We start from the raw sequence: 69,345 nt of genomic DNA, 5'->3' as shown, positions 1-69,345 counted from the left end.
CTTCGTGCCCGACCTGGCAGCAGTATTTTTTTATTACGCAAATAGGGGGGAAACAGCGCAGAGCATCAGGGGGGTTTCTGTGTAGATCGATGGACAAAAATTGCCGTAAAAAGTCTAAAATAACAGGAATTTGATTAGATATGAAATCACAACATAACCTCTGGAATATGGAGCTTGAAACGGAATGAAAATTTAATCCTTAAACGAGAATGCCCTGAGTAAGCAAGAGCTCAAGCTGGTCCGGAGGTGCTTGAAAAACTGCAAGCAATTGCTTATCAAGACAAGTAAAAGGTTTGTTTTATGCATACGGTTTTAAGCAATTGCTTGTTTGGTAAGCATTTGCTTACGAGTAGTAAGCAATTGTTTGTGCTTGTAAGCAAAAGCTTTTGCTTATAAGCAATTGCTTGTTTGTGTGCACACCGATTCAAGCAAAAGGCTAGCACAAGCAATTGCTTGTTTTTATGCATACGGCCCAATGTCCCTTTTTAGGTGTGAATATAAACAAATTTCAGCTCGCGCTCGCATTATTTGATCAGCGAGATACATATCCGTTTAATGACATTGACCTTGAAATGTCTCCCATGTTAAGGTCTTCGTATATATGAAACATTTCCTGTCCGTTATAAGGTCAGTGATTCAAATATTTTGCTGGTGCCCCCCCCCCCCCCCATGCCGTGACCCACGGTACGCCACTGTGGAAATATCAGTGACAATTCCTTGAATATCTAAAAACATGATTGCAAAAAAATGCCAAAATATTTCAGTTATCCCCCCACCCATCAACACGGATTAACGCCAGTGTGCAGCAGTCGAAATGCATTGTACAATATCATTTATAAATATTAAAAATAAACCCGGGCCTAATAGTCCCCCTGTGGAATTCCAACTGGTAAATCAATTGGGTTTGACTGTTTACCATGACATCTTACTGATTGCTTGCGGTTTGTAACTTTTGAGCCACAAAAGTTCTGTTCCAGGTACCCCATACTTTTCTAATTTCAATAACAACATTTCATAATTAAGTGTATTAAGTTATATCTATAAAAAAAAAAACAGCGCCTACCATTTCGTGATTATTAAGTGCTTTAATATACTAGTCATCTAAAACACGATGGAGACAAGTTACTGTAGAGTGATGTTTTAAAAAAGCAGACTGATCACAAGTTATCAAATCATTGTCAATTAAATAAGAATGACGACATTTCTGAACCAATTTCTCCATAATTTTGGCAAGATGGCATACAACTGAAATCGGTCTATTATTTGAACATGAATCCTTTGACCCCTTTCCATTATAAATAGGTGTTAGACTTGAATAATTCCAGTCATCAAATACGATTCCATTTTTTAAAGAGAAATTAAAAAAATACAAGTCAACGACGAAAGTATGAGAGATGATGATATATTAGTTTACTATCAAAATGTCTAAGTTGCTTTTCTATTGCAACTAAGATTAGATAAAAGCTTGAAACCCTCACTCTGGGATATAATTTTCATATCAAAAGTATGAATACATCTTTGGTTCTTCCAATTCGGTAGTTTGCATTGATTAAAAGAATTAGTAATATTTCGTCCAACATTAGCAAAGTGTTCGTTTATGTTTTCAGGACTTAGGTCATTATGAACAGAGTTTGAATATTTCAAATTACCAGTAGCCATATTAAGTTCTTTCCAAAGCTTTTTAGAGTCATTTTTAAACTTAGGTGAAATTTCAATACGGTATTTCTTTTTTACTTCACGAATAGACGAGAGAACTTTATTTCTGACTTTACGATATTCATCTTTAAATTCATCATTATCATCAGACTTGTCACGTTGATATATAAGTTCGAGAATATCACTTAGTCAAAAATCGGATGTAAAATTAAAAAATGTTATACAATTTTAATGTTTCGCTTATTAAAAAAAAATTGTTCCAAGCACTACTCAGTGGCATGCAAATGAGACAGTTGATGATGTCCCTCAAACACTATTTCTTTTATTATATAATAGGCCTATATCATTTTTTCACCAATTTGACTGAACCACCATTGGTTATATAACAATGGTTTTTTCCACATATTCAGGGAGGAATAACACCTTGTTTTCTTGACAGCTAGGGGAAAATAAGAAAAAAAAATTATATTCATTAAATAAAATACAAAAGAAATAGTGGGTGGATGATGTCATGAGTTGCCTGACTTGCATACTCATTTGCATGTGCACTGTTTTGTGAAATTAGGCGAAATTTTAAAATGCCATAGGCCTAACTTTCTTATTTTACATCCTATTTTGGTAAAATCTTCACTGTTATTCTTGTGGGATTTTTCTCTTTTTATTCAAAACAACTTTTTGTTGAGGTGAAATTGTCCTTTAATGTGGATATAAAAAACATAACAATCATTGAAACACAGTTTCACAACATTATAGGCCCATGAACGGCAAAACGCTGTTGAATTACCATCATAACTTTAATAATTTATGGATCTGATTCATGAAACTTGGACATAATAGTACTCAAGTATCACTGAACATCCTGTTTGCATTTTAGATCACATGACCAAAATCAAAGGTCAATGAACTTTGGCCATAATGGGGCGTATCTGTTGTATTTCCATCATAACTAAGTTTATGGATCTGACTCATGAAACTGGGACATAAGAGTAATCAAGTATCACTGAACATCCTGTGCAAGTTTCAGGTCATATGATCAAGGTCAAAGGTCATGTAAGGTCAATGAACTTTGACCATGTTGGAGGTATTTGTTGAATTACCATCATATCTCTGTAAGTGTATGGTAGATGGACTTGGGGGACCTGCATGTTATGCTGTAGTTGGAGGTCACATGGTAAGGTCAAAGGTCATTTTCAGGTCAATGTTAAAGTTTACATGCAAGACTCTTATGACACCTAACTCTGCAACCGTAAGTCACTTTTCAACAAAACTTGGATAGTAGATTAGGCGACCCGCATGTTATGCTGCAGTCGGAGGTCACATGGTAAGGTCAAGGGTTATTTTCAGGTCAGCATTAAAGTTTACGTGCAAGGCTCCTATGACAAGTGTTATTCCATCCCAGTCATTTCACAATGAAGTTTCGATACATCTGTTGCGTGCCCTCGCAAATCAAAATATTTCTGGTTATTTTCATAAGTGGGCGAGACACAAAATTGCTTTTGTTTTGTGTTAAATGAAACATGATGAATAAAATAATTTTCCTATAAAAAGAGATGTGACATGAGGTGTCTGATGATCTATTCCTGCTCACTTTAAACACTCATTTTTTGCGGAAAAAGTGCAATGACACAGCATAATGTATGTGCTGCTTGTCTGACGTCACAAAAAATTGAAATACATACATTTCTTTATATTTCTGCCTTTATAAAAACTGTCTTATTATCAGGGTGATGAACTTCCCCTTCAATGCACAAATGCGAACTATAGCAGCCCTGTGTAACACCATCTCAATTCCTCAACTATGACCTGGTGAGCGTGTGATAATCTGGACACAGTGTGTGTCTGTGTACATCTAACTCAGGCAGTTTATTCCCTGCTTAATTACCAGGGGCCTGTTGCATAAAACTAGCTTTTACCTAAAGAAAATTGGAAAAATTTTGGCCAGAGTTTTTTAATGTGTAATTTCCAATGGTATAATTTTGGATGCCAGAGATTTTGTTTGTTTACCAGAGTCTTTTTACGGCAAAATTTTTATGCAACAGGTCCCAGGGTATCCCTGGAGGATCTATATGTTGCTGTGTGATTTTTATTTTAATTAACTTCCGGTGCTTCTTTATGATCAAGCCATTTACTTAGAGTTAATTGTCTGTGAAGGAAGTATGTGATGAAGTGGGAAGTTTGTTTAATCCCAATTCATATTTTATGGATTCTGAATCAACTTCACGGACAGATCTAGTATTCCAGGGGGGGGCAAATTTTCACAGGAAATATTTAAAAAGCGAAATAAAAGGTTTTCAACCACAACAAATGGACAAGCAAAAAAAGTTCCCCACTTTCAAGGGGGGGGAGGGGCAAGTTTTCAGTATCTTTGTCCTCTCTTAACCATTCAAAAGATCTAGAAATGCCTTCATAGGAGTGTCAAGATTTTAAATAACATACCATAGTAGTATTGGCCCTAATAAGCTAATCAGCTTTTTATTACATTAGCACTGTTTATTCTAAATACCCAGAAAACACAAGAAAATGCAAAGTTTTAAAGGATGTTGTGGTGGATCTGTCATATTTCCCATGTGAGATCTGTGAGGTTTTCTAGTCCAGAGTTTTAAATAAGATGAAAAGCATAGCAAACTTAGTACCATTTGTTTCCAACATGGCTTTCATTTCGTATAAATGGCTACCATAAATTTGGTATACAAGACAAAATCAGGATGACAGATATTGTCCTTTTATTTTGTTAAATAAGCTTTTACATGGTTTAGCATAAGCTTTTAATAAGCATTTGTTTAATATGTTGATTCATGGTTTTAACCATTTTATATTCTTAAACCTAACAATAAGGCATGAATTATTTGTAAATATTTCCCACAACAAAGCCTTGATTTTAGACACTAGTTTAAAGTGTTTTAATAATCATGATAGTCTTAATTCATCACAGTGCAATTAACCAAGTGAACACATTTTTTAAGAATGTGTGCAATATTAATTTATTAAATTATCCTCCTTTAGATTAACATTGATAATCATGGAAATTTTAGACATTAAAAACCTTAACATATGGGATGTTCATGACACCCAATATTGAAATAATTATGTTTTAATTTATCATATAAAATCACTTGTTACTTACAACATTTTGTTTGACATGTCCATGTGATTAATTCTACAGCATATGCAGGGGGTGTAATGTATATATTAGAAAATGCAATTGGTTTTGTCTTGGCGAAAAGGTGTAGATTGTGCATAATTCCAATATCAAGGAAAATCTACTTTGAATATATGCATTTAGGATAGTGTGGACCTAAACCTGTACCACAGTATTTTCTAAAAGCCTTCTTTTTCAATAAAGATTTTTTAAAGAGAAAAACGTCTTTACTATGTATGTACCTTTTCTTAAGTTGATCTTGAATATGATATGAGCAGAAATTATCAGCATGAGAGCTGTGATTGAGGGTGGGGTGTGTGTATGTGATCGAGGGAGAGGATATTTGTGTAGGAGATAGGGGGCTTTATTCAGAATTTTTGGTGGGGAAGGTTTGACAAGCTTATCCGGGGTAAAATTGTGCGCTGATTCCAAAAATGTCACTCCTATTGACCGTACTCACGCCATTTTGGCCAAATTTTGACCAAAAATTACCATTTCAACCACTCTTTGAAAAATGATCCCTTAACAGAATGATTTGTAGCTACATGCAATTAAAAGGGTCTATCTTAAGTAAAAATGCACCCAGATTCAAAATAAAGTGGTTTCATTTGCCAAATCACAATAGCAGTGGTCATTCGGTCCTTATTTTGGCCTAAAATGAACATTTTCATGACCTTTTTGTCCGAAATATGCTACAAATACTGATCAGAGGTACGATTGGATGTCTTTAGAAATCCATATTTATTTTCAAAATGTGCGCTGGATCATAACAATCAACCTTATGTAATTCATTCCGTCAGTTATGACTGGCAACCCTCATCCATTATTATGACTGGCGAACCATTTCTATTATTATGACTGGCGACCCTCATCCATTATTATGACTGGCGAATCCCTTCTACTATTATGACTGGCGAACCCTTTCTACTATTATCAATAGCAACCCTCATCTACCATTATGACTGGCGAACCCCTTCTACTGTTATGACTGGCGAATCCTTTCTACTATTTTGACTGGCGAACCCTTTGTACTTTTATGAATAGCGGCCCTCATCCACTATTATGACTGGCGAACCCCTTCTACTATCATGACTGGCGACCTTCATCCATTATTATGACTGGCGAGCCCTTTCTACTATTATGACTGGCTAACCCTTTCTACTTTTATCAATATCAACCCTCATCTACCATTATGACCGGCGACCCTCATTCACTATTATGACTGGCGACCCTCATCCATTATTATGACTGGCGAATCTCTTCTACTATTATGACTGGCGAACCCTTTCTACTTTTATCAATAGCAACCCTCATCTACCATTATGACTGGCGACCCTCATTCACTATTATGACTGGCGACCCTCATCCATTATTCTGACTGGCGAATCCCTTCTACTACATGACTGGCGAACCCTTTCTACTATTATCAATAGCAACCCTCATCTACCATTATGACTGGCGAACCCCTTCTACTGTTATGACTGGCGAATCCTTTCTACTTTAATGACTTGCGAACCCTTTGTACTTTTTATGAAAAGCGGCCCTCATCCACTATTATGACTGGCGAACGTCTTTTAGTATTATGACTGGCGACCCTCATCCAATATTATGACTGGCGAACCCTTTCTACTATTATGAATAGCAACCCTCATCTACCATTATGACTGGCGAACCCCTTCTACTATTATGACTGGCGAACCCTTTCTACTATTATGAATAGTGACTCTCATCTACCATTATAACTGGCGACCCTCATCCACTATTATGACTGGCGAACCCAATCTACTATTATGACTAACGACCCTTATCCATTAATATGACTGGCGAACCCTTTCTACTATTATGACTGGCGACCCTCATCTACCATTATGACTGGCGAACCCTTTCTACTATTATGAATAGCGACTCTCATCCACTTTTATGACTGGCGAACCCAATCTACTATTATGAATAGCGACCCTCATCTACCATTATGACTGGCGAACCCCTTCTACTATTATGACTGGCGACCCTTATCCATTATTATGACTGGCGAACCCTTTCTACTATTATGACTGGCGACCCTCATCCATTATTATGACTGGCGAACCCCTTCTACTATTATGACTGGCGACCCTTATCCATTATTATGACTGGCGACCCTCATCTATTATTATGACTGGCGACCCTCATCAATTATTATGACTGCCGAACCCTTTCTCCTATTATGACTCGAGACCCTCATCCATTATTGTGACTGGCGAACCCTTTCTCCTATTATGACTGGCGACCCTCATCCATTATTATGACTGGCGAACCCCTTCTACTATTATGACTGGCGAACCCCTTTTAGTATTATGACTGGCGACCCTCATCCACTGTTATGAATGGCGACCCTCATCCACTATTATGACTGGCGAACCCCTTCTACTATTATGACTGGCGACCCTCATCCATTATTATGACTGACGAACCCTTTCTACTATTATGACTGGCGACCCTCATCCACTATTATGACTGGCGAACCCCATCTACTATTATGACTAGCGACCCTCTTCTACCATTATGACTGGCGAACCCCTTCTACTATTATGACTGGCGAACCCCTTTTAGTATTATGACTGGCGACCCTCATCCACTGTTATGACTGGCGACCCTCATCCACTATTATGACTGGCGACCCTCATCCACTATTATGACTGGCGAACCCCATCTACTATTATGACTAGCGACCCTCATCTACCATTATGACTGGCGAACCCCTTCTTCTATTATGACTGGCGACCCTTATGTATTATTATGACTGGCGAACCCCTTCTACTATTATGACTGGCGACCCTTATGATTAATGTAGCCTCTTCCTTTTTAATGACTAGCGACCCTTATCTAGTATTATGAATACCGACCCTCATTGTTGATTATGACTAGCGACCCTTATCTTGCATTATGAAAATCGGACCTTATGACTCATGGTCCTTATGACCTTATGACTAGTTACCCCTTTTGCCTATTATGACTAGCGAGCTTTTGGGTATAGGATTTTACACGTTATGACTAGCGGTCCTTATGACCAGTTAGTATTATGACTTATGGTCCTGATGACTGACGGGCTTACCCCGGCTACTCAGCAGCCCCTGAATTAGTAGCGTTGATGTGCCAGCAGCTTTTTACATGTAGCTGATAGACGAAACCTACTATTTCATCTTTAAGTGGTTTACAAAAATGAGTGACTTTACCATATAGCAGAAATGCCTTTTTGCCTGAATGGGGGGTCAAAAACTGATTTTTTTTTTAAATAAGAAGGAGAATAGGCAAACGGGTGGGGAGACTTCGGTAACCCCTGAGGGGTAGTCTTTGCTGTGCCAGCACTTCTTTATAATAGTGATAGAGGAAAATCTACTTTTTTATCGCCATGTGGTTACAAAACAGTCAAAGTGGTGTGTTGTGAAGCAGAAACACTGTTTGCCTCAATGTGGGCTCCAAATTGGCAGATTTCCCTATAACTTGGCAAAATACGGAAAAGGGGTGGGTGAATTCAGCAGCCCCCTGAAGGGGTAGGATTCAATTTGCCAGCACTCCTTTATATGAAGCAGTTAGAGGAAAGACTATACCCCGGGACTATACTTTTGTCTCAAAGTGGTTTTACCCCTAAAAGGCCTGGGATAGTCTGCTATGCAGACTCTGAGTGGCTCGCATGGTGCGAAGCGACATCTGCAGCCATAGTAGCTGTGTACACACTGCAGATGTGGGTCTACATTTGTAGACTAGCCTGGGGGGCAGATTCCGCCCCCCCGCCCCTCTACATTTTTCACGATTAATCCGCCACGCGAATGTTTTCAACCGCGCCGCTCGCTGACTTTTGACTTTGAAATCTCGTGCAACTTTTGAGACCAAATTTGCCATGCCCGTACGGGATTACAAAATTACGCTATATTATGTAAGTGCATGTCAGACCAAAAACTGCTCAAAAACGTGAATTCATGTACAAATCCAATGCAAATTGTGTATTTAGCCAAATGTTTCATTATTTCTACTTTTACTGATTAGATTTAATTAATTTTATCTTGTTTATGATCAAAATTAAGTCTGGAACAATTTCCATCGAAAAAACAATAAAAAACATGTCGAAAAACAAGGAAATACATAAAGGCGACCGCACACCTTACGATTGGTCTGCGACCCGATTTCAGAATAAAACGTATTATGATTTGATGCTAATATTGAGACTTGGAATATCTTACTGTCTAGTGTTCAAAATCATCTTACGAATACTTATGTTCAAATCTGTGACTATGCTCTCATCCTTCTTAGAATAATAGCAAATTTAATATCTAGTCGTAATGACGTCATAGCAGTCGTACGATTGGCTACGATTTGAAACTAATTTGGCCTTTACTCCAAAAAAGAGGCTTGCAATCTTTCTAAATGGTTATATTAGGATTCTTTCAATTAATTTTAACCTCAAATAAAATGATATGTTCCATTCACATTTTCAGAAAATGAGCAAAATGCGATTTGTTCCAAAATCTGATCGCGAACAGTCGTAAGGTGTGCGGTGGCCATAAGAAAAAAAAATAAAATAAAATACATAAGAAAAAATTGCGCTACCAATTTTTTTTAAGTACATTTGATCAGGATTCTACAAAGAGTCTGTGAAAAAAAAATTGCAGTTTTGAGGCAGTATAATAATTGATTAGAGCAAATGTTTTTTGTTTTTTTCATGAATAAATTAGTATAATTATTTCATTAAAGGACAAGTACACCCCTACAAAAAGTTGATTTGAATAAAAAGAGAAAAATCCAACAAGCATAACACTGAAAACTTCATCAAAATCGGATGTAAAATAAGAAAGTTATGAATTTTCAAAATGTCGCTTAATTTCACAAAACAGTTATATGCACATCCTGGCTGGTATGCAAATGAGGAGACTATGACGTCATCCACTCGCTGTTTCTTTTGTATTTTATCATATGAAATATTCAAATTTTCTCATTGTCAAGTGATACAACGATTAATTCCTCCCTGAACATGTGGAATTAGCATTGTTTAATAATATATGGTTCAGTCAAGTTGATACTTATTGTCAAATCTGAAAAAAATGAAATATTGTATAATTCAAACAAAAAAAAACAAAAAAAATTGTGAGTGATAGACATCATCGACTGACTCTCCTAGTTGTGCGTATCACCGTTTTGTGCAAAATAAGCGAAACTTAAAAGTGTCATAACTTTCTTATTTTACATCCGATTTTGATCAAATTTTCAGTGTTATACTATGTTTATTTTTCTCTATTTATTCAAATAAGTATTTTCCTGGGGTGGATTTGACCTTTAAATTAAAAATCGTATTAAAAAAAAATGAACCATACAGCCTTGTAGATTTTAACGCACACTACCACTGTGCAAATTTTTGCGACGCTCGCGCGATCGAAGGCCGAGATCTCGGGGGGGGGGGGCGGAATCTGCGCCTCCCCAGCTGTGAGATGGGTTCAAATAACCCGGCTCTTTTAGGGATAAGGGATAAGACATTGAAAATGGCTAACTATACATTAGAAACACATTTTTGCATCAATGAGGGCTGCGAATTGGTAGATTTTCCCCATAAATCATGTAAATTTGCAAAATATGCAAAAGGGGTGGGTAACTTCGGCAAACCCCAGAGGGGTAGGCTTTGCTGTGGCAGTACTTCTTTATACATGTATGTAGCTGATAGAGGAAAATCTAAATTTTTATCTCCAAGTGGTTACAAAAGAATAAAATGGTCTAATGCAAAGGGAAATGCCTTTTGCTTCAATGAGTCTCCCAAATGGCGAATTTTCCAAGAAAGTGGCAAAATGCGCAAAGGGGTGGGGATGACTTCGGCAGCCTCCTGGGTAGTCCGGCAGCCCGGGAGATTTATTCAACCGAAAGCCGGACAAGCAAATGACCCCATATCTGGATGGCACGGACCCTGAAGTTTACAAAAATGCATTGCTGCCGGGTTTTATCCGTGGTCTTTTCGCCGAAATGACGTAGTATATGACGTCACTACAAAATGGCCCTATTTCACAATTTTTTAGACATTCTACACATAGCATGAAGTCAAGGGAGAATATCTCAGCCAAACCATGATTGTTTTGTATGAAACTTTCAAAATATATTGTTTAAGTAGTTCAAAAGAGACATGCAATTTCTGTCCGTGAAATTATTTGTTAACATATGCAAATTACGTCATGAAATTTGCATGTCATTAGTTTGGGAGATTTCTTGCTTCAAAAATTGTCAAAAATCGATTCAGAAATTTATTTTCTTTTTTAATAGTGTACTTTCTTTGATATATTTCCTGTCGAGCATAATATCGTTCACTTCATCTATATCTCTACTTTTAGAAAATATATGTCAGTAATTGGAAATGACATTATAGAATGTGATTTCAGCCCCCTTTTCAATATGGTGCGTACATAGAAATCGTGCGGTTTTTGGCCCATTTGGTGTGCGAACGATATGCCTACTTTATTGATGTTTCCCGCATTTTGTATGATATTAAGTATTCCAAACAGCATATTTTCATCTTCATTATGTCTCTGCTAATAAATAAATGAATTCAGCAAAGATTGATTGCCCATTGGGCAGTCTATAGGCTACGTTTTGAGCCTAGTTTTCAACAACGAACCTATACCATGTATGACTGCATTATTGTTGTCGAGTCGGAAATAGGGGTTCCTGTGCACCATCAAAATATATTTTTAATCAACGTTTTTGTATTGCCTGAAGTGTCTAGTTAATGAATCTTGATGTTCCCTTTGCAAAATCATGCCCCACGGGGTTCAAAATTAATATCTTTGGCGGCCCTCTTGGATTGTATAAATGAAAATGAATTATTTTCATATTTTTGCACAGAGTCTGACAATGGGACAATCACTGGCGTACCTAGGATTTTCCAAAAGGGGGGCAAATTTTTTGGAGGATATTTCGTCCGCGAAAAAATTTGACAAGCAAAAAAAAAGAAAAAAAAAGAAGGGTCTTTAACCAAAAATCAAGGATTTCTTACCAGAAAAAAATTTGACAAGGAAAAAAAAAGAAGGGTCTTTAACCGAAAATCAAGGATTTCTTACCGGAAAATAATTTGACAAGCACAAAAAAAAGGTCTTCAACCAAAAATGAAGGTCTTCAGGTTCAAAAGAGGGGGGGGCACGTCCCCTGGATCAGTTGTGACTCGTCAGGGGGGCAGTCTGCCCCCCTGTTAGGTACGCTAGTGGGAACAATCGTAAAGGAATACGCATTTCACTATGATTTGGATAGTAGAAATCGTTTTATGTATAGTCCGATTAATATATTTTGAAAAAAAATAAGAATTCATCCAAAAAATTTGGTCTACAATGTTCATGGGCATTGACATCTGTCTGTTTTATCTTGCATCGCCTTTGTTGATGTGCCTAACACGCAGAAATGCATGTAACGTGCGTAGCAATATAAAGGTACATGTATATATATTAGGTATATATATGAGGGTAAAAGGCGTTTTCTACACAAAGCAACTTTTATAATAATGAAACCTCTTGAAAAAATAGAGGATCGAGGCCAGTGGCGTGCCTAGGATTTTCTACAGGGGGGGGGGGGGGGCAAAACCGTCCGCCAAAAATTGACACCAAAAAAAAAGGTCTTCAATTACAAATAAAGGATTTTGTACCAGAAAAAAATTTGACAAAAAAAAAAATGTCTTCAAGCTCGTCACAGGTGGCAATAAAGGTCTTCAAGCTCGTCGGGGGGGGGGGGGGGGGACTGCCCCCCTGCCCCCCCCCCCCCCCCCCGTTGGTACGCTAGTGATCGAGGCATTGCTCTGCATTTTTATTTTGCATGCAATTAGTCCCACAAGAGCCTGTAGAAGGTACCCCACCCTTATCGGTAGCTTGACTATAGACCAGTTCGTAGTTACTTCATGGACAATTTTGGTTAAATGACCTTTCATTTCTTTCATTATGGTAGGCAGATTTCAAAGCAAGATATTACGTAAGCTTGCCTTACATAGCAGGATGAAGAAATTGAATAGACCAGGTGACTTGAATAGCACACCAGTCACTTTATGAAGGTATTTGTTGCATTCCTACTTTGAATGCATATCATAGCATGTTGCACAATGTACTTGGCAAATTGTGAAATACCAGTCGTTCGTGGACGCATTGGTTTTGTGGATGTAAATGAAAACCACAATTCAAAAGAATATATGAATAATCAAGACATCAAAGTTGGTGCTTATCTCATTAGATTTTAAACCACCATGTCACTTTAGTACAAATTACCTTTCTCTGATCATGCGTAGAATCTTTTGATCATGCGCAGAAAGGAACTACGAACTGGCTTATTAAGATATCAACATATTGTATTTCTTAATTGTCATTTAGGGCCTCAAATATAAGCACGGGATGTTTTTTTAGAGGTCCTGGCTCATCCATGTGTATTTGTTTACTTTGTAACTTCTTGATTGTCTTACTTTGCCAAATAAATTGAATTGAAATGATTATCGTGCTTTTCGGAGCCCCCAATGTGGCAAAATGTTGTTTTAGGTATGCATTTTTTCCCCTTTAAATCACTTAGAGAAAAAAGAGTAGGTTTTTCTCTATCAGCTACATATAAAGAAGTTAGGGCATTGCAAATTCTACGCCCTCAGGGGGCTGCCAAAGACACCTACAAATCCCTTTTTCGTATTTTGCCCATTTCTCGGAAAATTCGCCATTTTGGAGAACCATTGAGGCAAAAGGTGAATTCTGCTTTGCAGTAAAGCCACTTTTATTGTAATGTAACCACATGGAGATGACAAAGTAGGATCTTCTTTATCATCACATATGCTGGCACACCGAAGCCTTCCCCCATTCAGGGGCTGCCGAACTCTCTCCACATTTTCTGCCTATGTTCCCTCTTTATTGAAAAAAATTGCAGTGTTTGAGCCCCCATTCAGGCAAAAGGGTATTTCTGTTATATAGTAAAGCTAGTTTCGATTTTGGGAACCACTTGGAAATCAAAGAATAGGCTTTTTTTAATATCAGCTACATGTAAAAAAGTGCTGGCACATTGACTTCTACCCTCTTCAGAGGCTCCAAAATTGGCAGATTTTCCCCTGAGGGGAATGCTAGGCTTTGCTGTGAAGGACTAGCAGATAAAGGAAAGTCTACTCCTTTTTCTCCACGTAGTTTCAAAACAAAACGGGTTTACTACATAGCAGAAACACTTTTTGCCTCAACGAGGGCTCCAAAATTGCATATTTTCCCATAAATATGGAAAAGGGTGGGTGATTTCGGCGACACCCTAAGGGGATATGCTTCACTATGCCATCACTTCTTTATATGTAGCAGACGGAAGAAACTCTACTCTTTCGTCTCCATATCGTTTAAAAACAATAAAAGTGGCCTTACTACATAGCAGAAACACTTTTTGCCTTAATGGGGGCTCCAAAATGGCACATTTTCCCATAAATAGGTAAAATACGTAAAAGGGGTAGGTAGCTTTGGCAGTACCAAGAGGGGGTAGGCTTTGCTGTACCATCACTTCTTTATATGTAGCAGATAGATAAAACTCTACTCTTTCGTCTCCATATCGTTTAAAAACAATAAAAGTGGCCTTACTACATAGCAGAAACACTTTTTGCCTCAATGGGGGTTTGAAAATTGCATATTTTCCCATAAAAAGGTAAAATATGGAAAAGGGGTGGGTGATTTCGGCGACCCCTAAGGGGGTATGCTTCAATATGCCAGCACTTCCCTATATGTAGCAGATAGAGGAAAGTCTACTCTTATCTCCAATTGGTTAAAAACAAAAGTTACTCGACTTCGGCGTTCCCGTAAAGGGGGGGGGGGTAGGCTTTGCTGTGCCCTCACTTCTTTATATTGTAGCTGATAGAGAAAAGCCTACTGTTTTGTCTCCAAGTGATTTCAATAAAATAAGAGTTACTTTTCTACATAGAGGAAACACCATCTTGAATCATAGTGAAATGCGTATAAGCATGGCGCCTGAGTATATGGTCATTTAAAAAAAGACGAAATCTCTAGCGTTTTATAGTGCAAGCGCTTTTGAATTCAATAAATTGACGCTCCTTTTCCACACCTCCTGGCAACGAATATGCAATGCAATTCCATTGTGACGTAACAATTGCTTCATGCGAACAATCATTTATTAAACAGTGATAAACTTGTGGGAGGGGCAAAATATTCATTTCATCCAATATTTTCAATATTGGATGGTTTTCATAGGCATGCACGTTAAAAATCAGTTTTAATATTTTGTCTTTTCGAAACAACGTCACAAGACGTCAAAAGATATCTGCGCCTCTAAAACCCTACATCTAAATAATAATAGACAATATTGGTATCGCCGAACTGGAAAAAGAATGGACAGTGGGTTAAATGGGGTTAAATGACACCAACTGGTTGTAGACAAACTAGTATAAGACCATGTGAGATGAGAAGAAACAGCAAGAAGACCAAATGACAATAAACAGGTCCATGAACCGTATTAGAGAAATTGGCAGTACATAATTGTATTTCATTAGTCAATTCACAAGGAGATTGAAATCACATAATTATTGATAGGGAAATAGATCATATATAATTATGTAGCACAATAGAGCTGTTACTAATATTACAGTGTATGCACCTTTTTGACAACGTTACCAAACAGTAACCCACCTCTGCTGAATACTAGATTTGCAGGTTTGGTTTAATATATACAGAGTAAGATAAGTACCTATTGTTCTAATTATTTTTTGATAATCATGTTTGATAAATGTGAATTTGATTTCCCCCTTTTTCTCCCTGCCAATGATAGGTAATAGCTACATGTACCAGCAGATAACTATTATATGAATATGATATGGGACGTGATGGAAAATATTTTTTTTTAAGTGGAAAATATAGCATGAAAGTAATTGTGAGATGTATTTTAATACATATTTTCCTATGTTATTATTGTGTTGTAAGCTAAAATTGGTAGACATATGCATGTCAGTCAATGGCATTCCTGTTTTCTGTTGCCCTAGAAAAAATGAAAGATTCTCAAGTACTATCTAACAAATATTATTAAAGGAGAATGAAACCCTTGAAACCAGCTGAATCCATATCAAAGAGAAAAATCAAAGAAACATATTGTTGAACGTTTGAGGAAGATTGAATGAACAATAAGAAAGTTATGAGCATTTGAATATTGAGATCACTAATGCCATGTAGATCCTCCCATTGGTAATGCGACCAAGATCTGTGATGTCACACACGTACAACTCCCTCATTACTTTAGTACTTATTTCACTTATATTCTCACTTTTATAGAGTCTACCACAAGGTGAGGTGTTCTCTTTATCAGAGGACAAGTACAGAGGTTTTACAACATTATATCATTGATGAATCGTTTGTCATATGATTAGAATGAGCAAAAAGAGATGTTTTGGGGTATATTTTCAGTGTCCAAAAGGGGAGAGTTGTTCATCTGTGACATCATAGATCTTGGTCGCATTGCCAATTGGAGGATCTCCATAGCATTAGTGATCTCGACATTCAAATGCTCATAACTCTTCTATTGCTAGTCCTATTTTACTCAAACTTTTGTTGATCTTATTCTTTGATTTTTCTGCTTTCACAAAAGCTAACTTGCTCCAAGAGTTTCATTCTCCTTTAAGTAGTATAATATATGATCTAAGTAGGCATACAGTAAATTTCATTCAGAATTAACAATCAGTTATTTTATAATCAAACTTTTGGCTATTTTGATAGAACATGCATTATTTTTGTCTTTGAATATAATGAATGTCAAACTGCAAAAAAAATAATTACAAATTGTTTTTATTGTATCGAGTAACTGGTTTATACATTAAGTTCCAACAAATTTAATTCCTGTGAATTCTATTTTTTTACATAACACCATGTCTTCTTCAGGGATAGCAATGTTTGAAGGTTTTATCTGTTTCTCATGTATGAAAAAGTATGGAGGTGGGGGTGGTAGTAGGCACACATCAATGCCTGTAATCACTAGCGTACCTACGGGGGGGGGGGGCAGAGGGGCAGTCTGCCCCCCCCTGACGAGCTTGAAAGACCTTTTTGCCCCCCCCCCCCTGACGAAAATCCTGGAAAATCCTAGGTACGCCAGTGCCTGTAATGGTGTATATTTGACTATTAAATAAATCTTACTTTGGATGAGTTAAAAAAAATGGTTGCCCATTGTTGAAAATATTATTTTTGAGCGAACCGTTCTCTCTATCACGTTTGATCATTTAATAAACAAACAAAAAAAAAGATTAATACAATACACATACTATATACACAAGATAAACACACATTTATTGCTCTAACCCTGGAATGATATTATTGCACACATATATGAAGTCAGTAATTAATTCCAAAACATTTGTCATTTATTACTTATTAAATGAGTCAATTAAAATTTCATTTATCTTATCAATCATTCATTCGCCCGTCAAGTCGTTTATTACTTCCTTATTTTCCTCTGACCACAATATGTTACTCTCAGTTGCCACTGTACTCCTACATGTGACATTCGCTGTAAAATGTCCATAAGATTAATCTATAATAGATTAACTCTTTTTAATTAAATGACTAGAAATATCATAGGAGGGTAATCGGGCCCTGCACCTCCCCCCCCCCCCCCCCACCATGGAAACAAAATAACACGGGGGCTCGGGGCAATTTCACCCCCAGAATGCTCAAAAGAGACCTAGGAAATTCCCATTCACTGCAGTGTTGAAGCTTATCCGATGTTGCAGATTTATGCAGTAAGTTGTAAAAAGCAGACCCCCCCCAAAAAAAAAATAATAATAATAATAATAATAATAATGATTATAATAATTTTAACAAATCATTTAAATTTTTGCCTGCCCCACACCCATCTCATTGTGATGCATTTATTTGGTCTTTTGGAAGAAACATCACAAATTTACAGGGGGGGGGGGGTTAAAACCTGTGGCTTGTGATATCGGGGATGGGGTGTTTGTTAAAGCTGTTTGTTAGTAAAAAAAAAAGTTACAAGTAAGAGTGACTTTAAGACTGGTGAACCTTTCTTACGCGTTAAACCATCGCCAATGAAAATGTTGGTGTACACCATTTACCACAAGAGAGGATCACCAGTCATTCTTAAAGTCATTGTTAACTTACGAACAGCTTTATGAAAAACCCATCTTGTGATAAAATCAATTTTCAACATTTGGTTGGAATTTTCCATCCATGGTTTGCTGCAGACTTTTGCTTAAATGTGAAGTCGGCCCCAGAAAAAGCTTTATTTAAATCAATAGAGAAAAGACAAACGAACGTAACATTGCAAATTTCATCAAAATCGGATGTGAAATTAGTAGGTAATGACATTTTACATTTTTGCTTATTTTTCACAGAACAATTATATACACAACCCAGTGATATGCAAATAAGGGTGTTGATGTCCATCATTTACTAATTCTTTTCTACAATATTTTCATTTCTTACAGATTTGGCAGTCAGGACCCACTTGACTGACACACTTGATGTTAAAATAATGGTAATTCCACAAGTTCAGGGAGAAATAAAAATTTGTTTCATGTGACAAAGAGGAGAAAATTAGAAAATGTCATATTTCATATAATAAAACAGAAAAGAAATTGTGAGTGGATGATGTCATCAGTCCTCGCAATTGCATACTGACCAGGATGTGCATATACATGTAATTCTTTTGCGACATTAAGTAAAATTTTAGAATGTCATAACTCTCTTATTTTACATCCGATTTTGATGAAGTTTTCAGTGTTATGCTTGTTGAATTTTTCTCTTTTTGTTCAAAACAACTGCCCGTATTCTGAACTTTGGGCTCCATAACACAAAGGTTGGCGATGAACTATGAATATGAAAGAGCCGCACTGATTGGCTCCCGGTCAGTATTTTAAACGGCTTGTTACGATCGTCTGCGTTCGCGGAGCGGGGGTGACCGCACCCTTTCGAGAAAACCGGGGGAGCTTTTCTCGAAAGGGCGAGTTGAGGGAGAGCAGTCAAAATAACGCACCTTTTCGAGACAACCGGGGGAGCTATTCGCGAAAGGTAGTGCTTAGTTGTTTGCGTTTCTGTGTAAATTTGTATTAGGGTATGGAGGCCGCATATGAGGTGAGGTTGTGTGTGCTGGGTGCATGTGTGTCATCTTTGGAACATTTCGACGGACATATGCATTAAAATGGAAGGAAAGAAGGAAAAAACACAAATTTTGTGCATTTTCATTTATAGGCTTATTTACTTTCAATAGTCTCGGCGGTGCACGCGTCGACCGGGTTCTGCCGTACATGGTAACTATTTTTTATTATTAGTACTAGCTAGAACGTTGAAATATATTTTTTTCTGAATATTATGCCAATGGATTTTGTAAAAGAAAAATGTCAAAAGTTTTGCTCGCTTACAACTTTTTTTTCATTTTGCCCGATACGCCATATCTAGCCCCTTCAAAATCTTTGGCTCATTACGCCACTGATGTGTTTCATTACAGTTCATTCTTATGCAAATGCGAATTTATTCAGAATAGAATACGCTATTTTTCCTAATAATTCCAGAATTGTTTTATATGGCTTTGTGGAATTGTTGAGTGTCTAGCATTACTTCATCGATATGCAATTTTATTCAAAATCACAAAAAACTGCCAACTCTGTTTTTTCCCTCCTAATTATCAGTGGGGTAATAATGAGCCCAAATTTTTTAGGGGCTAGATATGTCATATCAGGCAAAATGTATTGTGAGCGAGCAAAATAAATAATAGACATTTTCATTTAAAAAAATATATATTCAGAAAATGATATATTTTACCTTTCTCTCTTTTCTTTCTTTTTTTTTGTCGTGATTTTTTTCAAATTTTTTTTTTGGGGGGGAGAAGCGCCCCAAGCCCCCCCCCTCCCCATCTGTGCACCTCTATACCAATAGTCTATTAATATTATATAGTTGTTATTATTTGATGAATAATTTTCATAGAAACTACTGGTTCAGAAAACTATTAACATAGCCTTTCGTGAAAAGCTCCCCGGCTGTCCCGAAAAGGTGCGTTTATTTGACTCCACTCCTTCAACCCACCCTTTCGAGAAAAGTTCCTCTGTTTTTCTTGAAAGGGTGCGGCCATCCCCGCTCCGCAGACGATCGTAACAAGCTTTTTAAACAGAATGCGCACGCAACGATGATCTTGATTGGTAGTTAGCGATTGATTGCAAACCTTTGTTACGGAGCCCTGGTCTTAAGTTGTGGTTAAACGTTTTAAGCCAGATGTAGCACAAATCTTTAACATTAGACTCAAATTCGTCAATACATTTTTACACTTAAATCATTAGTAACTGTTTTGGAATAAAAGCTAAAATAGAGTGAAGTTCCCTTTTCACTCATTCACACGTTATGAGTTACGTATTAGGTATCAAAGAATGAAAAATGTGATTTTTATTGATTTAATCGAAATTTCATAATTGTTTAATTTTTGAATGATGACTAAGAATTTTTTTTTTCTGGGACACACTATAACTCAAACCTTGTACTCGTAAAAGATAATCTAGCCATTTGGTTATTAGTAATTATACTTGCTACAAATATGGGAAGATTTGATGAAAAGAAGAAGATATATATATTTACATGAAAATAATTGTGTCATAATTATGACTCCAATAGACCAGTACGTAGCTCCTTTCTGATCATGATCAGACAGGGGCGTCGATCCATTTTTCAGATTGGGGGGGCGAAATCATTAACGTTCCAAAGGCGCTCGATCGTACAAAACACCCACCCACACACACACACACACACACACACACATACATATATATATATATATATATATTATATATACACACACACACACACACACACACACACACACACATATATATATATATATATATATATATATATATATATATATATATATATATGTATATATCTATATATATGTATGACTCATGAGACACAGACACGTATCTCACTACACAGATAGTACGAGTGCCGAGAGTGAGCTCAAATTTCTTTATATTCTGAGCTGAAAACTTGATATTCTAAGCATTTTTGGTACCAATGATTAAGATTTGTATCTAAAAGAGAATAGATGCGAGCGCGAAGCGCGAGCTGAAAATTTTGATATTTCGATCTGAAAAAATGACAGTTTACTGGACGTTTTTGATAAAGAACAAGCTATATATCCAAGAAAAGATGATTGCAAATTGAAGCAGTTCTTTTGAGGCTTAGAACTGAAAATGGGACATTTACATTCACCAATTTAATCATGAAAAGTATGGGTTTTTGCTACAGAAATGATGCGAGCGCGAAGCGCGAGCTGAAAATTTTTATATTCCAATCTGAAAAGCGGACATTTTGAGCACGATTTTAAATAAAGAACGAGTTGTGTGTCTCAATCTCGCTTGCTGAACATTACAATCTTGTTTTTTTTTAATGCATATCCGGAATTATTGGGGGGGGGGGGGCAAAATGATATGTTTGCCCCCCCAATATTTTCATTGGTGGGGCGATCGCCCCCCCTGCCCCCCCCCCCCCCCAGGATCGACGCCTCTGTGATCAGAAGGTAATTTGAATTCAAATATTCTCCCAAATTGTGCTTTTCATTAGGTTTTCAGGGGGTAAAAAACAATACGGCCATTTGTGACTAGTATTTAACAGTAGGCAAAGTACATAATAACAACATACTAAAACATCCAAAGTATAAATGCAACTACCTCTGAAAGTTCATTGCAATATAATATGCACCCTGCTATAGGTCAAGCATGTTTAATTTATATCTTGCTTCGAAGTTTGCCTATCATAATAGAAGAAAGAAAAGGTAATTTGAACCAAAAAAAACTTGCCTATGAGGTTACTCCGAACTATAATCTATTGAATATGGAATCAAAAGTGATATGGCAAACATGATATATTCAATCCAAAAAAAAAAATAATAATATACGTGTACATGTACATACACTATACAGCAGCATTCAATAGTACTCGTTTTGGTCATTTACTCAACCTGAAAGAAAGAATGTTATTCTTGTAACATATTCTGACCAAAGCGGCAAAATGCCCATTTATTACACTATACATTGGATATATACAAACACATGTATATTAATAAATAAAGTTGAAGCTACCAGCAAGATTTTTCATAATTTGTACATGTAAGTCAGTGTAGATTTTGTATACAGTATACATGCCAGAATTATACAAATCATGTATCCTAAGAGCAAAACAACTGGAAACTAGAACAAGAAAGGTAAATATTACATTAATTGAAACAGAAATGTGAATTTCTAAAAGAATAACAGGGGAGAAGGAAATGATGATGTGATTGACTATGGTGAAGAAGGGAGAGAGTGAGGAGAAAAACATGGAGAAGAAAAGAAAAATGAGAAGAAAAAAGGAGGAGGTGTAAAAGTGGAAAATAGATAGTTACAAAAGAGCCAAATAAGTAGAGGGAGACAAAAGGGAGCAGAAAAAAATAAGGAAATGTAGATGAGGAAGAAGACAACAATGAAGGAGAAAAAGAAGAACAAGAAGGATAGGAAGAAAGAGGAGAATAAGAATTAGAAGAAAAGGAACAATAAGGAGGAGGATGAAGAGATTCAAAGAGAAGGGAAAATAGAAGACGTAGTCTTGGCAGCCGCAGTTATATATGTTATATTGAAGTACTGCAGAAGATTGTAAAGAAAGAAAAATAACAACTTTCATGAGATAGAAAATCTACCAATGAATCACCCATTTAAGGGGAAAAAACAGAATTTACTCTACAGGGAGGTATCCATAACAAGTTATTGAAATCAGATACTGTACACATCCATTATATACAAATTAACTGCAGGTTCCATGAGACTAATTACAACAGGAAGGCTAAAGATATTCCTTCGACCCAATCGATTTTCTTTTTCAATTTGATATTGCTGATTGACCAAAGTGTATATGAATATAATTGAAAATCTAACAATGATTCTAGAAATGGTAACTACTGAAGTTCCTTTGCCCAAATTGGGAAGATATAAAATGACTTTGGAACTATTTTTTGACTGGCGGAAGAATTACTATTTTACTGTTTCAGTTGATAAATTTGATCCCATCATAATTATCTTCATAAATGGCAATTTCTTATGTAAATGAGCTGGCTACGATACCCTTCTCTGGTCAGTTATGGAATGCCAGATATATATCTATCATATGGTAGTAAACATTCTACCCTCTAATTTCACGTTTATTTTGTATGAATTTTTCAAAAGTGCCATTTTAACACACCAGTCTATGGGGAATGTTTTACGCGCGTGACGCCTGCAGTCTTTTGCCCACAGTCTTTAAAAAAAATGTCTGTTTCTTTACTGTGCCTTTGCCGTCAATCATTGTGTCTTACAAATATCACCATTCACTTTCTCTTCTGATTCTTTATCAAGCGACTGGTGAATTATCTCATTTCCCATTGAGCTCGACCTCAGAACCTCGTTGGTTTGCACAAAGATTCTCTCCAAGCTCTCCATCATTGCCTCCACACGGCTTTCGAGCACGTACATTTTCCGAAGCATGACTTCTTGCTTGTTGCTCACCGCTGGTTCTGGTCGGTTAGTTCCCTGGAAGACTGGGCCTGAACTTGCAGGGACAGGACTCTCTCCACCTCCACCACTACTAGCAGTCGGATCTAGGTATTTTAGCTTCTCCATCACCTCGAAGCGAAAGCTGGAGATGTCGTTCTTGATCTCTTCAAGCTCACCTGCCAAGTAGAAAACAAACATGAAAGAAGGGAAAGAATGTATTGATTTGAGGGGTTATGTAGGCCCCAAAATGTCCAAAATGACCCACATGATCTTTCAAAAAGCCCCGTACTCAAATTATTTCACTTCAATTAAATGTCATTCATTGACATTCTTTACAAAAATATAAGCATATGAAGAATAATGATTCAAAATATAAATCAGAACGAGAAATTTACACTCTAAAAAAGGTTTACACAATATTGGGTTAATTGGGAACATGCATGCTGGTTGGGTAAAAAGATACCCCATATTTGGTAAATTTTACGCAATGTTGTGTTCAAATAGCCCAATATGGGGTGAAAAAATACCCAGCAAACATGCATGTTCCCTTTTTACTCAATATTGGGTTGAATTTTACTCAGTGTTTTTAGAGTGTATGGAATCTCTCCTTCTCCCCCCTTCTACACGAAATTTTATTTTTTCCCCTGATTCTTGATGAAGAATCAGAAAGTACAGTAACACTTTCAAATCAATCTAGTCATATAAACAAGTATCATAGCGTTTTTCAATATTGACACAAATCTGTATAATATGACAATTTACTTATGAAATTACAACAAAATATGAAAAGAATCTTACCTTCTGCTCCTTCTTCTCCTTCTTTATCATTCTGGAGTTTGAAGAGGTATCTCTTGATAACTGTCTTCATCAAGCACTTATTAAAGAAAAAAAATTATGTAGTATATCTGTATATTGTGCAAAAATCCTGGTCCACTTTGTGATGTCTGTCTAAGAATTCGTTTGGATCTTAAATGATTGTGTGTGACAGCCCCTGCTATTCCATTTCCATGCAGTATTGATCCCCTTGAATATGAATTCATGAATTAAAAGGTCTTTTTTATATCTGAATTTATATTCTGCACCATATTTTCATATTTCAAAATAAACAACTTTTTATTCAACCCCTGATTTTAGAAGAGGAAAACATAGCCAAACATTTTGCTATATAAGTCATGAATATAGGCGTTAACCAAACTGCTTATATTTCTTATTTAAAATTATTCATGATCAATTTCAAAACCCAATTTAAAACAGAATGAAACACTCATCATCACAAAACTCCCTGGTGTATTGAAAATTGCTAATAAATATTCAAACTCCTGACTATACCCCTAATTAAAAAAAAATTATTGATCAACTTTTTCATCCTCCATGTCCTCATTACCATATCTTGTGATTTCATATTTTTCAACAAAAAATTGTAACAATAAAATTAATGAGCAATGCACATTAATCTTTCATGGGTGTACGTATTCACATTCAAATTGTTGATATGGTTGAGTAGTCATGAAATCAATTAAACTTTGAGAGTAGTGCTTGGATTGAAAATCTACTTACTTCATGAGTGCTAACTTGTTTGCGAACTCCAGGTCGCCTTGCTAAATTCTGTAAACCCTAAACACGAGAGGAGAAATCAAGTTAAATGCCAAGTAGATCAACAAGCATTAAGAAAAGATATACTGAATACTCAAATATGTTTTTTTCCTCTCTATATTGGTTCTATTTTCTGTGTTTATGAATAATTGATTCAGAATTGTAATCTAACTGGTGAAAGCATCTTAAGTTTGTAGTATTTGTTAATACTAAACTATTACTCATGAATTCATTTTCTTTGCACGTTAGTAAATTTGAATATACATATCCAATGTGCAAGAAAAGTGGAATATACTGTGCATCTGAATAAGTGGCTTTGATCCCCATAGTATAATGATAGTATAGTAATTATTTTCTGTATAAAAACAACAAAAAAATACAAAATGGATGGATAGTCCATCCGCATCATCACTGTCCATGTCAGCATGACAAAAACAGGGGCCCCGTCTTACAAAGAGTTACGATTGATCCATTCAATCTCAACTGTATTGAAATCCATTAATTAATACCATAATTTTTTTTTCTACAAGAAATTTGTACAATCTCCTTAGTAAACAAAGAGAATCACACTGAATTTTCGAGATAATGATGAATGTCTGCATATACATCATATCTAGAAAATATTTTGAACAAACATACATTTTAGATGTCCATGTTGCTGACCGTCCCTAGTTGTGGTTGATCGGATCAATCCCAACTCTTGTAAGAAGTGGCCCTGTTCTTCCATCACTATCATAAACCATAAAGTCCTTCACCACTATCACAAACCAAGAGAGGAGTAACATAAAGGACTACAGTCCGGGTGGGTGTTTCATAAAGCCGTTCGTAAGTTAAGAGCAACTTAAAGAACGACTGGTGATACTTTCTTACGCGCTAGTTAATCACCAATGAACATTTAATGGTGAATATCGTTTCCTACAAGAAAGGATCACCAGTTATTCTTAAAGTCTCTCTTAACTTACAAACAGCTTTATGATACAGCCCCCGGAATAGCTACCTTTTTCACATCCTGAGAAGCAACCCTATTCTGGAATCATGACTATAGTGGCCTTTTTTCCCTCTTATCATGAATAGAGATCTTCATTCTTTATAATGAATAGTGGTCCTAATTGACCATCAAAATATTTCATGACCAGTGACCTTTATCAGGTTTTACAAATAATTGTTCTGATCGTAGACCATGAATAATAATAGCAACATGCTTACATAGCGCATATCACTGCCAAATGCGTCCCTACGCACTAATAAAATTGGATATTATTACCCTGCCTTTAGCCCCGCAGCCTTCTACAGCGCGGTGGCATGTGAAGGAATAAATTCTTGCCAGGTACCCATTTACCTCACCTGGGTCGAGTGCAGCACAATGTGGATAAATTTCTTGCCGAAGGATATTGCGCCATGGCTGGGATTCGAATCCACGACCCTCTGTTTCAAACTCCGAAGACTAATCCACTGGGCCGCAACGCTCCACAAATAAATAGCAGTACTTATGCATTATGCCACTTAAGAATAGAGGCCCTCATGGTTTGGGGGGCATCGCTCCGTCGCCGCTCAAGATTTAGCGCGTAGTTAAAATTCTGGCGGCGCCTGCTCACTTTTCACTCACCGTCCGAAAAACGCTCGGCGCCCAGGCGCCGACGTAATCTAGCGGTTGCCGTCGAACGATTTAGGTCAAAAATTGAACTCGTTGGATCAACAGCTGTCGAGCGGTCGCCGGCCGCTGGTCGGTCAGAGATCGGTCGATAATCTCGCGGCGAATTCAAGATCGGACGGGCGATTACCTAAAAACAGGTCGGTGGCCGGTGGGGGGACCGCCCGGGATTCGGTGGGTTGTCAGCCGATCACTGCTCGGACGCCAAACAAATAGCTTTCCCGATTTGACACAGATTTGGCCTTGAGTAATGGGTTATCGATCGGGCACTGCTCGGCCACCGGCCCACCGCTATGCTAAGTTCGCACCAACGGCGCTTTGATGGCGCTTTAAAGCGGCTTGCAAAGCGGTGGCAAAGCGTAACAAAGCTTAATTAAAGCGTAAAGACCATAATAGAGCATGAGAAAGCTTTGAGCAATTCGGGACATTCGGCAAGAGCGCCAAATTTTTTTAATCTGTTTAAAAATTTGAAGCGATCTGTCACGGATTTCGTAAAGCGGGGAGAGCGTTTTAAAGCTTATCAAAGTGTCACAAAGCTTAACCGAGTTTAAGAGAGCTTGGTTCAAAGCGGTGGCCCCACTTTGTACGCTCTTTCACCAATTTATCTTCTTTTTAGAGTTTAATATATGAACATACGTGACTCATATGCGTAACAAACATTACCAAGGTTTTAACAGTCACTATTTCTTTTGTCACATGGTGACAGATTCTTTGAGAATATGTGTAAGACAAATCCATCTAAAAGCATTTGGCAGTTATCTGTAAGTTTTATGTGTACGAATCAAAATAATAATAGGAACAGTCTAACTTTACATAGTTAACAACCTCCGTCATATCTATCAATATCTTAATTCACGGTTACAGTAACTCATCAAATGAATGAAAATAAAGTAAAAACATTGGAATAAGAATAGTCATATCTTCGAAACTATCCAACAAACGAAGGATAGTTTCATTATCCACCCCTTAACAGAATGATTATGGTCAAAGAAAAATAAGCGCAGTAACCTAAGTTACAGAGGTAAAATGTGCATCTTCAGCTTCAAATTTCAGAAAAAATCAAAAGTTTGCAACATTTCTTGCCCATATTTTTTTAGTTGAAATTTAGTGTGTTCTCTTGCATTCTTTCGTTGTCAGAATGGTTTTGAAAAATCACGAAACCCGAATTGTACATTTTTAATGGTTTTGGGCCTAAAGTTGGATGCATTGTTTTGAAAAAATGTAAAAACTGATAAATATTTTGTTTTGTTAAGTTTGATGCTTTTTGTACAAAGTAATAACATGTTCCATTTAATAGTAAAAGAGAATATGTTAAATAAAAAAAAGCATTTTATAATAAAATGCCTTTAAAAAATAGAAAATATTAAACTAAAATTATGTGAACAATACAAAATACACACAAATCCCCCAACCAAAAAAGAGAAAAAAATAAAACAAAAGAAATAAAAAAACAGAGTGTCCTACAAAAAAACGCCCGTCACACTTCCGGTCCGGAATGCGCAACAATTTCGATATCATTGGAAAGAGCAGCATTTTATAACTGACCAAAACATCACGAAATATGATTTGGTAGTTTTTATTTCATTACACTTTTTGCAAAGGGATGCAAGCAGTAAAATCATGTACTTTGATAATTTGCCCATAGGCCCTACAGTTAAGGATTCGTTCAGCCTGATTTTTACCGCTTACAGACCTTTGCAAGAAGTATTATAACACAAAAACCACTGAATGTGATTTTTGTATTCTTGGATCAGTTACTAAATGAAGAGTTGGTCTCTTCAATGAAACAAAACATAATGAAACAAAAAAAAAACCGACCGGAAGTGTACCGGGCATTTTTTTTTATGAGACACCCTGTATAAAACATAATAAAATAGAAAAGGCAATAGAAAAAAATATATATATAAAAACTCTGTTGAAAACTCTGAGTTTTCCACAAAGTTTTTTCTATTTATTTTTTATTATATTTCATTTTTTAATTATATAATGTTTTATATTTTAGTTCCTTTGTTTTATTTTCTCTGTTACAATAAGAGTTATTTATCTCACATATAAAATTGATTTTCTTACTAATTGTTTAATTAGTAAGAAAATCAATTTGTAATGATTTGTTATAATCAATTTAACAAAAATTGCGTATTTTAAAGATCTTTTATCGCACATATCTAAATTTCAAATTCTGCAACTTGATTCCTTTAAATTTCCACTCCTGATTTACAATAGTATTATCTGATTTTTCATTGGTAAAAAATCAATAAAGTCTGTATTTATATTATTTACAAGCAGATGAAATACATAACAACAATAACATCAATAATAATAATAACATCTTCACAAGTACGCATAATACAAAAATTATTTCAAACTTATACTAAAAATAAACAAAGTGTGCATATGGGAGAATGTTCTTATTTCCAGACACAAAAGTCTTTATCTTCATCATCTGCTTCTGACGATATCTGAGCCACTCCTTTCTTAACTCAATCAGGAAGTACCACCCCAGCCATTCTTTGTTGCCAGTCAACAGCACCCACTGGAGAGACGAAGTATTCTCTGAGATGATCTCTCTGATGTCTGGCATCCACAGTGGCGAGGTTCCCCCTTGCAGGTGGTTGCGGAACATCTTCCCAGTGAGGTCCATATCTCCAGGCCCCATCTTCGTGGTCCACCGCATTGGCTGCCAGCACCACCCTCTTCCTCAGCAGGTTGTGGAGCACCACAGCAGTCTCCACCAAATCTCTGACGTTATCTACCTTCTGTTCCCAACAGGCACCTGTTGGCCATGATGCCAAAGGCATTCTCCACCACTCTTCTCCCCCCTGAGATCCTGTAGTTGCAGATCCTCTGTTCATCTATCATCCCTCTTCTACTGTATGGCTTCATCATGTAGCTCTTCATGGCAAAAGCACGTCACCCAGGATGAAGTAGGGAATATCAGGCTGATTTTCTCCAGGGAGAGGGCATGGTGGGGGCAGCCCTATGGACCCATATTCTAGGCATTCGAAGAGCTCAGAGTCTGTGAATATCTGGGAGTCAGACATGTGTCCTTTACCTCCCAGCTCAATCCAGATGAACTTGTACTCTGCATCTACCAATGCCAGCAGTAGTATAGAGAAGAACCCCTTGTAGTTGTGGTAGAGACTGCCTGTGTTTGCTGGCTTCTAATGGCTATGTGCTTTCCATCCAAGGCACCAATTGCATGGGGGATATTCAATCTCTGTTCAAACTGCTGGACAAGGGTGCTCCATGGTAGGGGTGGTAGGTATGTTGAAGACCTCCTCTTTATACGCCTCTACAATGGCCCTGCACACTCCTGGAATCAACTCTGATATGGTTGATATACCACATCTGAAACCATATGCCAGTGATCTGTAGTTGTCCCCAGTGGCCAGATGTCTCAAGGTGATTGCCAGTTTGAGGCCAGCTGACAAAGGGTGCCTGTAGTTAGTCTCTTGCTTCTGGATGACTGGTGCCTGCCCTCTCGCAAGGATCTCATCGAACACCTCAGGGGTCACTCTAGTGAAGTTTGTGAAGGAAACAGGGTCCTCTTACCTCAGTTGTGTGTCCAAGAGGATAGTGTACTGGCCATACTGCTGTCTTCTTTTTTCAGTGAGCCATGGCCTGGTCCAGCAGCACCTGATAAATGGTCTTCTCCCTCCTGCTGGTAGTTCAATCTCCTCTTGTCTTTGCTGTTCTTCCTCTCTCTCCTCTGCCTCGAGGGCTAGGATGTAGTTATATAGCAGTGAGACAAAGGTCATGTCTACATCATAAGATGGTTCATACTCTGGTACATATTGAACTTCCATATCTTGTTCTTCTACCAAAGATGCAATGGTTTCGTGTATCTGCTGCACCTTTATATATACTCTGGATCAGAGGCGGAATGCAATCAGAATCTCGAATTTTGTCATTGCGTAACAGAGCTTAACAGAGCCTATCAATGCACAAGAGAGCTTGATAATCGTATCAGAGCGTTATTAAAAGCGTGATAAGCGCATCTAAGCTTATCAAAGAGTAATAAAGCATATCAGAGCGTGATTTAAAGCGTAATAAATCCTGATCAATCGGCATCCAAGCGTAAGAAGCCGTAGCGATTCGGGAAATAATTTGTCGCCCAAAGCGGGAACGAACTTCGTATCAGAGCGTATCAGAGCATAACATATCTGAGGAGATCGTGATATTTTTTGAAAAGTAAACAAAAATGACGCCGAATTAATCGCCGATTTAAAGCGCGGCATTCGCCGTTGGTGTGAACTTAGCATAAGTATTTTTACAGCCCGCTCGACTTCTACAAAAACCGTTCGGCGATGCCTAAATTCCAGCGGAGCCCGAGCAGGCTCCTAATCGGTCGGTCGCCGCTCTGAGTTGTGACTTTAGCCCTAAGCTTTCCCCTGATATAATAATTGTAATAAGTTCTATCTTGTTTATAATTTGCTATTGTGAAAAGTATACACACTTACAACGGGAAGTTGTTGTAACGTGATGCTGGTATTTCTCCTGCAATTTGGACAGAGGGTTTTCTTAAGCCATTTGAAGAAGTTGTAGACAGACTTTGGGCTGGGGATGATGTTCATGGGAAGTGGGAGGGTGGCGCCACGTTCAAAATACGTCATCCAGAGCTGTGAGCGGGCGAATTTCCATTCAACGTCTTCATCATCCTACAATAAAAAAAACAGAGAGGAAGGCTCAAAGTGCAGTGATTATCATTTCTTCTTCAGAATTGACATTTTTTCGACTTCTAACCTGTATTCTTTCGCTTTTTTCTCCCCATCTTCTTCTTCCTCTTCTCCGTTTTTCTTCTTGTGATATCTTTCTCTTTTTTTTTCTTCTTTGTCTTCTCCGTTTTTCTTCATCCTTCTTCTTTTTTTCTTCTTGTCCCTTTTCTTCTTCTCATTCTGTGGCTGTAGTGAGGTCGACAAACAAAAGACAAGCGTAACAAACGCCTCTATAGGATTTCGTTGTTTAATCTATCAATCCGTTATCAAATCCGCACAATCAATCATATCGAATTAACCATTAGGAATCTAATCCATAGTCCTTTTAATCCATTAATACAATTAGTCCTATTAATCCGTGAAAACTGGAGTCAATGATAAAGAAAAAAAGAATCATAAATACCAGCAAAATGAAACATCTTAAATACTAATAGAGCAACATAAATTCTTTAGAAAACCTCAGCCTTGTCTTGACTAAATTCCAAATTCTATCCACTATACATATATGTTTACTCATTATAGGTTTGCTTGTTTCAAACTACAAACATAATTCAGTTTTGTTCTCATTACAATTATAAGAATACAAATATAAATCACCAGTCATTCTCAATATATCATATAATAAATGTAGTTTCATGTAATAACTAATCAGTTTTATTTGATTTGTTTTTTGTTTTTTTCTTCATATTACGATGAAGGTTAATTTATATAGAAGTATTGTAATTACATGTTTGAATTTATTGCTATTTTTTGTTATTCCATGCAGGCACCAGCCAATGTGGAGAACCTCTCGACAGAATTTTAAATTCTCGTAGGTGATCCCCAGGCATTGGCTGGTGCTCAATTTTACATTTATTTTGTAATGTTTCTATTGCTGTCATGTTTTCTTGCCTGGAAATAAACTAAATAAATAAATAAATATATTACAAAGGGGTGCAATGAGCCTGCTAAAGCTTGTACATACATGCATATACATTATACATACTACATACACATTATCATTTGTCATGAAAAGAAAAAGATTTCTAAAATTTCACTTTATGCTTAGACCATGATTAAAAATACATAAAATAAAACGCAAACTACACGTCTTTGCTTGCTTTCTTTTAAAGAAAAAGATGTATTCTGAGCCAGGATGTTTCTGATTTTGAAGGGCAAAATCCTGGTCCCTCACACAACCTAATGTCTAAAATCAAATGCACTGTCATGGTGCTATGTAGGTGTACTCATTGACTAAGGGAGTGCTAGATACAAATCTGATAATCAGGTAATGCAATCGTGAAAGTATATACAAAAGTGCTAAATCACTTCTGCGCTAACTTTGGTGTGCTAATTCATAAATTTAGATGTACTTTCATCACACATTCTTCTTCGTCGTCTTCTCCATCTTCTTCATTTTTTTCCTTCTTCTTTTTTTCTACTTTTTTATTTTTATTTTTATTTTTCTTCTTCATCATCATCTTTGTCATTTTATTCAGATTCTTTTCCCTCTTTTCTCCTTTTTCGTTATATATTTCCTTCTTGCCACTCTTCTGCACTTTCTTCTCCTTTCCCCTTCTTCTTCTTCTTTCCTCCTCCCTCTCCTTCTTTTACTTTCTGCTCCTAAACCTCTCCCTCTTTTCAGCATCTTTTTTTTTCACGTTTCCTCCTCCTTCCATTTCCCCTTCTCCTCTCTTCCGTCTTCTTCTCTTACTAGTACTTCTTCATATTTTCCCTTTCACAACAACATGACAGTAATTATTTTGTATGTGTTGGGTGTTCTTACGTGAATCTCCTGGAAGGATGTTGTCATCATGGCGATCAGCATATTGAGCATGACCAAAGCCATGACTAGGTGGTAGGCCATGTATAGACAGACACCTACAAACTCTGTCGTCTTCTGACCACATGTTTCTGTATCACACGTTGCATCGTTAGGATAGGAGACGTCACCAGAGTCCCCGAGACCGAAGAGTGCCCAGATCAAGGTTTGGATGGCGTTAACGTACCTGATACCGGAAAATAAAATAAGTTAAAAAAAATAAGTAATTAGTAGACGATTCTGATTATCTTGATCATTCTGAATTGGGGAACTGCTACTGATATTCTCTTTAACTATTTAATAATATGATGGTTGCTTAAGCCTTGACCTGGGGAGCGTTTCTTGAAAGGAATTGTTTTATCCTACAAGCCCTATTTTATCTGACAGTTGATGTGGTAAAATTGCTTTTCAGCCAGTCAACAATTCCGTTTTAGTAACAAACTTAAAATACGTTGTCTGATCTGTCAGCTTCTCAGACGATAAATTTTTATGAAATGCTTTCCAGACTCTACATTTTAATCTTTTTAATATTATATAAAAACGTCATCCAGTGTATCATTTCAAGCTTACCCTTTAAACTTAGATTGATCTGGGTAGTTTCGGTAGAGGTTGGTGAGAGCGCAGAAGAAAGCCAAGAAGACCACGATGAAGACGGAGAAGAAACGCAGTATCTGACCCACCATTTTCTGAAGGGAGATATTGAGGGGGCCCAGGAATTCATTCACTGGGAGAATATAGAGGAGACGTGAGAAACTCAACACGTTTGCTACTGCGTATAAGGCTTCCGCAATCAAAGTCGGGTCGTACTGGCTCCAGTCGTTACGGTCTACAGAAAAATAGAAAAACAGACAGATGTTTGTGATAGATTCAATGCACTCTTTGGAAAAAGGGATTATTAGGATTTATTTGTTTTTCAAGGAATAGAGATTCATTTAGGGTTTTCATTTCAAGTAACAAGGATTCCTGTCGGATTTTCAAGGACAAAGATTCCTATAGGATTTGCAAGGAACAATGATTACTCTTGGTTTTCCGAGAAACAAAGATTTATGTAGGTTTTTCAAGGAACTATGATTCCTCTCGGCTTTTCAAGGAACAATGATTCCCCTCGGTTTTCAAGGAATAGGGATTCCTTTAGGGATTATCATTATCGTTAATTCATGCAAAGTAGTATATTAAACATATGATAATACTACCTGCTAGGAGCCAACGAAGATGATTTTCTTTGATAGTGTTATTTCCGCCCACTTCACATCCATAAGCATTTTCCTCGAAGAAATCCATCGACACGTTGACCATGTGAACGACAACAGCTCGAATGAAGATGGAAGATATGAGAATGTTTAGCATTGCGATGTCGATCCAGTTCCACAATGATTGGAGATAAATCTTATAACCTTCTCGGAAGATCTGCTTGATCTCTGTCCAGAGCATACCTGTCCAAACAAAGTACATGTAAAATTAAGTCTCTAACATTGAGAATCTAAATTGATAACATGATTCTGTACTGTCTTTCTCACTAGTATGGCTGCATGCAGCATAAGATGTAATTCATGTACCGAAGAGACGATGTAAAACGAATGTGATTGTAGAATGTGAGCAATAGTGATATAGCAACCAATATCTGCATTTCAACTATATCTTCAGAAAACAAATAAGATCATCTGACGAATCTGAGAAGAGATGATCGTAATCTCTTTTATGGTCAAGAGAGCAGTGTGACGAATATATTTCCAAATGCATAGCCCTTCTTTGTGACTGAATACACAAGTCGTCAAAAACAGATATCAAAGTCTTGATATTACCTAAAGACATACCTTTGATTATTATGTTCACTCTTCAGTATATGTTCAAACTCTATGGTGCAATCTCCAAGTAACTCCTTACGGTGTGGTCCTCTAGGGACAACAACGGGTGTCAGTTCAACACCTATGATCATGATTATCATGATTATTTTAACACACATTTTTACTGTGCAGTGCACAAAGAGGGTTACATAATTATGATAGGCTATAGCAGTCAGGTCAAAGTTGGAAATGTATACCTACCCATCACAAAAACGATGATCAGAATCTGAAGCGGTGAAAAGCAGTTTGGTCGAAGTCTTACATCATCAACTTTGTGGAAAGTTTGCATCTTGACGGCTTGTGCAAAGTAAGTACAATTTTGATTTTCTTGGATGAAGTCTTCCTGATTGGAATCGTTTTGGAATCCTTTAGAGGCCACTGACTCAAGGAAAAGGATGAGCAAGAATGTCACATACATGGCGGCGTGTAGCATGAACTTGGTCCTCGGACTTCGCATGAAATTTCCCACCTAGGTTAAATAGAGGCATGGGATGCATAATTGATAATGAGGTCGAATTGACATGATTGATACCAACTGAAATTTAGGGTTACACTTCGTAATTCCGAAGGTTCGTAATTCCGAAGGTTCTTTATTCCGACGGTTCGTATTTCCGAAACACGTAAATTGCCTATACCTCGATGTTCGTTAATCCGAAAACGTAAAAAGGTTCGTTAATCCGAACATTTGTGGCGTTATTCCGAAGGTTCGTTATTCCGAAGGTTCGATAATCCGAAAACGAAATAAGGTTCGATGTTCCGAAGGTTCGTCATTCCGAAAACGAAATAAGGTTCGTTGTTCCGAAGGTTCGTTAATCCGAAAACGAAATAAGGTTCGTTGTTCCGAAGGTTCGTTAGTCCGAAAACGAAATAAGGTTCGTTAATCATTAGTTTTCGGACTAACGAACCTTCGGAATTACGAACCTCATTTCGTTTTCGGATTAACGAACCTTCGGAATTACGAACCTCACTTCGTTTTCGGACTAACGAACCTTCGGAATTACGAACCTCATTTCGTTTTCGGACTAACGAACCTTCGGATTACGAACCTTCGGAAATACGAACCTTCGGAATAACGAACCTTCGGAATATCCGAACCTTCGGAATAACGAAGCTTCGGAATTACGAATGTATCCGGAAATTTAGAGCGTAAGGATATTCTGTTTTGCTGTCTTGGAGGCAGTTGAAAGAGGTTGCATTGTTCAATCATTCCGTTCATAAAAATAATTAATACTGATAAAAGATTTCTAGACTGTAACCAACATTTTGAGTTGAATAATAAATCGGATGCAAAATAAGTTATATAGCATTTTCAACATTCATTTATTTTCACAACGCAACTACATGAATATGCTCGTAATTGTTAGTTATGCGAATGAGGGACTCAATATATCTTTTTATCTTATTATTTGAAATTTTATTTCATTTCCCCCTTATATAATGTAAGACTCAGTTTAGTTTGAATGGGAAAAAGTGCAAAAGATTACCTTTTCTATTATTATTTGCACCAAGAAATGCTCGTTTGCAACCCACAAGGAGCAAATTATACCTTTCATTTATAAGGTACATAATACTTGACGTTACGAAAGGTTCAATTGGCACCTTTTTATAAGGTTGATCCCTGTACCCTATTAGGGTGCTTAATGTCTCTAAATACGTCTATAAAGGTGAAAAAATGAGAATAACTACGCTCATTAGCACCCCTTAGGATGTTGCTATTGTACCAACACTATAAAATTCACATTGGAAACCCTATTTCTAAGTGAATTGAATTGAATTCATTGGAACATCACTTGCATCTGCCAATATTCTGTTCAAAACAAGAATACAAAATAATTGCCCATCATATTTCCAAAAAAATTATTTAGTTCGATCATGGATCCTAGGGTCCATGGTTAGATGCACATCTTTTTAATGATAGCAGAAACCTGCTCGGAATTTTTTATTTTCATTTCTTATTGAAATGCCCTAAAGTTTGAGCTTGTGATTCACGCTCACAACAACTCGCAATGATGCAATTTTAACAGTAATTGGCCCCCAAAACGAGTTTTATAACTTTAGCTTTGAAATTTTTCAAAACCGCTCGCTCATTATACTCTCTCGCGAAAAATAAAGCCTCAATATACATCTTTCCATAATCAGAAGTCACTTCAAAAATGCTTTTCTCGACACAATGACTTCACGCAAATGATAATCGCATGGTGAAAATATCACCAAAGTGCCCATTTTGACGTACGAGTGTCATTTTTGGCTTTGTCCCCCCCCCCCCCCCCTCACCACCACACTTGCCCTTCCTCTGCTTATTTCGTTTTTGGATTAATGAACCTTTGGAATAAAGAACCTTATTTCTTTTTCGGATTAGCGAACCTTCGGAACAACGAACCATATTTCGTTTTCGGATTAACAAACTTTATTTCGTTTTCTGATTAGTGAACCTTCGGAACAACGAACCTTATTTCGTTTTCGGATTAACGAACCTTATTTCGTTTTCGGATTATCGAACCTTTGGAACAACGAACCTTTTTAGTTTTCGGATTAACGAACCTTCGGAATAACGCCATAAATGTTCGGATTAAAGAACCCTTTTTCGTTTTCGGATTAACAAACATCGAGGTATAGGCAATTTACGTGTTTCGGAATTACGAACCTTTAGAATAAATAACCTTCGGAATTACGAAGTGTAACCCAAAATGTGTATACAATATCAGGAACATTTGAGGAAAACATCACAAGGTAAACACGGTATAACAAATTATTAAATACAATTAATTTTGAATGGAATGTAACAATATATTGACATCTACAATTATTATTACTATTACTATTTTTCTTTATTGGTATATTCATAGAGACCAGCAGCTCTTGCCTAAATCTTCATTACACAGCATTTACGAATTACAATATAACAAAGCAAAAAAACAAAACATGATTAAGGTATTACATCACAACTTAAGTCTATACTTTCAAGATATATGTGTGTACCTACCTTACTCTTAGGAAAGAACCAGTAAGCCAGGGTAAGGAATGGTAGAGCAGCGATCATAGCAACTGTTGCCAAGCATTTGACCAGGGGATGCCACCGGCGGGTCCGAATGGGAAAACCTTTATACCATAATGTCGACAAGTGATGCTGACAGTGGGGATGGGCTACGAACTTGATAAACAAAAACAAATCATCCAAAATCAATAAAATTCATAATAATTGCACACTTTTAGGATGAAATGGACGGAAGGTGGTTTAAGGATATGCACATGAAGCAAGAGATGTCAGTATTGCTGAACAAAAACTGAAACAGATTTGAATATTATATTACACGAATCGTCAACCAGTAGTGTTAAGATTGTTTTAAACAAGTTGTTATCTTACTAAGAAACAGTGGCGTACCTAGGATTTTCCACAGGGGGGGGGGGCAAAACCGTCCGCCAAAAAATTTGACATGCAAAAGGTCTTCAATCACAAATAAAGGATTTCGTATCAGAAAAAAAATTGACAAGCAAAAAAAAAAAAAAAAAAAAAAGGTCTTCAATCACAAATAAAGGATTTCGTAACAGAAAAAAAAAATAACAAGCAAAAAAAAAAAAAAAAAAAAAAAGGTCTTCAATCACAAATAAAGGATTTCGTAACAGAAAAAAAATTGACGAGCAAAAAATAAATAAAGGTCTTCAAGCTCGTCAGAGGGGGCAAAACAGGTATTTCAAGCTCGTCAGGGGGGGCAGGGATACGTCCTTTGCATGGGTTGTGGCTCGTCAGGGGGGCAGTCTGCCCCCCTGCCCCCCCCCCCCCCTAGGTACGCTAGTGCTAAGAAATGTGAAAACTGAAATCGAATATTTTGAGAAGTAATCAATGGTAGTTGTACTCAATTGAAGTCCAGCGAAATTTCAAACATTTTTTAATCCGACTTTTGTTCCTAAATATTCTGAAGTAAGTTCTGAACCTGGTTAAGATGGGATGACTGTATTGTTGGAAGGCATATACGCACAGGAATCAAATAATAATCATGGAAACAACAAAATTGGGGAACTTTCCCTATCATCCACGAATCCGCCTGAAAAGCTTACTTGCTTTTGGCGAAATTTGATAGCCAGTTCCAGCCTCGGGAGTGAGAAATCCGAGTCGTCGCCGGGGATTTCTGGTTTTGCTCCCCTGTTCTTCCGGAGGGTATTGGCGCCTTCTGCCGCATAGACCTCTCCTTGTGTTGTGGCTTCTTGTTTGAGTATAGTCTGAACCTCTGCAGTTGTCTGGCACATGTCGAGCAGGTCGGAAGCAAACTGTTTACATCGCTTCACAAGCTCACGGTATTCGTTCTATCAGAGTATATCAATATATATTTGTATTTCGATTTAGAAGTACAAACGATGTGAAGCTTTGTCGTTACTACGATAATTACCCCCCCAAAAAAAAAAAAAAAAAAAAAAAAAAAAATATATATATAGTCATATATATATATAGCAAGCTAATGAAGAAAAAAAAAACATATCCTTCATTTATGACGCCCATTCGAATATACGCATGCTTTCTTGAATGAATCATCAATTTTTGGCATTTGGATGACGGTTAACAGTTTTTATAAACTTTTCAAATTCAAATTTGTGATGTAAAATGAAAGACAAGCAGATAATATGAATATATCGATTGATAGGCTTTAGCGATAATTCCGACTAAAATAAATTGAGGAAGAACAGTAAAATCTCCTACATGAGCTCTTGCCACCGCCCCGAAGCAAAACGCAATCGGAAACATCCATACACATACCCACACACACAGATTCACCCTCTCACATCTTCATTCAACCTCAACACATACGCGGCATCCCCAAACACACACGACGACACACAATTTCATTCCCCCATGTATCCTCTCATAATCTCACCAAGGAGATATCACTTCTCTCCTTGATCTCACATCCCTTACACACTCACTTTTTTGTTTTGAATAATATTTCAATTTCTTCCTCTTTCAAATCAATAAGTTTACAATCACAATTCATATAAATAAAGATTCTCTTTGCATGTATACAATCAATAAACAATCAAACAAATAAATATATCAATATCAATGAGATTACAAATATTTTCAAAATGATTACAAATGAAATTAAACTGCCAAATTTCTTTTCTATAACAATGTGAAAGCAGAGGGAAAAACCCATATCAATCGACAAAATAAAAAATTAAACTTTGTAAAAGATGATTTTTTTTTCCCTGAATAGAATAGAAATAATCTCTTTTGCACATATTAATTGTACAAGAATAAAAAAAGGATAAAAGATTATTTTAAAGGTTAATTAGAGGAAGGTTATTAATTAATTTTTTGTTTTAAATGATATTTCATTTCTTCCTCGTAATATGATTTTACAATCCCAAATATCGCAAAACAAGTTATTCACAAACTAAGTATCTCATATAAAAAAAAAAAATAAGAGCATATAAATTCATATCAAAATTATCTCAAATCAATATAACTGTACAATTTCTTCAAAACGTTAAGTTTTAACCCGAAAATATGTATATATATTTTTTTTGTATGAGAACTCTTATAACTTTTTCCCCCCAAAAAAGTACATAATATATAATAAAATTACCTCAATATTTATATCATGTTAATATCAAAATTATGTCAAATCAAATAAACTACTTTTTTCATGAAACTCTATGATCCTTAAGAGGAAGGTTACATATATATCATCTTTCACTCACCCACGCACCCCACACTCCCTACCACACAAACATACAACCCCCCCCCAAAAAAAAAAAAAAACATACACGCATACACACACCCTCACACAAAAACCCTCACGCACACACATCATACAACAGGTAGCACATCCGTTCCGGTCTGTCGATCTGTAACTTTGTATCATTGAAAAAAAGAATAAAATAAAATAAAATAGAATACGATAAATGAAAAGTCAAAGAAATGCACCAATTTGTTCCCATTTTCTTAAGTGTACTCCCAAATTCCCTGTGTTCTTGGCTATATTATATTCTTCGTTTCTGTAACCTTTAATCTGTTGTTCTTTGTACGGACGGTAGCTCGCCCTTTCCTCTAGAAATAAAAATGATATGTTTTAGCAGAAAGATTATACAGTTTATTGCATGTATTCTCACACATTTACCAGATAGTGAAAATTGTTTTCCAATCATCAATCCTAACTTCCTTTAAATGAAGCTTTTTGATGACCTCCTTCCATAACTGTTTAACCTTTAAACAATCTAAAAATAAATGTTGGTATGTTTCGACCTGTTGTTTACAAAAAGAACAAAAATTGTCTGACTCAAAACCAAATTGGAAGAGCTTCTCTTTTGTATACACTGCCCCATGTAATAGTTTGTACTGAAACTCCCTTTGTTTACTACATATAAAAGCATTTTTCAATCTTGTAAAGGTTTCTTTCAACTCCCCTATTCCAAGATCATATTCACAATGTCCATCATAAACCTTTAATGTGTACTCTTTTTGAAATTGCTCAATAAGTTAATTATATACATATCTGGCTTTTAAATCCATAAATTTATGTAGGTAACCAAAGATCTTCAGTTCTATTTGAAAATTTTCACTATCTATAACTAAAAAATCACTTTGTATCCATTCTTCTTTAATCACAGAAAAAATTATTTGAATCATCAGCAGATTATCAGCAGTGTAACCCCGGTTATGGAAGTATGAGACTGGTCTTAGTTGACCTCCTACAATAATATCTGATGTTTGAAATATCCCTTTCTGAAAGAGTTCAACATCAAAAAACGGTTTATTATGAAGACATATTAATCTGTTATTAAAAATCACAGGATTGATCTTGTTTTTCTCAAAGTTTCTACATTGATCCAAATCTTGCCATGCTTTCAACATATCTTTATAAGATATTGGTATACCTTGTAAGTCCATTTTGTTTGCATCATAATTACAAAGAAATATACTCCGGCCTCCCAATGATCTAAAAAAGTAGTCAAATGTTACTTTCCAACCTAAATATTTCTCACCGTACAGCAGCCTTTTAATCCACATAATTCTCTGAGTTTTAATGAAAACTTAAAAATTAGTTACTTTGAGTCCCCCTGCACAATAATCTTGATATAGAATTTTCCATTTTATTCTGTCATTTCCACCCCAAATAAAATTAAAAGAAATCTTTTCAATTTCTTTAAAGATATTTTGAGGAACTGAAATAAGAGAAGAAACATAATTTAATTTTGAAAATACATGCGTTTTTAACAATCTAATTTTACCAAACATTGTCAGATCTCGTTGCCTCCACCATCCAATTAATCTTTTGATTTTACTCAAAATTTCCTTATAATTCAAGTCATCTTTTATTTTGGAGTCTCGTGAAAAATATACCCCTAAAATTTGTATATATTGCATTCTATGTCCAAACCGAGGTAAAACCGGCCTATCACATTCTTCCCCCAACCACATATAATTTGTCTTATCCATGTATATTTTTAAACCACTGAATTTCTCAAACTCTCCGAAGACTTTCTTCACCCTATTAACTGAGTACGTGTCTTTTAGAAACAATGTACAATCATCTGCGTAGAATAATTTTTTTTTTTCTTTCACCAAACCCAATCCCTTCAATACCCGGATCATTTCGAATAAAATTAGCAAGTAATTCAATAGCTATAATAAATAAATAAGGAGAGAGGGGATCTCCTTGTCTTACTCCTCTTTTAACCTCAAAATATCCAGTTGAGTGTCCCCCATTCATCACACAGCAACATCATTATAAAGAATTCTAACCCAAGAGCACAATACATTACCAAATCCAAAAGATTCCAATGCTTTAAATAGAAGTCTATGTGATATACAATCAAATGCTTTTCGAAATCTACAGCAATTACAAAATCGTACTGGCTGATATAAGGATTGAAAGAATACATCGTCTATTAGCCTTCACTGCCTCTCCAATATTCCTATCTTTAACATAATGGTCATAATGAATAATGTCCCCTAGTACCTCTTTTACCCTTTTAGCTAAAACTTTTGACAATATTTTGTAGTTTACATTAAGAAGTGTTATTGGTCTGTAGTTTTTCATATACAAATGATCTTTTCCATTCTTTTCAATGAGGATAATTACTCCCTGTCTCTGCGAGTTTGATAACATCTCTGTGTCAAAGCTTTCATTAAATGCTTCAACGATAAATTTCCCTAAAATTGGCCAAAACGTAAAATAGAATTCAGCTGTAGAACCATCATTACCTGGTGACTTATTCCATTTCATTTGCTTTACCGCTTGATAGCATTCTTCAAATGATATTGGCCCTTCACAAAAATCCTTATTTTCTTCACTCAACCTGGGCAATTCATTAAGAAACATATTGTCAATATCTTCTGCAATATCACTATTTTTGCATTCATATAAATTCGCATAAAACTTCCTGATAGTGGTTAAAATATCCCTTACACACTCACACAACAATATATCCCCAACAAACGCCCTCTCACAGCCTCATTCCCATTCCCTTAACACATCCCCCACACACATTTCCCTACACACTCTCACACAACCGCATATCCCAGGGTTCCCAGCCCATCAGGGAAATCAGGGAAAATTATTTTACTTTTTTCCAGTCAGGGAAAAATCAAGAAATTTGATTTAAAAAACTGAAATCAGGGGAAAATGTCTCAAATGAAGGGAAAAATCTGGGAATTTTGATCGGCCCAAAAGTCGAAAGCACGCGGTAGTCAGTTTGTTATATTTTGTTGCATTTCAAAACAACATCCATTGAATGAATGGTTATGGTGGTACTAATTAGTTCTACATTATTGTTTTTATACTGAAAATACATTTAAATCACTCCAACAACTTAGAAAACATGCGAAACTGGGAAAGGGTTTAAATAATTATCAGAGAATTTTTAAACTTCATCAGGAAAAAATCAGGGAATTTTGTTTTTCTTGAAAAGCTGGGAACCCTGTATCCACTCACCGGGCCTATTACAAAACCAACTTACGAAAGCATGCCATACTCACACAAAAAAACTAAACATGAATATTTAAACCACTAGCTACACCAACAAATCATATAAGGAGAAAAAGTTTCGGTCATCTTACCAGGAATAGTCTAAAAGTTTTCTCGTGTAATCCCTCGTCCTATTTTGGGACTACCAAAATCAAGGTCATTTTGGTGTTTAATTCATTTACAAAGAGAGGGGTTGAATGTTAACGGTTATCATCAAATTTGGTATAAACATGTGATTTCATCAACTCCAATACAGGGACCTGGGAACGATTTTTTCAGTGGGGGTGCTGAAATCTCTCCTCAAAGGTGGGGGCACAATTGAGTTTTCCATACACACACCCTCACCCACACACACACACGCACACACACACATATATATATATATACATTATGACAGTCACTTCTTAGCTCTTTTCTTAGAAAAGAACATAGATATATAATTAAATAATTCGAGCGCGAAGTGCGAGCAAATTTTTTTTTGGAAATTTCATGTATTTTGTCCTGAAAATTGAATATTTTGAGCAATGTTTGTGGTCCTGAACAAGATAACTGTGAGCACGATTAGCGCGAGCATATATTTTAAAGATACACTCTGGCCTGATCGAAAGGAACCTGTTATAAGGACTGTTTGCAGTTACCCATGAAGACGATACATATATCAACAATCAAATAATGCGAGCGCGAAGTGCGAGCTGAAAAATGTGACATTCCGACCTAAATACTGAACATTTCTAAGCACTTTTTGTAATCATGAACAGGATAGGTATATAACTATATAATTGTTGCGAGCGCGAAGCGCGAGCGGAAACAAAATTGAGATTTCAGACCTAAAAACGAGACATTCTAAGCACTTTTCTTATCATGAACAGGATAGTTATATAACTATACAATTGAAACGAGCGCGAAGCGCGAGCGGAAATAAAAATGAGATTCAGACCTAAAAAGGGACATCTTAAGCATTTTTCTAATCATGAACAGGATAGGTATATAACTATACAATTGATGCGGGCGGAAACAAAATTGAGATTTCAGACCTAAAAACGGGACATTCTATTCATGTTTTGTAAATCAAGAAAGTTATTGGTAATTGGATATCTTCCTACATTAGTCATGTGAGCGCGAAGCGCGAGCAGAACATTTTTTATATACTGATCTGAAACTTTATAATTGAAGCACGTTTAAAGGGGTACTCCAGACTGAATGCAATATGGTTTGAACAGATAAAGAAAAATCAGACGAACAAAAGAATGACTATTTGATCAAAATCAGAAAAGGAATATCAAAGTTATTGCATTTTAAAGATTAGCATTATTCCGGTGAAACAGTTTTAGGCATGTTTTCATTAATATTCAATGAGCAAACTGATGATGTCATATCCCCACTTGTTCTTTAGTATTTATGATATAAAATTAGGTTTATTCAATTATTTCCCTTCAAGGACCAAAATAATTGATTGACAACTGATTTAGTTCATTAGATATTCTTTGCTGCAACTTATTTCAATAGAAGGGAGACATATCACTCACACTGGTATGAAAAAATTAGATATTCGTGACGACATGCATATCACCATTTTCACAAAATATTGCTAACATCAAAATCAAATAACTTAACTATTTGTTATCAGATTTTGATAAAGTTTGTTTATTTTGAAAAAATTATATTGATAAAATGTATTTGATATATTTTCAGTACCCCCGAGAACAAGCTGCGTCTCTGATTAAACATGCGTGCGCGTGTTTAGATTTAGACCTAGTATATTTGGGCATTCTAAATACATTTTTTTTTTAAATCAATAATGCGAGCGCGAAACGCGAGCAGAAAATATTTGATTTTCCGATCTGAAAAAGGGTGAATTTAAACACTATTTCAAGTGAAGTGTCGGAAAATTCTGAAGTGGGGGGGGGGGGGGAGTTCCTACAAAACGTAGTTCATTTTCATTACATTTCTGTCATTTATCATTCCTGCCAGATTTCCAGGAGGTGCTGCGTATGGAAAATAACACACGCAGCACCCCCAAGGAAAATGTTCGGGTGCTTCAGCACCCCCGCTTCCCAGGGCCATGGGGCAGGGCGAAAAAGACTGTGAAAATTTGATTTCTGTTGTCTGACTTGAACTTGTTTATACAAAACACGTAAAACTGGTCGGGCGCGCGCACACTTGGTTCGACAAACAATCTGAAAGTTTCAAATCCATCCCCATCCACACCCATGTTCCTCCCTGCTATCGAGTATATGGTTATCACGTATAGCGCGCGACCACGTCTGTATCGGACTGCCGAAGCTTGATCGAGTCGCGTTAGGCATGTTAGGAGGGATATATGTTATTGGAATATGTGAAAGACAGTAGTACATGATCTGTGATTGTCGGATGTGATAATTACGTACATAATAACATATTTTTAAAAAAATACAGGGGGAACCTGATTTCGTGGGGGTGCTGCCTATGGAAAATAATACACGCAGCACCCCCAGGAAATTTTCCTGGGGGTGCTTTGAACAGCACCCCCGCTTCCCAGGTCCATGCTCCAATACAAAAACAGCACAAACGTACAACCCTTAGAAATACAACAAAAATAATAGCTGTTTGAGCAAAATATATTATATAGCTTCACATTGTATACGAATATGAGACAGTGTGGTTTCTTCATGAATAAGGAGAATTTATATTTATACCACAAAAAATGAACCTAGATACTTTTGAAAAGTGACAGTTGGTAGGTAAGACATGTTAGCTCATGCATGACATAAAGGATCATTAACCGTTCATTCGGATGTTAAGTATTTGAAATAGAAACATCCGTCTCAAATTAATGTGATCAAAACTATTTTTGTTAAAATTAATAAAAATGCTATTAATTTCATTGTTAACAATGTTGATATTCAATGATAGACATACCTTGAATTCCTTCTCGATAGAGGCCAATTTGGTGAGTTTTTCACTGAGAAGGAAAGCAGTGAGTATTGGATCGGGGCTCGTCAGGCAGATATATGCCTCACCGGCTAGGGCTTGGTAGGTGTGCAGACCGGCTAACGACCGTAGCAATGGGTCATTTGCTATATACCATAAACCAGGAAATAACAAAAATTATTCCATGGTTACGTCCAGTAAATCAAATCTTTCAGATATATTATGCTGGGTTTTTTTTAGATAAAGTTTGAGAAGTATTAGCTTAAGGTAATCTCACCTTTGTTCCAAATTAACAATATAGTATATGTCTGATATCACGAACAATGAAGAAAAAGAAAGTAAATCGTTCTCGATACGAATTATCCCGGTAGGCTTTTTCGTCTGCATGGTTAGAGTTGAACATTCCAATTCAATTATCAAACCAATATAAAAATATAAATAAATTTTAAAGCATAATACATGTAACGAAATGGTTACATTTAAGCAGTTTCATTATATTATATTTTCATCCAGAAGATTTTCGCATGCCACCTTTTCCCATTATCTACTTATACTTTTGGAACTATATTAAATTCGCCATTTAGGGTGGTAATATCTACACTGTAAAACTGGGTCGTTTAAACATACCTCTGTTGGTATTCATAGAGGGCCACACCCAGAGGTGTTAAAATTACACCCTAGATATTGAACATAATCACCAAACAGTACCAGTAGGAAACAAATGTGTTGTAATAAATGGTGTTGAGTGTTGAATTAACATAGGGGCCGCAGAAACGGTGGAGGAGGCTGGTTGAGCTTCAGCCCCCCCCCCCACACACACACACCTTTTTTCTCCAAAACCGTGTCCCCAAAATGTAAAAAGTTACCATCTGATTGTGATTTTTTTGCATGGTTACTCCCCCCCCCCCCCCGCTCTCTCTCTTTCATAACCGTTCCGCGGCCCCTGTAACAGCAAAGATTTAACACGGGTTTGACTGATGTGGTCTCTTTTTATACCAAAATAACACAATTACTTTTCCTATGTATCCTTATACATATACTAGAGCGTCTTTTCAACATTCAGAATCAACATTAAGGTTCCGGTTCATTTAAACTTAGGCTACTATTATCATTTTTTGTCATGTGAATGACCTTTGCGTAGACAATAATTACTTAAAGTTTCAATAAAAGTACTTTTTGATGAAAATTAGGATCCGATTATGTAGTGCGGTATTTACACATCTACGTAAGATGATATTAATGGTTATCGTGTGAAGATGTGGAAATACATACCTTTTCATACCTAAAGTAATTATTGGTAAACTGTATTCACCTTTTCAGTTATATGAGCTCTAATGTTTGAATGTGTTGCCAATTATTAGTTTTTGGTGCCACAAATTTTCATGAAGTAATTTTCGCGCCAACGATTCCCGTTTCCCCTGAACAACAATATTAACAATACAGAATCTCAACAAAACTGATTTTGGCGAATTGCGCAAAAAAAATGAAATTTTTGGACTTTTAATTATTCATATAAAACACTCAAAGAAATTTGTTTCACATACCTTTGGCATCTTGACAGTCTCTACAGCTACATAGGATAGCGTGGGGTTCGGTAATGTACTCGCCTCGAGCGAGTAAAAGTCGTATGATTTCCACTTCGTTGCATTGTGCAGCAAGCATCAGGGGCGTCAAATCACGATCAAACTTTGAATTGCTTTTCGTCGAGTAGAAGTAGAATTTATCCTGGTGTGAACAGGTACCTGTTCATCGAATAAGATTTAAAAAAAAAAAAATCCCGCTTTGATAAATTCAATCACTCAAGACGTTGTTCTATTATAGACCACTTAATTTTCAATTAACTAGTTACAAGATGAATTTGACGTGAACGATACGTCCTTCTACTTCTTCTTCTGTTCCTTCTTCTCCTCCTCCTACTCTTCCACCTCCTCCTTCTTCTTCTTTGGCCTCTTCTTCCTCCTTCTCCTTCTCCTCTTCATCTTCTCATCCTCCTTTTCTCTTTTTCTCCTCCTCCTCCTTTGTCTTCTTTTTTTTCTTTTCCTCTGAGAAAAAGAAAAAGAAGAAGACAGAGTCATTATATTTATTATTTTCCATTCTTATTCTTCTAGTTTCTTGAATTTCCTACTATTTTATTCCGTCAAATCTTTTCCCATTATTTTCCTTTTTTTTATTTTCCTTGTTTCATTCTTTGTCTATTCTCTTTCTTGTTTTACTAATTTCTTCTTCTTTTTCTTTCTTATTTTTTGTGACCCCGATTATTAGGAAGTCCTATTCGAAGCCAGAGCTGGAAGTGTCGATCTACATACCTTTATGTTTAACATCGGAAAGAGGATGATCAAGGATAACTTGAGTGATACGAAGGTAACCTTTGCTGATGGCCAACATGAGACATTCGTGGATGTGCATTTCGTCCATGAGTGTACCGAAATTTTGCACCAGGTATTCTACGATCTCAGAGTGCTCCACCTCGGTCGCAATCTCGAGCGCTGTGCAGTCTTTGAAGTCTGTCATGTCCATCATTTTTTTGGGATCATCGCTAGACTCCATAATTTCCCGTACCTGTGATGAAAAAAGGAACAATGCTGTAAAATTACAGTTTCTAGCTATAGCCATGAAAGCAGTACAGTAGTCGTACTTGTAGCATCACTACTTCAACTACTACTTCTACTCCCACTAATACTACCACTACTACTACTACTACGTCTACTACTACTACTACTACTAGCGGTGCTAGCGGTAATTACCGTAATACATGTAGTAGTAGTAGTAGTAGTAGTAGTAGTAAAAAAAAAAGGTCTTCAATAAAAAAAGTTAGGTTTTCGTACCAGAAAAAAATTTGACAAGCAAAAAAAAAAAAAAAAAAAAAGGGCTTTTAAGTTTGTCAGGGGGGGGGGGGGCAGGTATATGACTTTTGTATGGGTTGTGGCTCGTCAGGGGGGGCAGAGTGCCCCCCCCCCTGCCCCCCCCCCCCGTACGTAGGTACGCTAGTGAGTAGTAGCAGTAGTACAAGTAGAGGTAGAAGTAGGAGTAGTAGTAGTACACTCTAAAAAAAGATTACCCAATATTGGGTAAAATGGAAAAATGCATGTTGGTTAGGTAAAATGATACCAAATAGTTTGTAAGTTTTACGCATTGTTGCGTGGAAATTTATTCTTAAAAAATGCACTTAGCCCAATATAGGGTTAAAAAAATACTCAGCAAACATGCATGTTCCCTTTCTACCCAATATTGTGTAAAATTTTACTCAGTGTTTTTGGAGTGTATATAATACTATTACTACTGCTAGTAGTAGTAGTAGGATCAGCAGCAGCAGCAGCAGCAGCAGTAGTAGTAGTAGTAGTAGTAGTAGTAGTAGTAGTAGTAGAATTAGTAGTAGTAGTAGTAGTAGTAGTAGTAGTAGTAGTAGCAGTAGTAAAAGTAGCAGTAGTAGTAGCAGCAGCAGTAGTAGAAGAAGTAGAAATAACCCTATAGCGGAGTTCATTTATGTTCCTTCTGTTAGCACCTCGAATTTCATTATTAGAATTATCCACAAACTTAATAAACTTCCGATCAAATGCAAATAAAATTCCAAAGTTGAATATTTTGGGAAGGTATTCACACCGAAAATGTCCTAATAAAAAGCGTTCATTCTTAAATATTTTGTTTGTGATTAACCCAATACTTAATAGAGACTCTGGATATGGAGGTTCAGATCTCAGGCAGCATTGTGTGTTACTGATCACTCGGCTTGGAAAGTCCACTGCACAGGAGATGATGAAAGCTCGCCATAAATATTGTTAAGATTGGTAGAAGTTAAACAAAACACAACTTTGTCCGATATTAAAATAAGTATAAGTATTTATTTATTGTCCATAAATGGAAATTCGTCTTGTTTGTATTTTTTTGCCGTGCAAAAAAATAAAGACAACAAATAATATAATACACAATGCAGCAATAACAATGCAATCTACACTTTGAACATGACAATAAACATAATATTACTTTTAAATAAGTCATAGCAGTGTTTAAAATAGCACATGCATTAGGTGAGTTTATTGCAATTATCTGAAATTTGGGAAATATTAAGGAGAAACGTATATATTCAATAAACTTGCCCCAACATACAAAAACGTTTCAATGAGTTCCTATCACATAGCAAGGTTAAGATTATGATTTCATTTGATATGCAATTCATTGATTACTTTCTCCAATTTCAACAAGGTTATCAAACTAGGTAATATTATATTTAACATTTTAGGTGAGCACTTCATATGGTTGGGTAATGTATTCATGTATACTTGCTAACATGGATCATATTCAAATAGGAAAGAGGAAATAGAAAATAGGAAAAAAAATCACCTACCTTTGGGAGATTACCCATCGATACGACCCTAAGGAATGACAGATCTTCCTCGTTCAGTTCATGACTAGCATTGAAGGTCAAGTGGCGAGTTCTAGGTTGCTTAGCTTTAGGCATCCTCTCAGATTCCGTCAATCTAATTAATGAAGATAGTACAAGGTTAAGAGGTAGTCAGTTCCTATTCAATTTGACTCAATTTTGACAAGAATAGTGCTGGCTCACAGTTGTTCTAGCAGTTACCTATAATGATTTTTTTTATTGTCGAATTCGATTATAGTGCCGATATAACTTTCATTTTTTATTGGTTCAATGTATCTTCTCTTAAAAAGGTTTTTAAATTATTTGACGGCTCCATAAATGTGTATAAAATAACCACTATTGTAGTTAACTATGAATCTACGAAGAGCTTTTTTATCAGTATTTGAAAAGTATTTATCTAATGAAATATTACAAAAGAAATTGTGTGTGACGTCATAAAGTTAATTGAGCTGCGCCGTTTTGTGAAATACGGTGAAGTAAAACTTTTAATTGTCACAACTCTTTTCTTTGACATCTTACTTTGATGACATTGTCAGAGTTATGCTTGTTTCATTTTGATTTATTTGTCAAATCAACATTAAAAAAAATACCCCCCTTCTCAAAAAATACATAAATAATGATAGGTAAATGAGGTTAATAAAAAGCTTCTTTTCGAGCCCGATAATTTTACTATTCTTAAGAAAATAAACTCAGTTAGGAAGCAGTGAAAATATAGAAACTTGAATAATTGAATATCTTTTTTAATCGCCAGAAATTAAAGAACCTCGGTTGCAAAAGGAATCAGCATATGTTGGAAAAAGAAAAAAGTAAGTGATACCAATCAAAATTATAAGCAACATTGACAAAATGTATAAGAATTACATCCTGTGCCCGTTGCATAAAACATACTTTTGGGGGAACTTTGCCATCCGGTGGTATACTCACTCCCCGTAAGTCCTTGATTTTATTACCGTCGATTGAATCATGCTACAGGCGATCTGGGCCTCTTCTTACAAAGAGTTGCCATTGATTCGATCAACCACAACTATGGAAAGCCAGCAACGCAAACATCTAGTCTAAAATGTATGTTTGTTCAAAACATTTTTTAGATGTGATGTATGGTTCTAGGACAATTACCCCCCGACAATCACCCCCGGACAATTACCCCCGAGGACAATCACCCCCAGACAATTACCCCCTGAGGACAATTACCCCCGAGGACAATTACCCCCGGACAATTACCCCCGAGGACAATTACCCCCCCCCCCGACAATTACCCCCGGACAATCACCCCCAAACAATTACTTCTGAGGACATGTAACCCAGGACGATTACCCACTGGAATCCCCCTTCTCTCCGGCATCGATGGTAGAATCAAGCGGGACCCATTGTAAGTCTTGGCCGGTGGCACAGGTTTTCGAAATATTTTCTACTTTATCTTACATTAATAACTTTCTCTTTCTCTTTTATATTGCTCTTTCTCCTTTTCTCTCTCTCACTTTCTTCTTTTTTCCTTGCTTTTTCAGTTTCCTTCCTTTACCACTTTTTTATTACCTTTTTTGTTTAGCAGCACCTTCTGCATCATGAAAAATGGGGAAGGGGCTTGCACCCCAAACCTCCGTTTGGCTACGCATATTTGCATCAAAAAATATGTAAACTGGCCCTCATACTAAGTTTTCATTGAACAATTGAACACAATTGGACATAATAATCACAAATGATGAATATCTCTGATTCCAACTGATCTGATTTTTTAAACATTTATTTTGGGTTTTATTTCAGGAAAGATATCAGGCAAATAGATAAAACGTAAAAAAGACACCTTCATAGGTAGAAATATTGAAAGTCGATACGCAACTATCAACACTAACACTGTCAAGTAGGACCTATAATCCTGCTATTTTAAAACAATTCAACTAACAAGAAGCTAAGAATTATGAAACAATTGGTGCACATTCCAGATTAAGATGTGGCTTTATAACTTAATACATGTAAGCTAAAAAAAAACTTTATGCAATGATAATACACACAAGAACACCTTGTAATTTTACCATTTAGACCATAAATGGTGTTTTTGTGCGTATTATTTTAGGGTGAAAGCAATTAAACGTTGAAGAAGGAAAGTACCAAAATTACTAAATTGTAAACAATATAACATAATCAAATAGTGTTTTTTCATACAAATTGGAAATCATGATAGTATACCATTCGTTTAAGGTGAATTTTAAGGACGATTTGTGAGAATTTATAAAGAAATATATACATATACATGTACTAAACAATAGGAACTTGGCATAATCAAATAATGCGACCGCGCAGTGTGAGCTGAAAATATTAATATTCAGACTATAAAACGGACATTTTACAGAGCACTTGAAAAAATCAATTTGTAAATGAAAAAATAATGAAAGCTCGATATCCGAGCTAAAAATATGTTTTGTATATTGACTTCAAAAATTGATATTTTAAGCTCTCTATCAGCCTATATTGAGCAAGATATGAATCTCATCGAACAGGCAATGCGAGCGCAAAGCGTGAGCGAAAATTTTATATAGTGACATAAAAAGAAAGTCTTCCCCTCACCGTATATTATTCCCTCCTCTTCCTCCTTTTATTTTCCTCTCCTTTTTTCTTCTATCTTTCCCCTTCTTTTTTTCTTTCTTCCCCCCCCCCTTTTTTTGGCTCCGTCAATTATTTCGGGGGGGGGGCACACATCAAATTTCATGGGAGGCACGTGCCCCCTGGCCCCCGTAGCTACGCCACTGCGAAGATTGCCAAAACGAATGATCTTATGCTACGGTGACATAAAAATTATGATCGAATTCTGGGTTTCGTAAGGATTTGCAGATGGAGCTCACTTTTTACAGCTGGCGTTCGTTTGATTCCAAGATACTCAAGAATGCTTTGAGTACTTCTTAAGTCAAACGTACTCGTATGACTCTGTGCACTCCCTTTGTCTTGGGGGTTATTGTCCTCGGGGGGGGGGGGGGTTAATAATTGTTCCCGGTGGTAAATGTTTTCTGGGGTAATTGTCCAGGGGTGATTGTCCGGGGGGGGGGTTATTGTCCTCAGGGGTAATTGTCAGGGGTATTTGTCCGGGGGGGGGGGGGTAATTGTCCAAGGGGTAGTTGTCCTGATACGGTGATGTATATGCATACATTGATCATTCTCTTGGAAACTCAGTAGGCGGTTTCAAACCGCCTCGATCACAAGAATCCCCGTTAAATTACGAGAACATTTTAGGCTAAAAAATACCCATTAATTATTCCTGCATTCACACCGCCCCGAAACATACCCTTCGAGATAAATTCCTGAAGTTAGGAGCATGCGCAGTATGGTCTAATAAGCAGGCAAGGCGCGAGATTCAAAACCACTAGCCCAGCAGCCACCCACGGCGCCCGCGCCCAAACGACACGCTGGGCTAAAAGTTCCCGTAATTTGCTTTCACATTGCCAAAATACCTGCGACCTTGGAAAAATCCCCGCGAAAGTTATCGTAGTTTCGCCAAGTACCTACTATTTAGCGGGTATTTTCTTTCGGGGAAATTACGCGTAGTTTGCTTTCACATTACCAAAATACCTGGTATTTTCTGATCGGGGTAAATTTCCCGATCAGAGAATACCTGGAACTGACGAACTTCGAGGCGGTCTAAAACCCCCTAGTGTGATTCTCAATAGGTGGTTTCAAACCGCCTCGATCACAAGAATCCCCGTTAAATTACGAGAACATTTTTAGGCTAAAAAATACCCATTAATTATTCCTGCATTCACACCGCCCCGAAACATACACTTCGGGATAAATTCCTGAAGTTAGGAGCATGCGCAGTATGGTCTAATAAGCAGGCAAGGCGCGAGATTCAAAACTACTAGCCCAGCAGCCACCCACGGCGCCGCACCCAACGACACGCTGGGCTAAAAGTTCCCGTAATTTGCTTTCACATCGCCAAAATACCTGCGACCTTGGAAAAATCCCCGCGAAAGTCCTCGTAATTTCGCCAAGTACCTACTATTTAGCGGGTATTTTCTTTCGGGGAAATTACGCGTAGTTTGCTTTCACATTACCAAAATACCTGGTATTTTCTGATCGGGGTAAATTTCCCGATCAGAGAATACCTGGAACTGACGAACTTCGAGGCGGTCTGAAACCACCTTTTGTTTACTGAGGAGATTGTACAAATTTCTTTTGTAAAAAAGGTATGGATTTCCATATACAGTTGAGATTGATTGGCTCTATCGTAACTCAATAGGTGGTTTCAAACCGCCTCGATCACAAGAATCGCCGTTAAATTACGAGAACTTTTTAGGCTGAAAAATACCCATTAGGTGGTTTCAAACCGCCTCGATCACAAGAATCCCCGTTAAATTACGAGAACTTTTTTAGGCTGAAAAATACCCATTAATTATTCCTGCATTCACACCGCCCTGAAAAATACCCTTCGGGATAAGTTCCTGAAGTTACGAGCATGCGCAGTATGGTCTGATAAGCAGCAAGGCGCGAAATTCAAAATCACTAGCCCAGCAGCAACCCATGCACGGCGCCGCACCCAACGACACGCTGGGCTAAAAGTTCCCGTAATTTGCTTTCAGACCGCCAAAATACCCACGACCTTGGAAAAATCCCCGCGAAAGTTCTCGTAATTTCGCCAAGTACCTACTATTTATCGGGTATTTTCTTTCGGGGATATTACGCGTAGTTTGCTTTCACACCGACAAAATACCTGGTATTTTCTGATCGGCGTAAATTTCCCGATCAGAGAATACCTGGAACTGGCGAACTTCGAGGCGGTCTGAAACCACCTAATAATTATTCCTGCATTCACACCGCCCTGAAACATACCCTTCGGGATAAGTTCCTGAAGTTACGAGCATGCGCAGTATGGTCTGATAACTGAGCAGCAAGGCGCGAAATTCAAAATCACTAGCCCAGCAGCAACCCATGCACGGCGCCGCACCCAACGACACGCTGGGCTAAAAGTTCCCGTAATTTGCTTTCAGACCGCCAAAATACCCACGACCTTGGAAAAATCCCCGCGAAAGTTCTCGTAATTTCGCCAAGTACCTACTATTTATCGGGTATTTTCTTTCGGGGATATTACGCGTAGTTTGCTTTCACACCGCCAAAATACCTGGTATTTTCTGATCGGGGTAAATTTCCCGATCAGAGAATACCTGGAACTGGCGAACTTCGAGGCGGTCTGAAACCACCTTTTGTAAGACGGAACATGGTCATACAGTATATACCAGGTTCTAGTCAATTTAAGGCAGGTAACTTGGGTAGGGTGATTGAATCATGCCAGTTTGCAATATCAAAATTATTGATCGGTCTATAGTTTATACTTCCACTGATATGTGATAAAGGTCCGTGTGTAATTTTTAACTACACTCTTAAAATAGTTGGGCAAAAAATGCCTAACTTTTACCCAACCCTAAGCAACATATACTGTCCACATAACTATTGGTTAAAGTCTGTCCAAATTGGGTAATAAAAACTAATTATTGGGTAATAAATTTGCTAAATTGGATAATAATTGCCCAGAATATATAACACAGTGGACAATATATGTTGCCCAACATTTTAAGTGTGTACTTGCCTTGCTTGTACCTCGAATCAACATCACATTCTAAACAACAGGCTTCATATACTTTGTTCATCTTGCATCACTGTTCCGCAGATTAATTCCGATTACATTTGATTGGACTTTATTGTATTGTTTTTTTTTTCTTTTTATTCATACGATTCATGTGATACATTGTCATGACATAATAAACATAATATGTTTTTTTTTCATAAGTCGTAGATTAAGAGTATGAAAATTATCATTCAAAACAAAAGCGCTTTATAATAATAATAATAATTAACATTTATATAGCGCTTAATACAACAGTTTCTAAGCGCATTGGAAAGAGAGAAAAAAAAGAAGTAACAAAATACAGTGAGAGAGAACAGGATAAGGAATTAAGAGGACTGCTTAATGAGGTAAGATTTGAGGAGTGTTCTGAAAGATTTATGAAAGTAATCATAACATTTATCTTCTGTATTATACATGGAAAATCCCTCTTTTAATGGCACTTTACATCACTTTTCTCTTTTTGTTACCCGCTTTTTCTACTCAAATTACGTCATGCTTTGATTGATCAACCAGGGGTTTATGTACCTGTGTATAGGAGTTAGGTCCGGTTCAGAGACGGTCGTGTGGTCGTGGGAATTACTGCAAAATAAAGTGAAAATAGGGACCGGCGAGCTGGGCTGCATGTGCCCAGACCCCCCCCCCCCCTCCCTCCACACAATCCTTGACTGGATATATATTTTTCTTCCATTTACCTTCCTATAATATTTACATGTTCATCAGATGAATTACACTATGGTTTTTCATTGTGAACGGAGAGAATTTGAAACATTTCATATTTCACGTAATAACGCACAAAATTATATAGTGAGTGTGTGATTTCGTCGGTTTAGTTCTCTCACTTGCAAAACGCCTGTGTTCGCTTTGTGAAAATAGGCCAATCTTAAAAGAAAATGCTTTCTTATTTTACAAGATTATTAAACAAATACCATGCTTAATATTTTGTAATTTGTGTGATAACTCTAACAATATTGTGCTATCTATCTTTTTATCCCTTTTAATTCTATTTTTAACTGCACATATACAATTTTAATTGTATATTCAGTGTGAATCTTAATAATTCTAATAATTTTTATATTATATTTTACTGGCATTGTGTGAACATGTACAAGTCAGTCTGTGACTGCCATTCATGTTTTTTTTTGGCAATGAACCTAATTGAATTGAATTACATCCGAGTTTGATGAAATTCAAAACACTATGCTTCTATATATTTTTTTCTCTGTTATTCAAATCCACCTCACAAGTATTGTATTTTTTTCATTTACAAATTTAAGATAAGATAAGATAAGATAAGATATTTATTCGTCTTTCTTTCTGCACATACATTTTATCTTACAAGTGTGATTTCACATTCTACAAATGAAAAAAAATCAATTAACCATAAATCATTGTTACAGTAGAAAAAAAAGAAACATAGCAAATAACTAAACGTATTGAGAGAAGGACAAGGAGAACCCCTGAAAAAGCAAGGCTTGTAAGGCTAGGGTCTCCTTTGTTTCAAGTACATGACTGAATAGTATTCAGTGTTGACATGTAATATCTTTAAATATACAAAAGAAAAAAAAAATGCAACAATATAAAAAAAAGACAAACTAAAACTAATCAATGACAAAAAACACACACTAATAGAATACATTGCTTGAATGTACAGTTATGAAGTCTAATAAACTAACAACAATATGATATAATTAAGTGATATATGATGGAAGAGGAAATAAGTATGGATAACATGGCATGAAAAAAAGAGGTCGATCGTATGTATAAATAATAATAGTAAAGTAAAAAAACAAAACATGACAAAGGTAAAAGAAACACAAGAAAATAATACAAAAGGAAAATCGTTAGACAAGATACAAGATAAATATATATTGATATATCATAACATTCTCCAGTCTTATATACAGTTTTATAGGCTCCAAAATTAAAAATAACATAGTATATAAAAGCATATCTTAACCTAGAGCAACTCACAAATAACAATTAAGAAGATAACCTTTAAGTACACGCTGAAAAGTATAAATGCTTACCGATTTTTTTATATTTGAATTGAGAGAGTTCCAGAACCTGGGTCCTGTATTTACAATTGTCCTAAAAGCAAAACTTGTATGTAACTTGGGTAAGTGGAATGCAGAAGCATTTCGTGTATAATAGTTATGTATGTCACTATTTTTCATGAACATTGTGACCAGAGTAATTTTAGAATTATATGCTCATAAAAAAGTGGGGTAGTAAGCGAGCGATAGTTAACATTACAAACAATTCTTAAAACTCTTTTCTGAATCAAGTACACCCTTTCTAGATTGGTTTTAAGAGAATTACCCCATGCAAGAACACCGTAATTGAGATACGGGAAAATTAGTGTTGAATACATCATACAAAGAATATCAGTAGAGAAAAAGGATTTCAATTTGTATATTACACCACTATTTTTTTATAATGTCTTACATAGATGATTTATATGGGTTTTCCAAATCAGTTTTTCATCTATATGCAACCCCAGAAATTTGGTCGTCTTTACTCTATCTATTAACACATCATTAAATATAACATCACCTGGAACTTCTCTTATCGTGTTGCTAAAGAGCATATAATTTGTTTTCTGCATATTTAGAGATAATTTATTTGCTTGAATCCACAAAGTGACTTTCCTCAGTTCACTATTAACTGTTTTTAAAGGGTCTCAGGATTTCTGTGGGAATGATACAAACTTGAATCATCTGCAAATAAAATGAACGATAAAATATCAGAGGAATAGTGAAAATCATTAATATACACAATAAATAATAACGGACCAAGGAGGGATCCCTGGGGAACACCACAAGTGACATTCTGTAAACCTGACTCAGCATCCTTTATTGAGACAAATTGTTTCCTGTCAGCTAAGTAACTCTTGAACCAGTCCAATGCTGTACCCCTGATACCATAATGTGATAACTTGCCAGTCAAAATATCATGATCTACTGTGTCAAAAGCTTTCGAATAATCAAGAAATATACCAATTGTATGCATCTTTTTGTCTATGGATTGTGATACTTTATCAATAAAATGTAGCAAGGCATGGGTGGTGGTATGTTTCTCGCGAAAGCCAAACTGAAATTTAGAAAATAAATTACTCTTGTTGAAAAATTTCAAAGTTCTAACATAGATCACTTTCTCAAGAATCTTTGAGAATGCAGTCAATAGAGAAACAGGTCTGTAATTATTCAGGCATTGAGGGTCTCCTTTCTTAAAAATGGGTACGACCTTCGCAATTTTCATGTCAGTAGGAACTTTCCCACATGACATTGATAGATTAAAGACATGAAGTAGGGGTTGAATAATTCCTAAGATAATTTCTTTAATTAAGTTGTTAGAAACCCCATCATAACCAGGACTTTTCCGTTTTTAAGAGATTTCACAATGGTAAGCAGTTCTTCCCGAACTACTGGTAAGAAAAATAAACTTTTACTATTTTGCTCTTTCATAAAATCTCTGTAAGTCTGCTGAGAAAGTGGCACTGCCCGTGAAAGTTTTGGACCAATGCTGCAAAAGTAATCGTTAAAGTTGTCTGCAATAATATTCCTTTCTTCCACCACATGACCGTTAATTTCAATACTCTTTACATGAGATATCTTTTCCTTTGACTTGAATACTTTCTTAATCACTTTCCAAGTTCCCTTGATATCGTTTCTTGTTGCCTGAAATTGAGTGCGATAATATGTTTTCTTTGCAGTACGAAGGACTGAAGTAAGCGTATTTTTATAATTTACATAACGTTTACGTGAAGATTCGGTACCACGCACTTTATACGAATAATACAGCTTGTTTTTCCTGTTAATGGATCTCAACAAAGAAGCACTAACCCATGGCATAATAGGAACATTTTTACGATTTCTTCTACTTTGCTTTACAACTGGTACATTTTTATTATACAGAGACATGGATTTTTGTAAGAACCTTTTAAACGATATGTTCACATCATTTTCTTTAAGAACTTCACTCCAGTCAGTTTCTATCAAGGCTGCCCGCAGCTTTGCGATATTAGCGGAAGTGTTTTTTTCGAATTGATTTGGATTCTTGTTTACAGACTTTATCCAAGCTTAGACGAGCGAAGATTGGGAAATGATCTGAAATATCTGATACAATAATCCCTGAGGATGGAAAAGGTTGTTTATTACAGAAAATGTTATCTATGAGCGTAGATGAAGTTTCAGTTACCCTTGTTGGTTTAATAATTAATGGCATTAAGGAAAAGGACAGCATCATATTAAGAAACGCATCATAATGATAGTTTTCATCACACTGAAGGAGGTTTATGTTATAATCACCCATTATGAAAATTGTTTTGTTTACGAAAAGTGGGTTTGAAAGAATACTATGCATTTCGTTCACAAAACTCTCTAAGTTACTCTGAGTGGGTCTATACACAACTCCAAATAAAACATTTCTTTTTCCTGGAATGAAGCACTCTGCGAATATTGATTCCATATGCTCAGCCATCATATTTAGCTCATCCCTTAATTGAAAGTCCACTGAATCTGGAATATATAAAGCAACTCCACCTCCTTTTTTAGCATAACTATGATTAGACACAAGATTATGACCAGGAATATGATAAAGATTTAAGTCATTCTCACTCGAGAACCAGGTCTCAGTGACTCCAATCACTGTTTTACTATCTTCAAATTTTTCAATTAGTGTACTAAATGCATCAAAGTTCCTAGGCATACTTCTCATATTTAAATGCAAGACAGTAGCAATTTCAAGATTGTCTCGAAAACTATTAATAAACTGATTTTCTGAATAGTATTGACAGTTAATTGCAGAAGCATGTCCTAAATCATCAGTATCACTAAGCTCTAGTATTCTTGAATTATGTTCTAAGGAGCTACAAATGGCTTCTTCCATACTAATCATTTGGATGTTGAGTATACAATTTCAAGTGAAATTTAACTGTTTGCCACATAAAGAACATGTCAGCATGAAAAGGAAGATTGTCAAGATACACACATACTATATAAGAGAAAAACATACAATAATGTATATAAAATAAGATGAACATATTATATAAATTACAAATGCAAATGAAAAAAAGAAAAAGATGATTAGAGATTGCAATAGAAATAACAATGAAAGAAAAAAAACACAAATGAAAATTAAAAGGAAAGTTGAATGGAAAAAAACGAAGTAACTTTGGGTTGTCATGGGATTTGGCTTGCAAGGAAATAACATTTTTTTCAAAGTGGGAATATAGGTCAGCATGATATTCTACAATAGACATTAATTACAATTCAAAGCTTCAAAATATCATCATCACATGTGATGAGTTTTTTCGTAAGTCCGCCTCCCGTGTTCTTAAGTCCAGCGAAAGTTTTTCCATCGTTGCTCCAAGACCGCTCAACTTTCGGTGAGTGACGAACATTGAAAAGTAGCTTCTGTCTTGTGGGAGTCAGATCATCATTAACAAAGATTTTTGAACCCTTCAACTTTGATCTGGCTCCCATAATACGAATAGCGATTTAGTAACTATTTGTCGATTTTCGTGGTAAATTGCAATGAAATATATGGAATAAATATGTCTTGAGCCAATCAAAAATCAGCAAAAATCAAAATATCAATATATAAAATTGACTGAACTATAAATTTATATTTAAAAAATAACATGCATGCCTGCAATTTATAGTATTGTATTGTTTCTTGAATATTGCAAGTTTTATGATATCATTATCATGGTTATATCACGAAGTTTCTTGTTACAATAATCATGTAATATTAATATCCCACGATCTACATGATCTAGACTTTGTATCAGTGGCGTACCTAGGATCAGGGGGGGGGGGGCAAAACCGTCCGCCCGCCAAAAAATTTGACAAGCAAAAAAAAAAAAAAAAAAGGTCTTCAATCACAAATGAAGGTTTTCGTACCAGAAAAAAATTTGACAAGAAAAAAAAAAAATAAAATAAAAATAAATAAATAAAAAAGAGCTTCAAGCTCGTCAGGGGGGCAATAAAGGTCTTCAAGCTCGTCAGGGGGGGGGGCAAAAAAGGTCTTTCAAGCTCGTCAGGGGGGGCAGGGATACGTCCTTTGCATGGGTTGTGGCTCGTCAGGGGGGGCAGACTGCCCCCTCTGCCCCCCCCCCCCCCGTAGGTACGCTAGTGCTTTGTATCGTATTGTGTTTAACATGAAACTTGATCATGAACACTATACCATGCAGTTTCTTATATACCAAATTAGACACATTCTAAGCCCGATCTTTTTTAATAACCTTACATTGGTGTGTGTATATATAAAAAATGATCTTGCTTAAAGTAGATATTATTGTACTTTCAAAAAGCTTTTGATATCTTTGTAATCGGTTTTAGTACAATATTAAAAAAAAAAAGGTTTCACTATAGCATGAATTTTGGACCTTATGACAGACTTAACCCATAAAACATATTAAAAAACTTACCCGCTGAATTCGAGTATATATTCTGAAGTTGTATATGCATTTAAGCCACAGACTTCTGCTTTCATTAAACTTTTCCTTCTCCGTTACTATATAGTTATCATGGTCCTCGTGCAGGATTCGAAAGTGACAAGTTAAAACGTCGCCAGTACAGTTAATTATAATCTAAATGTCGATTAGACCAAGGACCGTGTTATAATCATTCCACGTTTGCTCAAAGGCTACAATAATATGCTTTATAGATTGATAAGTATTTCTTTTCGCAGTTCCCTGGCAAAGTGCAGGTAGTTTCACGTTACCCTGCCATATCGACCTGAAATGGATGTAATAGGAACGAGGATGTCTAATTTACGACGTTATCGTACCAGCAAAAACGTCTGCTAGTAAACTTGCCTATATAGTATGAGTGGAAGTAGTGAAAGCTAATCGCAACTATCCAAGTATTATTTTGATAAAAATAACAAGCTCGAAAAAAATATGTTGTTTCCCCTACCAGAGGACTTTTCATATCATAGCCTGTAATCATTTGTTTTTGGTGATAGGCTTATTCTTTGTTCTTTGATATTATACGGAAATGTCTTGTTTGAAATAGTTCATTAGATCATGTCGAGCCAACAGAAATACCAATGATTATTATTTTGTGCAGCGATTGATACTCTAGAACAACAGTCAGGGGCCTTAGCAAAATTTGGGGGACAGAATTTACAAAAGCGCCATTTTTTTCATGTGGGTCCCTGGTATCATAAGCTTTAATTCTAGATAGGGTGCCCCGAAATAGGTGAAGGGCACCCAATTTCAAAATGCTAATTTATGCAAATTTTATACAAAATACACAAAAATTCACCATTTCTCACTGTATATAATTTTCAAAGGCCGTTTTTTTTTGTTCTGGGTCTTATTTTGCTAAATACTCAATTGTAGGTCGATTTTTATGAAATTGGTGAGTATGAATCAATTTTAAATTTTAATTTATGCAAATTTTATGCATATTATACATAAAAACACACATTGTATCATATCTCGAAATATAGAATCGTCAAAATCACAATATTTTTTTTTCCACATTGTGTCACTGGTACCAAAAACATTAATATCAGTGACTTGAATGCTATTTCATAGTGCTAATTTGTGCAAATTTATGCAAAATTACACAATTCACACTGTTACCGTAATTTACTGTTACAGTATATGTATATTACAGACCTAAACTTTTTTGGAAGCCTATTTCCTTTTTTTTTTGTATTTGGGATTTATTTTAATGGGGCATCAAATCCTAATTAATTTCTTTACAATTGCGGAATGAGAATCAATCCTTAATGGTAATATATGCCAATTTTTTGCAAATTTGTGTAAAACACATGAAATATCATATTTTGGGATTTAGAAACGAAGGACCAGCACAACACTATGTATAATGAGACTCTGTTACACAATTCATTCATTTTGGTGACTTTCAATGCGACCAGAGGAGGGTATCACGTTTAAAATGCAAATTTATGCAAATATATAAACCCTGTGCATACCCCTTTCACAACTAAAAAATATGGAATAAATAAACCATTATTGTATCCTTTTTTTTTCAAAGCAATTAAAGAGGTCAGATTTCTTTCCCAGGTAGAGTTTTCCCGTCAGAAAGAGAAGGAGGGTATATGGATGGTTTTCATGTCGGAAAAAAAGTGACCATGTCTGTCCCTCTGTATAATGTTTAATTGTAATCCATATATGTATTTGATATATTCATTTCCTTTGAATAAACAGAAATTTGTTGCGATAGATGCGGCAACACTTCTTAATTTCTATTTGAATTAAATGGTTGATTAACTTTAAACAGGATTCATCTGACTATTTTGTTCTATTGAATTCCATAACACTTATATTTAGGCCTATACATGTATATCGATTATAGTGCGTATAAAAAAAAGGGACAGATTCGAAAAGTCTATAAAATTTTTGTTTCAAATAATGATGTCTATATTTTGGTGTAAGTAGGTGATCTAAGGTCTGATCTTTGAAATGCAATAAAAAATTTGTTCATGCTTGAGCGAACACGGGACGTTTTTGTTGGGGGTTCAAAAAGACGCTTGCGCCAGAATTGCAGAATATGAGTAATATGATGATCAGACTTCTTGCTAATCAGGAGACTTCCTCTTGACCTTTTCATTATCTGTGCCACAATTTTCGAATTATGCTGTCAAATTATATTTACAAATTTATTCATTTACATGAATTATTTTGTTTTTTCATTTAAACTTCTCTTACTTTTTAATTTTCCTTCATAAGTAACTGAGAAAAGAAGATTTTTTTTTGTCAACCCAAGCAAAAAGATTTGCATTATTAATTGGGAAAACTTGTGATTATTCAAATCCTTTTATTATTGTGAAACAAATTATGTTATGTACCTTTAAAAGACATGAATCTATTTTTCAAGGGATTATTGATTCCTTGACCAAGTTTAATTGCTTGACAGGAAACACAGGAAGGGATTCATGTCTTTCAATGACAATGGTGTATCGAGTCAAATTTGAAGGAGCTAGATATGGCAGATCGCGTAAAATGTATTAAAAAGTTGTGAGCGAGCGAAGTGAGCACGCAAATATTCCCACTTTTTTATTACAATATCAAATTTTGTGATAGATTTTGACATAATATTCAGAAAATAATATCATATTTTACTTTCTATCTTTCCTTTTATTTCCTGTCCACTTTTGTTCTTGGTCATGATTTTTTTATTTAAGGGGTTGGGGAGCATCCCAAGCCCCCGCCCATCTGTGTGGCACTGTTCAAAAGGCACCATAACCTTTGTAGCAAACAATGAAAGGATTTGAAAAAAAATCCACGTTCTCCCATACTTCGGTTGAAACAAAATTGTTTTAGCTTGAAGAAGGAATATCCAAAGCTAACAGAGAGCATATTAAAAAGAAACAACAACAGAACAATTCAAGCAAATAAATAGATCTGAAAATGAAATTTGACCGCATGATTTGAAAATTATGGCAAAGATAATGAAAAGGTTGAGAGGAAGTCTGCTAATCAGCAAGAGCATTACTCATACATGTATGTATGTCATGTTCTCTCTCTCCCCCTTTCTATGACCATCCATTCCGACCCTTTATCCCACCCCTCTCCCACATTGTATATCATTCTCTCACTTTATTTCTCTTCACCTCTCTGCAGATCATCCTACTCCCATCCCAGTTCTTGCACCCTCTTTCTCTATCTGCCTAACCCATATGTCATTCTTTCTCTCTCGAGAATCTCTCTGACCATCCATTCTGACCCTTTGTCCCAACCTCTCCCTCTCTCTTTTCCTTTTTTTTCACTAATTTTGTCCATCATCCCCCCTCCCCTCCATATCTATTCATTTCTCTTTACCTCTCTCCAGCTCCTAGCATATCCCTAGCATCATACCAAACAAAACAAATGATGCACAGGTATGATTAGAGCTATTACAGTCATTACATGAAGCCAATATACATTTTAATAAAATACATGTTATATGCTCTTTACAAATAAAAATATTTTAAGCCCCAGTGCACACTGCACGACCCCTTACAACCCCATTTTCAAAGAAATTGCAATAGCATGTGAGATGAACATTCCAGTTTATAAAATCTGAAAATCAACATTCCTAGTAGCAGACAATACTGAAATCTAAATCAGTCTATTCTGAGAGTCCCTATAAGAATAAAAGTAAGTTCAATTTCAATTCATAATGACGTCATTGGCTGCAACTTAAAGTTGATTTAGACTTATACTTTGGCCACAAGGTTTTCATAATTCTTAGTTTAGTATTCCAAGTCCTAATTCCAAGCATTATACCGAACTACAAATAAAACCATTTTACTTTTTGGAACATTTCAAACTTAATGCAAAATGTGATTTGTTAGTAAATTGTCACATAAGATCAAACGGCTTTATATTCCTCTGTGGCTGTAATTAAAGCACTAAGAATTGTATTGACAGAATCATTCTTGTAAGTAATTTGGTAAGTATTTGAGATGCAAGAAATAGTGAAGTGAGTTTCCAGATATTTCCTCATGGAGTGTAGCATTATACAAGGGTAGTGTACCTCAGAAACATTTCATTTTCAGTTGTACATGTATTGGTTGCTTGATGTCAATTGTTATTTCACAATACCTGGTGTAATACCACTTGGTGTACATATATGGTTAAATAAACTATTTGTAAACCAAATAGTTTATTTGAACAAGTGGAATGCCTCTGGCTGTCTCACCTGCATCACGCCATTCAATAGAGCAGCAGTGCTGACTTTGAAAACTACTATAAAATAATTATTCACAAAAAACACCATTCATATGATGATACAATACTACGTTCATTGACATTTGACCTTGATCATGTGACCTAAAACTTGTCAGTGATATTTGATTACCCCTATATCCACATTTTATACACTATATCTATAAACTTTGAAAGTTATGACAGCAATCTAATAATTACCTCTAAAATGGCTAAAGTTCAATGACCTTAAATGACCTTTGACTTTGGTCATGTGACCTGAAACTCGCACAAGATGTTCAAAGATACTTGGTTACTCTTATGGCCAAGTTTCATGAATCAGATCCATAAACATTCAACGTTATGATGGTAATTCAACAGATATCCCATTATGGCCAAAGTTCATTGACCTTTGACGTTGGTCATGTGACCTGAAACTTGCACAGGATGTTCAGTGATACTTGATTACTCTTATGTCCAAGTTTTATGAACTAGACCAATAAGTTTTCAAAGTTATGATGGTAATTCAACAGATACCCCCAATTTGGCCACAGTTCATTGACCCTAAATGACCTTTGACCTTGGTCATGTGACATGAAACTCAAGCACAATGTTCAGTAATACTTGATTAACCTTATATCCAAGTTTCATGAACTAGGTCCATATATTTTCGAAGTTATGATGACATTTCAAAAACGTAACCTTAGGTTAAGATTTTGATGTTGATTCCCCCAACATGGTCTAAGTTCATTGACCCTAAATGACCTTTGACCTTGGTCATGTGACCTGAAACTCAGGCAAGATGTTCAGTAATACTTGATTAATCTTTTGGCCAAGTTTCATGCACTAGGTCCATTTCCTTATAAGTTATGCTGTCATTTCGAAAACTTAACCTTAGGTTAAGATTTTGTGTTGACGCCGCCGCCGCCGTCGGAAAAGCGGCGCCTATAGTCTCACTCTGCTATGCAGGTGAGACAAAAACTGAGAAATAAGGGTTTGGGTTAGAAATTAGTTGGTATTACACCAAGTGTAGTTAAGACCAAATAGATATATCACATGGATGTGGTATTAGACCATCTGAAAAGTAGATCAACTGCTTGTAGACCAAGTGAATATAAACAAAACTTATGGATACACCTAGGAAATTCCAAATTGTCAAACTTATTCAATGTACCATATCTACAAACAAAATAGATTGACAAGAATATCATACTTGTAAGTCTTATTTGTAAGTCTAAGTATTTCAATGTAATTTTATTTTTTGAAGTCTGATTTTAAGGAAAAAATCATATCGGACTCAAAACATCATTTTATATGTATATGCACCTTCCACATCATCCACTTTCCCCATTGCTTTTGGAATTCAAATGTTTACAGATGAATGGAACAAGCATGTGTGATAGGATGTGGACATTTTTGGAGTATCACATAAGAAGCCAAAACAACTTCACATTGTGTGAGAGTTATTATAACGCAAAATACAATTATTTTCACTGCTTACCAGCCAAGTAATTTGCTTAACATTAAAATTTATGTGCTTTGAAATGGGCATCAATGTGCTTATTCTCAACAACCTGATAAATTCTATAACATCCTCTTCTGACAAGGGAGTTGAAATTATGTGCCGTTGTATGTATAGAAGACCGATAAATTTATTGTTTTCCAAAATTACCAAGAATAAGCAACATACAATCTTGCTTTTGCAGTCATTGTTTATTTTGGCTACTTCACTTACCCCCCCCCCCCCCACGAAAACAATAAAATGGCAATGGAAATGAGAAATGCTACATATAATGCTGCTTCTATTCAGCAGCACTTATTTTTTCCTTTGCTTTTCTTTTGTATTAAAATGTATATGTATATGGGGCTAAAAGTATTTTAAAAATGGGTAACAATTCTATCTATAAACTGACCAGAATACATGA

The 69,345-nt window shown here is 36.1% G+C and overlaps 2 protein-coding genes across 2 annotated transcripts in view; both read right to left on the bottom strand.

Annotated features, from left to right (window-relative positions):
- Positions 1–21,469: 21,469 nt before the first annotated feature.
- Positions 21,470–51,238, bottom strand: LOC129263430 (short transient receptor potential channel 7-like). Its single transcript, XM_054901342.2, has 14 exons — positions 51,111–51,238; positions 49,075–49,327; positions 48,313–48,510; positions 46,757–46,914; positions 38,952–39,197; positions 37,879–38,046; positions 35,097–35,364; positions 34,245–34,484; positions 33,622–33,877; positions 33,016–33,238; positions 30,996–31,193; positions 24,849–24,905; positions 24,090–24,165; positions 21,470–23,467 (listed from the first exon to the last, which is right to left on the bottom strand). Exons 1-14 carry the CDS (start codon positions 51,222–51,224, stop codon positions 23,100–23,102), a joined length of 2,823 nt encoding a protein of 940 aa, XP_054757317.2. The 5' UTR covers positions 51,225–51,238; the 3' UTR covers positions 21,470–23,099.
- A 15,389-nt stretch (positions 51,239–66,627) lies between these two features.
- Positions 66,628–69,345, bottom strand: part of LOC129263421 (uncharacterized) — an 8,111-nt gene continuing 5,393 nt past the window's right edge. Inside the window, exon 3 of the mRNA XM_054901334.2 lies at positions 66,628–69,345. This exon is cut by the window's right edge and continues 2,912 nt beyond it. The gene's annotated coding sequence lies outside the window, so the exon portion shown is untranslated.

Source organism: Lytechinus pictus, chromosome 1 (genome assembly GCF_037042905.1).
Source record: "Lytechinus pictus isolate F3 Inbred chromosome 1, Lp3.0, whole genome shotgun sequence".
In the NCBI taxonomy this organism is placed as follows: domain Eukaryota; kingdom Metazoa; phylum Echinodermata; class Echinoidea; order Temnopleuroida; family Toxopneustidae; genus Lytechinus; species Lytechinus pictus.
The sequence above is the reverse complement of the archived record's forward strand: the minus strand, read 5'-3'. Positions and strand labels throughout refer to the sequence as shown.

Excerpts from the sequence above, each read along its gene's own strand:
- LOC129263430 (XM_054901342.2), bottom strand. The coding sequence starts at position 51,224 with ATGCCTAAAGCTAAGCAACCTAGAACTCGCCACTTGACCTTCAATGCT. Across the intron at positions 35,365-37,878 it reads GGTTCTTTCCTAAGAGTAAG|GTGGGAAATTTCATGCGAAG; the intron begins GTAGGTACACAC and ends TATTTAACCTAG. Across the intron at positions 23,468-24,089 it reads AGGAGAAGAAGGAGCAGAAG|GTGAGCTTGAAGAGATCAAG; the intron begins GTAAGATTCTTT and ends TCTACTTGGCAG.